This window comes from Oncorhynchus nerka, linkage group LG8 (assembly GCF_034236695.1).
Source record: "Oncorhynchus nerka isolate Pitt River linkage group LG8, Oner_Uvic_2.0, whole genome shotgun sequence".
NCBI classification, from domain to species: domain Eukaryota; kingdom Metazoa; phylum Chordata; class Actinopteri; order Salmoniformes; family Salmonidae; genus Oncorhynchus; species Oncorhynchus nerka.
Window position 1 is genome coordinate 38,321,777 of NC_088403.1, and position 67,985 is coordinate 38,389,761.

Consider the following 67,985-nt stretch of genomic DNA (forward strand, 5'->3'; position numbering starts at 1 on the left):
GTTTTAGTATGTAGTACGCTAGTATGGGTATTCGGACACAGGCACTGTCTCTGTGTAATAAGTTGAAACTGAAAAATTATGCAGAAAATGCGGGTGCACTCAAGCCTGTTAAGACTTGGATCAGATGTGTATGTCTCTGTAGAGTGGTGATGCTAAACAGCCCAATCCTTCATTTTGGAGGGTGTTCTTGTCAACGTTTGGACTTCCGCAGGTAGTCCAATCGGACCAAGGTTCTATTTTGTCCGATTGAGCTACTTCCAGCGCCGACAGAGATGGCCGCCTCGCTTCGCGTTCCTAGGAAACTGTGCAGTATTTTTTTTTTTACGTGTGATATCTTACATTGGTACCCCAGGTAATCTTAGGTTTCATTACATACAGTCGGGAGGAACTACTGAATATAAGAGCAACGTCAACCCACCATCATTATGACGAGGAATATAACTTTCCCGAAGCGGATCCTGTGTTTTGCCTTCCACCCAGGACAATGGATTGGATCCCAGCCGGCGACCCAAAACAACGATGCCGTAAAAGGGGCAAACGAAGCGGTCTTCTGGTCAGGCTCCAGAGACAGGCACATCGCTCACCACTCCCTAGCATACTACTCGCCAATGTCCAGTCTCTTGACAACAAGGTAGATGAAATCCGAGCAAGGGTAGCATTCCAGAGAGACATCAGAGACTGTAATGTTCTTTGCTTCACGGAAACATGGCTCACTCGAGAGACGCTATCGGAGTCGGTGCAGCCAGCTGGTTTCTTCACGCATCGCGCCTACAGAAACAAGCCTCTTTCTGGTAAGAAGAGGGGCGGGAGGTATGCCTTATGATTAACTTCTTCGAGAAACGTTCCCGTTTTAAACAAGATATTTTGTCACGAAAAGATACTCGACTATGCATGTAATTGACAGCTTTGGAAAGAAAAAACTCTGACGTTTCCAAAACTGCAAAGATATGATCTGTGAGTGCCCCAGAACTAATGCTACAGGCGAAACCAAGATGAAATTTCATACAGGAAATGGTCCAGATTTTGAATGCCCTGTGTTCCAATGTCTGCTTATATGGCTGTGAATGCGCCAGGAATGAGCCTGCACTTTCTTTCGTTTCCCCAATGTGTCTGCAGCATTGTGACGTATTTGTAGGCATATCATTGGAAGATTGACCATAAGAGACTACATTTACCAGGTGTCCGCCCGGTGTCCTCCGTCAAAATTATTGCGTAATCTCCAGGCGCGTGCATGTTTCCATTTTGAAGAGAGGAGAAACTAAACTGCCAGGAGTGACTTATCATCGAATAGATAAGTGAAAAACACCTTGAGGATTGATTCTAAACAACGTTTGCCATGTTTCTGTCGATATTATATGGAGTTAATTTGGAAAAGAGTTCGCGTTTTAATGACTGAATTTTCGGGGGGTTTTCTCAGCCAAACGTGATGAACAAAACGGAGCGATTTCTCCTACACAAATAATATTTTTGGAAAAACTGAACATTTGCTATCTAACTGAGAGTCTCCTCATTGAAAACATCTGAAGTTCTTCAAAGGTAAATTATTTTATTTGAATGCTTTTCTTGTTTTTGTGAAAATGTTGCATGCTGAATGCTAGGCTTAATGCTATGCTAGGCTATCAATACTCTTACACAAATGCTTGTTTAGCTATGGTTCAAAAGCATATTTTGAAAATCTGAGATGACAATGTTGTTAGCAAAAGGCTAAGCTTGAGAGCTAATATATTTATTTTATTTCATTTGCGATTTTCATGAATAGTTAACGTTGCGTTATGCTAATGAGCTTGCGGCGATAATTACACTCCTGGATACAGGTTTTTTTCGTAGTCAAACGTGATGAACAAAACGGAGCGATTTGTCCTACACAAATAATATTTGGGGAAAAACTGAACATTTGCTATCTAACTGAGAGTCTCTTCATTGAAAACATCTGAAGTTCTTCAAAGGTAAATGATTTTATTTGAATGCTTTTCTTGTTTTTGTGAAAATGTTGCATGTTGAATGCTAGGCTTAATGCTATGCTAGGCTATCAATACTCTTACACAAATGCTTGTTTAGCTATGGTTCAAAAGCATATTTTGAAAATCTGAGATGACAAAAGGCTAAGCTTGAGAGCAAATATATTTATTTCATTTAATTTGCGATTTTCATGAATAGTTAACGTTGCATTATGGTAATGAGCTTGAGGCTATAAATAGGATCCCGGATACGGGATTGCTCGTCGCAACAGGTTAACGAGACGTGGTGTGATCATAACAACATACAGGAACTCAAGTCCTTCTGTTCACCTGACTTAGAATTCCTCACAATCAAATGTCGACCGCATTATCTACCAAGGGCATTCTCTTCGATTGTAATTCCCCCCCAAGCAGACACATCGATGGCCCTGAACAAACTTTATTTGACTCTAGGTAAACTGGAAACCACATATCCTGAGGCTACATTCAATGTAACTGGGGATTTTAACAACGCTAATCTGAAAACAAGACTCCCTAAATTCTATCAGCATATTGATTGCGCAACCAGGGCTGGTAAAACCCTGGATCATTGTTATTCTAACTTCAATGACGCATATAAGGCCCTTCCTCCCCCTTCTTTCGGAAAAGATGACCAGGACTCCATTTTGTTGCATCCAGCCTACAGACAGAGACTAAAACAAGAAGCTCCCGCGCTCAGGCCTGTTCAACGCTGGTCCGACCAATCTGATTCCACGCTTCGAGACTGCTTCGATCACGTGGATTGGGATATGTTCCACATTGCGTCCAACCACAACATTGACGAATACGCTGATTCGGTGAGCGAGTTCATTAGAAAGTGCATCAGCGATGTTATACTCACAGTAACGATTAAAACATTCTTAAACCAGAAACCGTGGATTGATGGCAGCATTCGCACGAACCACTGCTTTTAATCAGGGCAAGGTGACCGGAAACATGACCGAATACAAACAGTGTAGCTATTCCCTCCGCAAGGCAATCAAACAAGCTAAGCGTCAGTATAGAGACAAAGAGTCCCAATTCAACGGCTCAGACACAAGAGGTATGTGGCAGGGTCTACAGTCAATCAAGGATTACAAAAGGAAAACTGGCCCCGTCACGGACCAGGATGTCTTGCTCCCAGACAGACTAAATAACTTTTTTGCTCGCTTTGAGGACAATAGAGTGCCACTGACACGGCCCGCTAACAAAACCTGCAGACTCTCCTTCACTGCAGCCAACGTGAGTAAAACATTTAAACGTGTTAACCCTCGCAGGGCTGCAGGCCCAGGCGGCATCCCCAGACGCGTCCTCAGAGCATGCGCAGACCAGCTGGCTGGTGTGTTTACGGACATATTCAATCAATCCTTATCCCACATGCTTCAAGAGGGCCACCATTCTGTTTCCAAGAAAGCTAAGGTAACTGAGCTAAACGACTACTGCCCTGTAGCACTCACTTCCGTCATCATGAAGTGCTTTGAGAGACTAGTCAAGGACCATATGACCTCCACCCTACCTGACACCCTAGATCCACTCCAATTTGCTTACCGCCCCAATAGGTCCACAGACGACACAATCGCAACCACACTGCACACTGCCCTAACCCATCTGGAATACCTATGTGAGAATGCTGTTCATCGACTACAGCTCAGCATTTAACACCATAGTGCCCTCCAAACTCGTCATCAAGCTCGGGACCCTGGGTCTCGACCCCGCCCTGTGCAACTGGGTCCTAGAATTCCTGGCGGGCCGCCCCCAGGTGGTGAGAGTAGGTAACAACATCTCCACCCCGCTGATCCTCAACACTGGGGCCCCACAAGTGTGCGTTCTGAGCCCTCTCCTGTACTCCCTGTTCACCTACGACTGCGTGGCCATGCACGCCTCCAACTCAATCATCAAGTTTGCGGACGACACTACAGTGGTAGGCTTGATTACCAACAACGACGGCCTATAGGGAGGAGGTGAGGGCCCTCGGAGTGTGGTGTCAGGAAAATAACCTCACACTCAACGTCAACAAAACTAAGGAGATGATTGTGGACTTCAGGAAACAGCAGAGGGAACACCCCCCTATCCACATCGATGGAACAGTAGTGGAGAGGGTAGTAAGTTTTAAGTTCCTCGGCGTACACATCACAGACTAACTGAATTGGTCCACCCACACAGACAGCATCGTGAAGAAGGCGGAGCAGCGCCTCTTCAACCTCAGGAGGCTGAAGAAATTCGGCTTGTCACCAAAAGCACTCACAAACTTCTACAGATGCACAATTGAGAGCATCCTGTCGGGCTGTATCACCGCCTGGTACGGCAACTTTTCACCCACAACCGTAAGGCTCTCCAGAGGGTTGTGAGGTCTGCACAACGCATCACCCGGGGCAAACTACCTGCCCTCCAGGACACCTACACCACCCGATGTCACAGGAAGGGCATAAAGATCATCAAGGACAACAACCACCCGAGCCACTGCCTGTTCACCCCGCTATCATCCAGAAGGCGAGGTCAGTACAGGTGCATCAAAGCTGGGACCGAGAGACTGAAAAACAGCTTCTCTCAAGGCCATCAGACTGTTAAACAGCCACCACTAACATTGAGTGGCTGCTGCCAACATACTGACTCAACTCCAGCCACTTTAATAATGGAAATTGATGTAAAAAATGTATCACTAGCCACTTTAAACAATGCTACTTAATATAATGTTTACATACCCTACATTACTCATCTCATATGCATATCTATATACTGTACTCTATATCATCTACTGCATCTTGCCATCTTTATGTAATACATGTATCACTAGCCACTTTAAACTATGCACTTTATGTTTACATACCCTACATTACTCATCTCATATGTTTATACTGTACTTGATAATATCTACTGCATCTTACCTATGCCTTTCTGTACCATCACTCATTCATATATCTTTATGTACATATTCTTTATCCCTTTACACTTGTGTGTATAAGGTAGTAGTTGTGGAATTGTTATGTTATATTACTCATTGGTTATTACTGCATTGTCAGAACTAGAAGCACAAGCATTTCGCTACACCTGCATTAACATCTGCTAACCATGTGTATGTGACAAATAAAATTTGATTTGATTCATGCCAAAGGTCTTCCAGCAAGTGCTACAGCAGTTGGGTGCTACCCATTGCCCCTCTAGTGCCTACCACCTAGAGTCTCAAGGTGCTCTTGAGAGACTTCATCAGACTTTGAAGTCTATGTTGAGAGTTTACGGCTTTGAGTTTGAGAAAGACTGGGATGAAAGGGTCCCTCTAGTGCTATTTGTAGCACGGGAGGCTGTTCAAGAATCTGGGGTCACCGTTGTAAGCTCTCTTTTCAGGCCCTTACCCCTATAAAGATAAATATATATCTGGATTACCTCATCGCCACACCGGAGCTCAGGGGGAAAAAACGACTGTGTTATGTCAACATTTTGAAACCATACTTCTCCCGCTGTGATTGGGTGGAGAAGTCGGTGTTGTCTATAGTCTTTCTCGAGAGTATGAGGAAAGCCCAATACTTCCTTGAGAGCACGAGGAAAGCCCAATACGTCATTGACAGCACGAGGAAAGCCCAATACAGCCTGTGCTTTTTGGGACGGTTGAGTAACGCAGAGATTCTGGAAAACCTTGAGGGCTTTTTGGCACAATTGTCTCCGGAGGAGAAAGGCAACATTGTGGTACTGCTTTTAGAATATTAGGGTTTATTTTCAGATGTGCCAACTTAATCAAATGTACTAGAGCATGACACGTTGGGGACTCGAGTGAATCCTGAAAAGAGAGAAACTGTAGTGAGGTAAAATGTATGCTTGAGCACTGCACAACTTGGCAACAGTCTGTGGAGTACACCCTGCATATTGGTATATAAGCCGGATGGGTCTCTGCACTTTTGTTTCCGATTTTCTCAAACTCATTGTCAGACTCATACCCTTCGCCCAGGGTTGAGGACTATGTGGACCATGTTGGCACTGCTAAGTAGGTTAACAGGGGCGGCAGGGTAGCCTTGTGGTTAGAGCATTGGACTAGTAACCGAAAGGTTGCAAGTTCAAATCCCCGAGCTGACAAGGTACAAAATCTGTCGTTCTGCCCCTGAACAGGCAGTTAACCCACTGTTCCTAGGCCGTCATTGAAAATAAGAATTTGTTCTTAACTGACTTGCCTAGTAAAATAAAGATAAAAAAACAAGTTCGATCTGCTGAAGGGATATTGGCAGGTCTGTCACATGGAATGACGCTGGAGAGACGAAGCAGGTACAGAGAGTAACATTTAATAAATGACGGACATATAACGAGACAGTTTCTGTTTGCTGATGCTGTGCCTAAGACAAAAGACAACCAATGCAGCAGCAGGGAACAGAGCTGGGGAACTGACAAATATAGGGGAGGAAATAACAAGTGATAAGTAAGACCAGGTGAGTCCAATAACGCTAATGCGAGTGACGAGGGAGGGCAGGTGTGAGTGATGGATGGCAGGAGGGTGTGATGCAGGGTAATCTGGTGCCCGGCGAACCGGCAGGAGCATGAGAGCCTGACGATCCGGCTGAGGCAAGACACCTGTCGATCCCGCAGCAGAAGGGGAAGCACGATGATCCAGTGAAGTGTGATGTGGGATGGGAAGCCGCCGAGCCAGGAAAACCTCTCGAGCCAGCCAGGGCATGGAAGCCCGACGGGCTGGCTTAGGCACCCCCGGAGCCATCGGTGACGGGATCCACCCCGACGTCACCAACAAAACGAAAACTCCTGGATCAGCGGGGCGAACAAGAACTGACGATCCGGCTGAGGCCCAAAGTGGGATGAGCGCCATCCGAGGCAAGGAAACTTCTTGAGCCAGCTAGGGCGTGAAAGCCCGACGAGCTGGCTAGGGCATCCCCGGTTCCATCAGTGACGACCCAGAGCCGCTGCCACCATTCCAACCGGAACGCCAGTACTCCCCAATGCTTCGTATGTATGGCTGCTGCATTCTGTCACACGGAATTATGCTGTAGAGACGAAGCAGGTACGGGGAGTAAAACATTTAATTATAACGGACAGAGACGAGACAGGAACAGCGGCAGAACAAATTCAAAAGACAAAAACAATACATTGCAGCAGCGGGGAACAGAGCAAGGAAACAGACAAATATAGGGGAGGAAAAGTACATGTGATAAGTGAGTCCAGGTGAGTCCAATAACGCTGATGCGAGTGACGAGGGAGGGCAGGTGTGAGTGATGGATGGCAGGAGGGTGTGATGCAGGGTAATCTGGCACCCTCAAGCGCCATGGGAAGGGAAGAGCGAGAGCAGACGTGACAAGGTCCCTCTAACTGAGCTAAATAAATAATAAAATTAAACAAAAAGATAAAAGGGGTGGCTGTTTTGTTCTGTACAAATAGACCACCAATAAACGCCATGTTTATATTAGGTAGGGATTCATTTATAGAGATACTGCCCCTAAAAAACAACTAATCCCTTTGAAAACGGATTATGTGGCATCAATGTGAGTCAGAAATATGTTTTCTAGTGTCAAAATTGATTACAAAGTGTAAATCCGATAATTTTGGTCATAAAGTCAGTTGCATCTAATATTTTGAAACCTTAGCGCGTCACGAGAAAATGAAGGTTGGGTTTGGATAACAAGTATGTCAACAAATCATACCCCCTTTTGCCAAGCTCCACATGCAAATCGCCCCTCCTCACACGTCGCTTGCCTTCATTGATTGGGCTCCATTGTTTCATCGCCCCCAACACGTTCAAAGGATCACGGCCGCTTGAGACTGAAAAGCCCTATACAGATTGACCATGCAATGCATGCTTCCAGCAGGATGCACAGCCAACAACCAGAGATTGCATGCCCTGCCAATGGACCCTATCATTAGGAATAGGTTGTTGGGCCACAGTGGCGGTGAGCATACCAGTAGCTAGACCATAGACTGCTGGTTACGTATCTGGTTAAGTCTATTTTTATAATAATTTATTATAATCACTAGCATAGCTGAAATGAGCTTTTTACCTAGCAAGCTAACGTTACCTGGCTGACATTAGCCTACCCCAGTACAACTCAGATTTGGATGGGAAACACGATAACTCTTCAAAGAAGGCAAATAATTGGAGGGAAAACCTTTTGTCATGATTGTGAAGTTGCCAGATTGACTTAAAATGCAGTAGAACTTCAGCCAGCTAACTAAGACTGAGGGGACCACTGTATTTTAGCTAGCACCAGCATTGCTAGATATTTTTTGCTAGAGCTTTGCTAGTAACAGTAATGGCTGCATCTCTCTAAAATACATTTGACAACATCCAAATATGGAAGTTGTTTCTTACTAATTATTTGACTAATTTAGCAATGTCATCGTATTTCCATGCAACTCTAAGTTAGTGTAACAGACACATTAGCCTTCAAAGTGAAAGCCATGTCTAGTGTCATGACGTTGGCCTCTTTGGGTATTATTTTTACACCTTTATTTAATCTCTATTTAACTAGGCAAGTCAGTTAAGAACACATTCTTATTTTCAATGACGGCCTAGGAAGGGTGGGTTAACTGCCTCGTTCAGGGGCAGAAAGACAGATTTTCACCTTGTCAGCTCGGGGGATTCAATCTTGTAACCTTACAGTTAACTAGTCCAACGCAATAACGACCTGCCTCTCTCTCGTTGAACTCCACAAGGAGATTGCCTGTTACGCAAATGCATTAAGCCAATGTAAGTTGCAAGCTAGCATTAAACTTATCTTATAAAAACAACCAATCATAATCACTAGTTAACTACACATGGTTGATGATATTACTAGATATTATCTAGCGTGTCCTGTGTTGCATATAATCTGACTGAGCATACAAGCATACAAGTATCTAAGTATCTGACTGAGCGGTGGTAGGCAGAAGCAGGCGCGTAAACATTCATTCAAACAGCACTTTCGTGCGTTTTGCCAGCAGCTCTTCTTGTGCGTCAAGCCTTGCGCTGTTTATGACTTCAAACCTATCAACTCCCGAGATGAGGCTGGTGTGACCGAAGTGAAATGGCTGGCTAGTTAGCGCTCGCTAATAGCGTTTCAAACTTCACTCACTCTGAGCCAAGGGGTGGTTGTTTCCCTTGCTCTGCATGGGTAACCCTGCTTCGATGTGGTGGCTGTTGTCATTGTGTTGCTGGTACAAGCCCAGGCAGGAGCGAGATGGAACCTATACTGTTACACTGGCAATACTAAAGTGCCTATAAGAACATCCAATAGTCAAAGGTTATTGAAATACAAATGGTATAGAGGGAAATAGTCCTATAATAAGTACAACCTAAAACTTCTTACCTGGGAATATTGAAGACTCATGTTAAAAGGAACCACCAGCTTTCATATGGTCTCATGTTCTGAGTAAGGAACTGAAACGTTAGCTTTCTTACATAGCACATATTGCACTTTTACGTTCTTCTCCAACACTTTGTTTTTGCATTATTTAAACCAAATTGAACATGTTTCATTATCTACTTGAGGCTAAATTGATTTTATTGATGTATTATATTAAGTTAAAATAAGTGTTAATTCAGTATTGTTGTAATTGTCATTATTACAAATACATTTTTGTTTTTTTTAATTGGCCGATTAATCGGTATCGGCTTTTTTGGTCCTCCAATAATCATTATCAGTATGGGCGTTCGGTCGACCTGTAATAGAGAGTTGATTTTCATGGAGCACAAAGGAATTTCTTCCACCTCACAGAACTTGAGGTACGAACAAATTTCATGTTCAGGAGAAAGTATAAAAGGTCGGTGAAGAATCCAGCTACGAACTGGTCCATTTGTCACAACTTGGGAAGCTCATGGGAGATGGTGTGGCCACATTACCATAACGCTGTTTATATAATAGCCTCAGATATGAGGTTTTACATCTAATTGTTGTATAAGATGAATGAGTGAGTATGATACTGTTTGTATAATTGTGTAATATGATTTTGGACTGTTTAATGAAGAAAAATACAATTCCTTTTTTATTTGAACTAAATCAGAGGACCGCCCCTGAGCCTAGTTTAGGGTCAGACATCCTGGGACAGCCCTCTTCGGCCCTTCCGAATAAAAACCCCACTCGGGTTTTCGATCAGCAGACCGAGTTTACCTCAATTACGAGATGGCTAAAGGTTGCAGACCATGTTGTTCTCCATTAGGATGAGACAAAGGTTGTAGACCATTGCTGAATCTTTTAACCATACCACGTGGTTAAACTCATAGACTATCGATACCGACAGAATAAGAACAAATCTTTGATATGAATTACTAGTCTGCAGCTAGGAATTCGGTATCATTGAACGCGAAGAACGACAACCGCCGAAACATCCATCTATAACGAAACTAATGAATGTCACTTTGAACAATCCACTCTAACCACAACCCACAACAAACTTTTCACCAGCGATCAAGACACACTGAGCGTAAATATATATATTGATTGCAATTGTTCCCGAATGAGTGAGCGTTCATGTGCAAAGGATTAGCATTTCAATTGTTATAATTATCACCCTGTAGTTACTTCTTAGTCGACCCCCACTTCCCTTTTGTCTAACAAGCCGCAATGCCGGTTTAGCCCACTAGGGCACATTCGCCTATCATTTCATGTAACCACATTTACATAGTTTGTTTATGCATTTCTGTGAATTACTTAGTAATAAATAAATAATTTAGACAATTGATGTATGGATGACTCATAGTGAAGACTGGGTTCGTGCAGATAACCAACAATTTACGAGGTTTGGAATGAGACTAACGTGAGGTAAAGTAAATAATGAATTAATTCGAAGACTAATTGATCAGATAAAATATCTGAAAATATATTTTAGGAAATGATAACTTTGTAATCTGAAAATATTTCCTTGGTGCCCCGACTTCCTAGTAATTACGGTTACATGATTAATCAGTCTAATCGCATAATAACTAATTACAGAGAAACTTTGATAAAAACTATCAGTCGTCAGTTAATGATAGTAAAGACACGACACTAGGGTCGGCTGCTTAGGGTCGGCTTCTTTTGCCCATTGTGCTGTTGTCTGTTCCCAATAATGTTTTAACATGTTTTGTGCTGCTAATGTTGTGCTGTTGCCATGTGTTGCTAGCATGCTGTATTGTCATGTGTTGCTGCCATGCTATGTTATAGTTCTTCGATGAGGTTTACCGGCGGTTGGTATCCAATATGCTACATTACCAACACCTACTAGACTGGAGTACAACTCCCTTATACTTTGCCTGAAAAAATTATAATAGTAAATTAACAAATACCATAACACAACACTCATAAATTGTTTTTTAAATAAAATAACACCACCCTTCTCCATTATTTAAATAGATTTAATGCCAACAGCGTGAAAGGATGGGACATCACCACTTAACACACCCTGTAACTCTTCTGATGTCAAATACTTATTTGCAGCTGCCACCACAACCTACATTTTCTGCGGCTTTACGTTCCATCCCTGCAGTACAGTTGATAACCATTGCTATAAATCCAATCTTACTGAAACATATATCACTTGTTGGCCTTATCCCTCTGTTCTGGTGATGCACCGATATGACATTTTGGCTGATACCGATATCCAATATTTTCCTTGCCCAAAGAAAATCGATATCGATAACGATATAAAAAAAATTGCTACCTTAAGCATTCTAGTACAGTTAAATAGTTAACACACACACATGGACGCAGCGGTCTAAGGCACTGCATCTCAGTGCAAGAGGCTTCACTACAGTCCCTGGTTCGAATCCAGGCTGTATCACATCCAGCCATGATTGGGAGTCTCATAGGGCGGCGCACAACTGGCCCAGTGTCATCCGGGTGTGGCCGGGGTAGGCTGTCATTGTAAATAAGAATTTGTTCTTAACTGACTTGCCTAGTTAGATTAAGGTTAAATAAAAAAAATAAGGCACAGATAAATATTGGATGCAGCTATGGGGGTACTAGCTAACTCATGTCTGACTGCAACAGTGTATTTACTACCAGCACCAAACTTAAACCAAACATGTCACAGTTGGTTGGGTTGCATAGTGTAACGGGTCTAATCCAATCTTGAGCCAATCCGTCTACACCTGTAAAACATGATACAGCTTTTCTGTGGAGCGCCGTTTGGGTCTTTGCATGTCAAAAACGATACATGTCAAACAACACTATTTGACACGTCAAATAAGCTTTTAATTTGAGATGTCAAATAACACAATTGTATTATAGAATGTTGTGTGTGCTGAATTTGCACTTGCAAGCCATGCTCTACCACTACGATCAGTAACACTGTCAAAGCTGTACGAAATATAAGTCTGCACACAAGCACACACTGGCCGCAAACGATGTGTTTACAATACCGCGTTGGTAATAAGGCATTATTTGTTAGACCGAATGGGAAAACGTCTGTGTGAGCATTTGAAATAAGATCAGGATAAAAAATGTTAACAAATATTTTTGGTACAGATGTTATTAGCAACTTCTGCGGTAGCTAGCAAGCTTTGCCTTTAGCTTGGTACCTAGCTAGCACCAATGCAACCAGCCTGAAAACAATGACCAGTAGAAACTGCAGTCATTTTCAATATTCTTAACAATGATTTAGGAATCCATGTGAGCAAGTATTAGCTAAGTAGCCACGTGTTGTTGACTTCAGTTCATGAAAATAAATAGCTAGCTAGCTACTTAACCCTGTTGCCCAAAGCTAACATTATGAGCAGCTAGCTAGCCTCCTCCTACTAGTGAGGCTTGACGTTGTGTTGTGAAGCCAGCCACAATAGTAGAATTTGCGGTTGGCCTTCAAAATAAAATACCCTTTTTGAAAGTGACGAAGGTTACTTTTGGTGCAATCATGCCATATTTAGACCAGATGTTATTAAACAAGGTTGGAGTGTTGTAATGTGGGGCAATGAAATGGGCTATCAGTCTACTCGGGGCCACCCACAGACCACAACTGTGAAGAGCTTACGCAAATATTAGCCGTCATAGCTCTTATAAGAGACTGACTGTGGGAAATCACCTCCCCAGTCAGCCTATTGTGCGTACTGACAATCATATTGCACTGTACAGCCTTACCCCATTTCATTGATCCCCAATCCTTGGGTATCAGTCAATTCAATACCCAAGTGTTTTTTTCCCCAATGTCCTCCTCAGAGTTATCAGACTCTATAACATCCACGTTGTATTGTTTTTCCTCTGGAATAGTGTTCAAAACACAGTAGTTTGACTGGTACAATAAATGTGGCTCAATTCAGTGGTGTCAGAGTCCCGCAATAAGAGCTACGACGCTAATGTTCTCTGTGTGTCACTGAGTAGACTGATACCCCATGTCATTGATCCACAATCCATAGGTAAAGCCGTACAGTGAAATAAGTATTCCCCCAATGCAATTCTAAAGTCTTAATACATCCAGTGTGATTTCAACAGATTTTATCAAATGAGCAAATTGTCTTTTGTTGAATTTATATAACATTCCAAACTCGTTTAGCATGATCTATTGAATTATGGCATAAATCCGCTATTTGTATTAATTTTCATCACTGGCAATGTCAGACTTTTATTGTGGCTAATCCTTATTGTGGCTAGCTTCACATAGGTAGGTCCGACCACCATTAATCAAATAAGAACGGTCTTATAAATTAGGGGTATTTGAGATGACACCTAGATATATAAAGTCAGAAATAAATGTCCCTTTTTTAGGACCCTATCGTTCAAAGATAATTCGTAAAAATCCAAATAACTTCACAGATCTTCATTGTAACGGGTTTAAACACTGTTTCCCTTTACAGGGACAGGATGGCAACAACAACTGCCCGAGTTACACCAGGAACGCCGTACTGTGAGACGCCTAAGACAGCACTACAGGGAGACAGGACGGACAGCTGATCGTCCTCGCAGTGGCAGACCACATGTAACAACCCCTGCACAGGATCAGTACATCCGAACATCACACCTGTGGGACAGGTACAGGATGGCAACAACAACTGCCCGAGTTACATCAGGAACACACCAGGAGCGCACAATCCCTCCATCAATGCTCAGACTGTCTGCAATAGGCTGAGAGAGGCTGGACTGAGGGCTTGTAGGCCTGTTGTAAGGCAGGTCCACACCAGACATCACCAGCAATAATGTCGCCTATGGGCATAAACCCACCGTCTCTGGACTAGACAGGACTGGCAAAAAGTGCTTTTCACTGACGAGTCGCGGTTTTGTCTCACCAGGGGTGTTGGTCGGATTCACGTTTATTGTCGAAGGAATAAGCATTACACCGAGGCCTGTACTCTGGATCGGGATCGATTTGGAGGTGGAGGGTCCGTCATGGTCTGGGGCGGTGTGTCACAGCATCATCGGACTGAGCTTGTGGTCATTGCAGGCAATCTAAACACTGTACGTTACAGGGAAAACATCCTCCTCCCTCATGTGGTACCGTTCCTGCAGGCTCATCCTGACATGACCCTCCAGCATGACAATGCCACCAGCCATACTGCTCGTTCTGTGCGTGATTTCCTGCAAGACAGGAATGTCAGTGTTCTGCCATTGCCAGCGAAGAGCCCGGATCTCAATCCCATTGAGCACATCTGGGACCTGTGGAATCGGAGGGTGAGGGCTAGGGCCATTTCCCCACAAATGTTCAGGAACTTGCAGGTGCCTTGGTGAAAGAGTGGGGTAACATCTCATAGCAATAACTGGCAAATCTGGTGCTGTCCATGAGGAGGAGATGCACTGCAGTACTTAATGCAGCTGATGGCCACACCAGATACTGACTGTTACTTTTGATTTTGACCCCCCTTTGTTCAGGGACACATTATTCCATTTCTGTCACGTCTGTGGAACTCGTTCAGTTATGTCTCATTTGTTGAATCTTGTTATGTTCATACAAATATTTACATATGTTAAGTTTGCTGAAAATAAAACGCAGTTGACAGTGAGAGAACTTTTTTTTTGCTGAGTTAAGTTAGCTTGCTAACTATAGCTACTGAAACAGTCGTTTTGGGGGAAGAACATTGTTTGCATCCATCAGCTAGCTAGCTTTTTGATGACCAGCACTGTCCAGAGCTTGGGGAAGTGTGTCTGTGCTGGTGCGGAAGGTGACAAAACTTTACCAGCCTCATAGCATACGTATCGGTGAATCGTAGTGACATATGAAAGATGAGTGATAGTGTAATCAATGTGTAATAACTAGGCAAAACGCGTTAAATTATTATGTGACGTGCAGTCATATTCAGGTCCTGATTTGTCAACAAGCTTATTTGACGTAACTTTTTTTTGACACACAAAGATCCAAACGGCGTTCAAGACCACAGAATAAAATTAATTTTGATTGTCAAGTGCATTAGCAAAAAGCTTAGTCCTTTCTTTTGAACAAATTCAATTGACCACATGGCAGTCCATTATATCATCCGGTCACAGGCCCTCCTAGTCAACATCACCTCATAAGATTGCCAGTCGCAATTATTTGAAAGACGTCCAGTTTGCAGCCGAACATGCAGCATAGACAAGACCAGCAAGGGAGCCCCCTCATCAGCATCATGCAGACATGCCCTCACTGTGAGCATTCATACGAATGGAACAGTAAGCCACATGTTGGCAAGTATACGGCCAGCAACTTTCACCTGTCAGCAGCAACCGCTTTCAATTGATAACCCAATTGTGAAACATAATGTATGTAAACTGACATTATTTGTTGCTTATTTTCTACTTCTTAGATGTATGTTACGTTCCCCAGTTTCTGTGTTGTGGTTTTGTTTGATTGTTTCAGGATGGCTTCCTGAAATTCCCCCAAGCAGCTGATTGGTCGGCCCCATTGATGATTGGAGCTGACCTCGCCCTCTCGTCAGAAACAGCTGTCTTCAATTACCGACTCCTTCTGAAGCTCGAAAAGGCAGTGTTTGTTGCTCAGACAGGAAGCAGATTTGGTATGTCCTATGTTGGTTGTTGCTGAGTGAGTCTAATGTCCTGAGTTAGTTTCTCAGACTTTTTTTGGTGAAGTATTTTGTGGAGGTATCTTTGTCCAAAGGTCTGTTTTGATTCTTGAAATGTTTGTATTATTCTGTTTCATTTGTTCCCAGGGGGAAGGCACCTAGGGAGCGCTTAGGCAAGAGGCCTGCGGGCATACATAACCCGTAGTATTTACTGTCTAAGCACACTAGGTAAGACCTGGGCTGACCACCCCCTGTATTTTGGTTAGCGCACCAGGTGGTGCTAAGTTACGTAAGTAGTGAGTAGGCAGGTAGGGTTGGAGAGGGGGCTTTCTTTGCTTTGGTTCCGTCCAGCCCCTTTTCCCCAAATTACCATGTGGAGGAATAAATTCCCTATAAATGGTACCAATCTCTGCCTCGGTCATCCTTACCCGCACCTACGATCCCCTACCTCTTTCACTCCACAGGGAGTTGAGTTGTGTTCCTCTTCCTAGAGGTGTATGTAACAATGTACACTGCTCAAAGAAATAAAGGGAACACTAAAATAACACATCCTAGATCTGAATGAATGAAATATTCTTATTAAATACTTTTTTCTTCACATAGTTGAATGTGCTGACAACAAAATCACAAAAATTATCAATGGAAATCAAATTTATCAACCCATGGAGGTCTGGATTTGGAGTCACACTCAAAATTAAAGTGGAAAACTACACTACAGGCTGATCCAACTTTGATGTAATGTCCTTAAAACAAGTCAAAATGAGGCTCAGTAGTGTGTGTGGCCTCCACGTGCCTGTATGACCTCCCTACAACGCCTGGGAATGCTCCTGATGAGGTGGCGGATGGTCTCCTGAGGGATCTCCTCCCAGACCTGGACTAAAGCATCCGCCAACTCCTAGACAGTCTGTGGTGCAACCCATCCACCGCGTTGGTGGATGGAGCGAGACATGATGTCCCAGATGTGCTCAATTGGATTCAGGTCTGGGGAACGGGCGGGCCAGTCCATAGCATCAATGCCTTCCTCTTGCAGGAACTGCTGACACACTCCAGCCACATGAGGTCTAGCATTGTCTTGCGTTAGGAGGAACCCAGGGCCAACCACACCAGCATATGGTCTCACAAGGGGTCTGAGGATCTCATCTCGGTACGTAATGGCAGTCAGGCTACCTCTGTTTTCGGTGACAAGCTATTGCGCCTTTTTCACCACGCTGTCTGTGTGGGTGAACCATTTCAGTTTGTCCGTGATGTGTACACCGAGAAACTTAAAACTTTCCACCTTCTCCACTACTGTTCCATCGATGTGTATAGGGGAGTGCTCCCTCTGCTGTTTCCTGAAGTCCACGATCATCTCCTCTGTTTTGTTGAGTGTGAGGTTATTTTCCTGACACCATATTCCGAGGGCCCTCACCTCCTCCCTGTAGAATGTCTTGTCATTGTTGCTAATCAAGCCTACCACTGTTTTGTTGTCTGCAAATTTGATAATTGGCCATGCACTCATGGGTGAACAGGCAGTACAGGAGAGGGCTGAGAACGCATCCATGTGGGGTCCCATTGTTGAGGATCAGCGTGGTGGAGATTTTTACTACCTTCACCATCTGGGGACGGCCCGTCAGAAAGTCCAGGTCCCAGTTGCACAGGGCTGGGTCGAGACCCAGGGTCTCAAGTTTAATGATGAGTTTGGAGGGTACTATGGTGTTGAATGCTGAGCTGTAGTCAATGAACAGCATTCTTACATAGGTATTCCTCTTGTCCAGATGGGATAGTGCAGTGTGATGGCGATTGCATCATCTGTGGACCTATTGAGGCGGTAAGCAAATTGGAGTGGGTCTAGGGTGACATGATCCTTGACTAGTCTCTCAAAGCACTTCATGGTGACAGAAGTGAGTGCTACGGGCGATAGTCATTTAGTTCAGTTACCTTAGCTTTCTTGGGAACAGAAACAATGGTGGCCCTCTTGAAGCATGTGGGGACAGCGATTGATTGAATATGTCCCTAAACACACCAGCCAGCTGGTCTGCGCATGCTCTGAGGACGCGGCTAGGGATGCTGTTTGGGCAGGCAGCCTTGCGAGGGTTAAAACGTTTAAATATTTTACTCATGTTGGCCACGGAGAAGGAGAGCCCAGTCATTGATAGCAGGCCATGTCGGTGGTGCTGTATTGTCCTCATAGCGAGCAAAGAAGTTGTTTAATTTGTCTGGGAGCAAGACGTCGATGTTTGAAGGGTCTGGTTTTCTTTTTGTCTTCCGTGATTGTCTGTAGACCCTGCCACATACGTCTTGTGTTTGAGCCGTTGAATTGCAACTGTGTCTCTATACTGACGCTTCGGTTGTTGGATTGCCTTGGAGGGAAAAACTACACTGTTTGTATTCGGTCATGTTTCCAGTCGCCTAGCCATGATTAAATGTGGTGGTTAGCGTTTTCAGTTTTGCGTGAATGCTGCCACTGTTTCTGGCTAGGGAAGATTTTAATAGTCACAGTGGGTACAACATCTCCAATGCACTTCCTAATAAAAACTCTCTCCGAGTCAGCGTATACATCAATGTTATTGTCGGAGGCTCCCCGGAACATATCCCAGTCCACATGATCAAATTAATCTTGAAGTGTGGAATCCGATAGGTCTATCCAACGCCGGTCTGACCAAAGCACAGGTGCTTCCTGTTTTAGTTTCTTCCTATAGTAGGGGAGCAACAAGATGGAGTCTTGGTCAGATTTGCCGAAGGGAGGGCGGGGGAGGACCTTGTATGCATCGCAGAAGATAGAGTAGCAGTGGTTGTGTTTTGCTCGAGTGGGTACAGCAATCAATGTGCTGGTTGAATTTAGGTAGCCTTGTTCTCAAATTAGCTTGTTAAAATCCCCAGCTACAATAAATGCAGCCTCGGGATATATGGTTTCAAGGTTACATATCCAATGAAGTTCTTTCAGGGCCGTAGAGGTATTCGTGCAATATGTTACGAACACTGTTAGCAGGGAGAATAACGTTAGCTAGGCTAGGGGTTAAGAGTTAGGTAAGGGGATGGGTAGTAGTTGTAAAGTAGCCCAAAGTAGTGAGTAGTTAGCTCAAATGCTAACGTTGTCCATGATGATGAGATTCGAACGCACAACCTTTGGATTGCTAGATGTTCATGTTTTACACCCATCCATCCACCCCGACCAACCACCCTACTTCAGTTTTGGCATGGTTACAAATCATACTATTTCGAGTGTCCCACATTTGCTATGTCTATTCTATGAGAACAGGCAATGCACTGGCAGGATTGACTCTCTGTAATCTGTAAAATAAAGTGATTTGATGTGTAGTAGGCTTAGTAGTAGTATTGCTATTTCATTAAATCTCACTCTCCGTGAATAATTAGAGCACCTGGGTGAATGAGAAATACTACACAGGCTGCCTAAATGGAGGGTAACACCATCTCCTCTCTAATGGCATTTCCTGACGGCACACAGCGTGACTCCCCTCCACATCTGTGATGTGATTATTCCCCTACTATTGGCGTGACAAAGACCTGAAGAGACACTGCATGAGAGAATCATGACTAACATGAAGAACTTGTATTATTAAAACAACTCTGGCAGTCAGATCAAATGGGTGCTTATAGGTCTAGGCTACAACTCCAGTAGGCTTAGATAAAAATGGCTCTTTTAGTCTTTATACATGATGCAATAGAGTACTATAAATGTTAAATTAACGGCAAGTTTGAATATTTTTTACTTTATTTAGAATGGAACAAAAAAAAACAAGTGCTCAAGTTGCTGATGATGACAACCACCTACACTACATGACCAAATGTATGTAGATACCTGCTCGTCAAACATCTCATTCCAAAATCATGGGCATTAATATGGAGTTGGTCCCCCCTTAGCTGCTATAACAGCCCTCCACTCTTCTGTGAAGGCTTTCCACTAGATGTTGGAACCACTGCTGCAGGGACTTGCTTCCATTTAGCCACAAGAGCATTAGTGAGGCACTGAATTTGGTGCGATTAGGCCTGGCTCGCAGTCGGCGTTCCAATTTATCCCAAAGGTATTCGATGGGGTTCTTCCACACCGATCTTGACAAACCATCTCCTTACAGAAACATCTAGAATATCATTGTATGCTGAAGCGTTAAGATCTTCCTTCACTGGAATTAAGGGGGCTAGCCTGAACCATGAAAAACAGCCACAAACCATTATTCCTCCTCCCCCAAACTTGAAAGTTGGCACTATGCATTGGGGCAGGTAGTATTCTCCAGGAATCGCCCAAACTCAGATGTCTGTTGGACTGCCAGATGGTCCAGAGTCGAATGTCGGTGAGCTTTACACCACTCCATCCGACGCTTGGCATGGCGCTTGGTGATCTTAGGTTTTTGTGTGGCTGCTCGGCCATGGAAACTCATTTCATGAAGCTCCCGACGAAGAGTTCTTGTGCTGACATGGCTTCCAGAGGCAGTTTGGAACTCGGTAGTAAGTGTTGCAAACGAGGACATAATTTTTACGAGCTTCAGCACTTTGCTGTCCCGTTCTATGAGCTTGTGAACTATCACTATAGGGCTGAGCCGCTTTTGCTCCTTGACATCTCCATTTAACAATATCGGCAATTACAGTTGACCGGGGAAGCTCTAGCATGGCAGAAAGTTGACGAACTGACTTGTTGGAAAGGTGGCATCCTTTGACGGTGCCACAATGAAGGTCACTGAGCTCTTCAGTAAGGCCATTCTACTGTCAAGGTTTGTCTATGGAGATTGCATGGCTGTGTGCTACATTTTATACACCAGTCAGCTACAGGGGTGTATATACTTTTGTATATATAGTGTACCTATCTATAGGCTAACACTTCTGTCATGAAAATGCCTACAAATTACACACATAGGCCTAATTGAATGGTAATTAAGTTACAACGGCACAAGTCCAGTTACTCAGAATGCCAAAAAGTAACTTGGATTGGTTTAATCCAAACATGTTTTTGCTCCAGAAAAATAATAATCCAGGTTTCTTGATGTGCATATCACCCGCGCCAGCAAGGCAGTAGTTTGCGCAGTTATCTCCACAGCGGGCCATGTCGCAACCCGACCAACAGCACAAACTACTACCTCAGCTGGAGCACAGTGGAAAGGAACAAACCAGCTGTGTCATCCGTGTGTCTGCCTCCTGTCCAAATGGTTCAGCATGCAGAATGACCATGAGAATGAACTGTTCCATATACAGTACCTGTGCCGTTCAACACGTCCCATGCGTAAAACGCAATTGAAACCCCACCCAAGTCCCCGACCAACTCAGTCTCCTGACTTCACTGCCCTTCCCCTAAAATGACCTGGCTGTACTTTGCATCATGTCTTGGCCAAGTTCTCATTTTAGACCTAGACTACACAGCGTTTGACTGTGTATTAACAGCAGTAGTTCTTTTTTTTTATCCAAAGAGGTATATTTCATTATCAACGATTGATTTGATAGGCTACTGAACATCCCCGTACCGTTTTCAACCGCGTCAACCTACCTGGGTTCCCGAATGAAAGATACGTCAAATCACAGATCGTAGGAATTAATACAGGGAGAATAATGAATACCGTTATAGCTTATTAATATTTTACAACAAAGCTATATCACAATCCGATAATTAATTACAGTTAAATGGCATACACACAAAACAACCTTATAATTGTGATTGGTTGATCCAGCCCAGCAATGCAATATTCTCTCGTGCGTATAGTCGGTGCAAGAAGCAGCCAACCATCTCCGCTGTAAAGAAAACATAAAGGCAGAACAATTATCTGTGCGGTTGAGTTAAGAAAAATACACGCGCAATTCAGTCTGGCACAGCCACGCGCACCCGCATAGTCTATCAGTATGTTCCAGCTCCTTCCCGCGATCCGTGTGGAAAATTAAGGAGTATGCGATCAACTGGGGATTAAATTCCCGGTTAACGTCAAACTGGGCGTAAAGAACCGCACACCAGCTCCATTCGTATTGGGTTGTGGGAAAGGAGGTATTTCAATTCATGCGCAAAATGCGGGCCATTGCGATTTTGGGTGAAATTCTAAAATGAGCCAGACGCATTCTGAAGTCTCTAAAAATAATCAAGTTAGACAAATGGTCATCCATGTTTGCGCTGAACTTCAACATTTAAGAATATCCGACAAAATGTTTTAGTATAGTATGAATAGACCATAATATCCAGTCATGGTCCAGCTTCAACCACAAGAGGGCCTCCATTTCCAAATTCTCTGTTGAGCCAGGAATGCTCCTGTTATACGTTAACCTCCTTAGGGCACGAATACCCAATCAGAGTCATTATCAATCAAGTTACATCTATATCTACATCTATACACAACCTTAAGGTTGGCAATTCTGAATAGTTTACAGAATAAAATGAGTACTAGGCTTTACACAACTTTATTGAAGTGTGTGTATAAATACACATGCACCTTTCAAATGTAAACCCAAGTGAACTCAAACGCAGCCAAATCTGGAAACCCTGTCATATGCAAGGATGACTGAATGTATTCACCTTTACAAAAAAAGTCAGAACAATAGCTCTTTAAAAAAGATTCAATCCCCCAGAAGAGAAGAGCACAGTCAAGAATTCTGGGTGTGTGTTCAAAATATAGAGCATGATGTATAGGGCGCCATTTCGGACACAACCCTGAACTTGTGGACTATAAAGCCAAATCCCTATTAAATTCGTCAGTCTTGCCAATGTCTTTAAATATATATATTTGTTTTATCAATGCTTACATATAAATAAATAAATATTATCAAATGTGCACTCACAGAGTGAACTCTTATGTACAGTATTATATATCCTATATGTAATCACCATATCTCACCCACTCAGGCTGATCAGTAATACTACCCTTCACCCACCCATCCCTCCCGCCCTCTACAGCGAAAGACCCTACTCCATGCTCAAACCACAATGAAGAATTATTTTCCCTTGGAAGAGTGGACACATACAGCAGTACCCAGGTATTTCTATCAAAGGTAATAAACCCTCTACTATTTCCCCCTCACATTTAACCAAAGCAAGAAAAGATGAGGCAAAAAAACAATCTGGCCTTACAAGTGGATCAGTTCAAGTCAGTCATTCAGCATACATTCGGGCTCTCGCATTTGACAAAAAAAAAAAGAAGTTTGAATTCCGGTAGCAGCGGTTGCTATTCATGTATGTTTCTGTTGGGAACAGCAAAGGTAGGGTTGAGGGTGTGAACGTAAGTGTTCCTGTGAGTGTATGAATGAGTTTCAGCTCGTATCTGTGTCCTGTTTAAGTGTGTGTGTGTGTGTGTGTGTGTGTGTTTTCGGGGCCATGCACAAACAGCGTGACGTAATAATGTGCTAAAGACTACAATCTGAGATTAAGAGTGAAGGCTGAGGTGATCCAACCAAGAAACAGAAATCTAATGTATCACCAATATTCATAATCTCAAAAAGCCTCTAGAGGGAGCAGGTAGCGGAGGAGACGCCATGTAAAGCTAGTAATGCCACATACAGCCTAAAAGTGGTGGGTCCGTCCCAGAAAAGCCCCTACCTAATATGCAAACACGTCTCCTAATCACTTATGCAGATCTGAAAGAATTGGGTGTGAGCAATATGGTAGTAGCTCCACCTTGTCATGTGATAGGTGAATTTTTCGCCCCATTTCGCATACCTATCTGATCATTTCAGATCTACAAAACTGTCTAGGGGTTGTTTCTGGAACTTGACTTCATGCTGCTAGGAGGATACTTACTGTAAGGACCAGCAGAATGAAACACTTAAATCATAAGGCTCATATTGTGTACATTAGTTGTGTCTAAAATGCAAGTTCACCACATGACTGGTTTGGCTGTTTTACATTATGAAATGTATTTTGCTCTTCCTCCTCACATACACAAAGCAGAGTAGGAGGACTGATCTAGGATCAGGTCCCTCCCTGTCCATATAACCGTATTCAGTATGATCCTAAAGGCAAAAATGATCATAGATCAGCACTCCTACTCTACACAGAGCAGTCACTATGTGTGGATGTGTGTTCTGTTGACCAGTGTTTAAAAAGGCATTCAAAGCATTTTAACTGAGAAGACCCTGGCTCAGAGTAATTTGTAAAGCAATTGCAGTACGTGACACTAATATAAGACTCTTTTTTTTTTAAATGAGGGTAGAGGTGATTGTGCAACAAAATAAAAGTATTAGGACATATTCCCAAAAAGGCTTCAGCGCATCATTAAAACTTAATAAAAATAATAATTCAGTGTTCATTAAAAAATATATATTTACAAGGCCTAGCTTAAAAAGAATGGTATGGTAATGCATTGCGCTCTCAAAAATATAAAAACGTAACAAAATTAAAGCAGGTGGGTGGGAGTATCGGTTCGAAGTGCCAAAGCAGCGACACCACTGCACTGTGACATTCTGTGCTTGATTCTATGACGAACTGAACTTCGTAATGCAGGCCTTCCTAACACTTCTAATGGATCCATTAGATTTCAGGATTATGTCATTGTTCAGAATCAGAACAGAGCTTGATTTATTTTTCCTCCAGAGTGGATGATTCATGTAGAATGGACATGGAGAAGACTCACTGCGACACGAATAAGACCGGTCAGTCAGGCCACAGACATCTATAGGCCCTGATTTCTTTAGTAATGTTGCTTGGGTGTTCCAGCACTGACAAACGTCTCAGTTTTTATTTTCCCCTGTAGCCTACTCTTTATAGGGCTGGATGGGGTCAGAGGTCAGTGCACAGCCTCAGGCCTGGCCCACTGCTCTTGTGTCTGTCGATATGGCTTAGGATGGATATTGTTGTCTCTCGCTCTGTCTCTGTTTCTCCAGCTCAGTTGGTTTTCATGGTGACATTGTCGTTTACATCTTCGTTGCTCTGGACTGAAGCAGAGGCCCCCTGGGATGAAGCGACGCTCTTCCTCTCCTCCTCCCCTTCTCTGTTCTCCTCCTCTCGGTCCAGATCGAAGTAGCCTGTTCCATTCACTGTGTCCTGGCGTTGGTAGAACAGCACGTACGCTGCTTTGGACTGAACAGACACACACATGAAGTGCACATTCAATTCACACTGGGCAGTGCTGTGTATCTGACAAGATGTTAGAGGACCATGGAACTCACCACTATCTGATCTTTGTTGGCTGGAGAGACACTGCTGTTGTCAAAGTTGTCATCATCCTTGTTCTTCGCATAAGCAGTATCTAAGGTGTCCCAAAGACAAGATGAGAAGATGAGCATTTGTCTGCTAAAAGCAAGCATGGAATTAAGACTATTGGTTCAACTTCATTGTTTGAATCAACTCGGATAAGACTGTTACATTCAAATAAAGTTGTCTGCACTTCTAGTGTTGATGACTAAATTGTCAAATAAAAATACTTCAAATCAGACTTAGTGTCCTCGTCCCATGCCTCCATAGTGGTTGGAGACCGCAATGAGATCGTAGCGACAGGGACCAGCATTAGGGTCGATCAGGAACTCTGACATTTCCATGTCACTGGAGAAAGAATCACACAAATAACCATTCATGGGGGGGGGAGCATTCCTTGTTTTCTCTTCAAGAGATATATAACATTTGTATAAGTGATTTACAACTTAAAGGGATACTTCTGGATTTTGGCAATGAGGCCCTTTAACTACTTCCCAAGAGTTAGATGAACTTGTGGATAAAAATATTATGTCTGTGTCCTGTATGAAGGATGTTAGAGGTAGTTTCGCAAGCCAATGCTAACTTGTGTCAGCACAATGACAAAGTGTATGGGCATGCATGCAACTTCCTTCAAATTGCTCGCAGAGATGTTCGATCAGGTTCAAGTCCGGGCTCTGGCTGGGCCAATCTTGGCCACCAATCAGGCCTTTATGGTAGAGTGGCCAGACGGAAGCCACTCCTCAGTAAAAGGCACATGACTGACGATTGGAGTTTGCCAAAAGGCATCTAAAGGACTCTCAGACCATGAGAAGCAAGATTCTTTGATTTAAGTCTGATTTAACCAAGATTGAACTCTTTGGCTGGAATGCCAAGCATCACGTCTGGAGGAAACCTGGCACCATCCCTACGGTGAAGCATGGTGGTAGCAGCATCATGGTGATGGGATGTTTTTCAGCAGCAGGGACTGGGAGACGAATAGGGATTGAGGGAAAGATGAACGGAGCAAAGTACAGAGAGATCCAAGATGAAAACATTCTCCAGAATGCTCAGGACCTCAGACTGGGACGAAGGTTCACCTTCCAACAGGACAATGACCCTAAGCACACAGCCAAGACAACACAGGGGTGGCTTCGGGACAAGTCTCTGAATGTCCTTGAGCAGCCCAGCCAGAGCCCGGACTTGAACCCGATCAAACATCTCTGGAGACCTGAAAAAATCTGTGCCAGCAACTCTCACCATCCAAACTGGCAGCGCTTGAGAGGATCTGCAAAGAAGAATGGGAGAAACGCCCCAAATACAGGTGTGCCAAGCTTGTAACGTCATACCCAAGAAGACTTATAAGCCTGGAATCGCTGCCAAAGGTGCTTCAACAAAGTACTGAGTAAACTGTGTGAATGTGATCGTTTTTTGTTGCAAAAAAAAAATCTAAAAACCTGTGTTTGCTTTGTCATTATGGGGTATTGTGTGTAGATTGATGAGAAAAAAATACAACTTAATAAATTTCAGAATAAGGCTGTAACGTGACAAAATTTGGAAAACGTCAAGGGGTCGGAATACTTTCCGAATGCCCTTTATGCATGTAAGAGTGTGTGTGTGACTCACCAGAGATGTACCAGCAACATGTTGTAGAGCTTGTCCTCGCTGAGTGTTCTGGGAACGGTGATGAGGAAGGGCTGGCCAAACAGAGGAGTGGAGGTGTGGTTGTACCCTGACTGCTTGTACTTTTCTCTAAGGTGGACTGGGATCACCACATGGTCTGTGTCCTCTAGCCGGTTCACTGCCACTTCAAAGCTGTACAACAAGGAGAGAATTATTTTTCCCCCCATTAATTTAACCTTTATTTACCATGGCAAGTCAGTTAATAAGAACAACCCTCTGCGGGCTCGGGAAACAACAATTGTGCATCCGGTTTTCATGGGACATGGAAAGAGCCTGTGACGCGACTACCACTTTTGGACGTTAACAAGGCGACACTCCATCTTAATTCCTCCTCCACATTTACTGGATTGGTTCAACAGTGCAGTTTTTTCCCTTTCTCGTCAGGACCAGAAAGAAAGAAACCCTGCTGACGTCTGCTACATTATGTTAGTTATTAAGAACAAATGCACTGCCACCTCAAAGCTACAGAACTATAGGGTAGGGTGAATGTGTTGCAGATGTCTGCATCTTTGGTAAATTAAGGGTTGTATTCATTCGGGCATACTGCAGCAAAACGTTTTGCAAGGGAAAACCGAGTGTTTCAAATTGGACATGTTCAGGTAGTCCCTCCGTATTCATTCCATGCCCTTATGTTTGGTTCCTAATGAATACAACCCAGGTTTCATAGATCTACCACTGGAGGGGGAGTAGATAGCGCTCACCCAACTGCCTTCATCAGAATAGTCTGACACTCACACATAGATGTCGTCCCTCTCCATGATGCTGCTGAGGTTCTCATTGGTGGCAAATATCCGATGGAACCGATGGTTGTAGATATCTATTACAATCATCTGAATTTGGAAAGAACCCCCCCCCCCATCTTAAGTACACATACAGTGCATTCAGAAATTATTCAGACCCCTTCACTTTTTCCACATTGTTACATTACAACCTTATTCTAAAACTGATCAAATTGCTTTCCCCCCCAATCTACACACAAAACCCCATAACGACAAAGCAAAAACAGAAATATTACATTCACATAAGTATTCAGATCCTTTATTCAGTACTTTGTTGAAGCACCTTTGGCAGCGATTACAGCCTTGAGTGTTATTGGGTATGATGCTACTAGCTTGGCACACCTGTATTTGTGGAGTTTCTCAAATTCTTCTCTGCAGATCCTCTAAAGCTCTGTCAGATTGGATGGGGAGCGTCACTGCACATCTATTCTCAGGTCTCCCCAGAGATGTTCGATCAAGTTAAAGTCCGGGCTCTGGCTGGGCCATTCAAGGACATTCAGAGACTTGTCCCGAAGCCACTCCTGCATTGTCTTGGCTGTGTGCTAAGGGTCATTGTCCTGTTGGAAGGTGAACCTTCACCTCAGTCTGAGGTCCTGAGCAGGTTTTCGTCAAAGATCTCTGTACTTTGCTCCGTTCATCTTTCCCTCTATCCTGACTAGTTTTCCAGTCCACTCCTTGTATCTGAAAAACATCCCCACAGCACGATTCTGCCACCACCATGCTTCACCGTAGGGATGGTGCCAGGTTTCCTCCAGACGTAACCCTTGGCATTCAGGCCAAAGTTGTTCAATCTTTGTTTCATTAGACCATGCTTCTCATGGTCTGAGAGTCCTTTAGGTGCCTTTTTGCAAACTCCATGCGGCTGTCATGTACCTTTTACTGAAGATTGGCTTCCGTCTGGCCACTCGACCATAAAGGCATGATTAGTGGAGTGCTGCAGAGATGGTTGTCCTTCTGGAAGGTTCTCCCATCTCCACAGAGAAACTCTGGAGCTCTGTCAGAGTGACCATCGGGTTCTTGGTCACCTCAACTGACCAACGCCCTTCTCTCCTGATTACTTAGTTTGGCCGGGCGGCAAGCTCTAGGTAGAGTCTTAGTGGTTCCAAACTTCTTCCATTTAAGAATGATGGAGGACACTGTGTTATTGGGTACCTTCAATGCTGCAGAAATGTTTTGGTACCCTTCCCCAGATCGGTGCCCCACAATCCTGTCTCGGAGCTCTACGGACAATTCCTTCGCCCTCATGCCTTGGTTTTTGCTCTGACATGCACTGTCAACTGTGAGACCTTACATAGACAGGTGTGTTCCTTTCCAGATCATGTCCATTCAATTTAATTTACCACATTTGGACTCCAAGTTGTAGAAACATCAAGGAAGATCAATGGAATCAGGATGCAGCAGAGTTCAATTTCGAGTCTCATAGCAAAGGGTCTGTCTGAATACTTATGTACATAAGGTATGTTTTTTATTTGTAATACATTTTCAGAAATTTCCCAAAAACGTTTCACCTTGTCATTATGGGGTATTGTGTGTAGATTGATTAGGAAAACATATTTTTATCCATTTTAGAACAAGGCTGTAACGTAACAAAATCTGGAAAAGGGGAAGGGGTCTGAATACTTTCCAAATGCACTGTACACCAATTCCAGAGCATACATTTTCATTTAGCCTCTATTTAACCATGTATAAAATCCCTTGGGAGATTAAAAACCTATTTTATGAGGGAGAACTGATTTAGTTAAGAGCAGGACAGGTGTGTGTGTGTATATATCTTACTTTCTCAGCAGGAACACCAGATGGAGTAGAGAGCGAGGTACAGAGGTCTGATATGTAGCCCACCTTGGGCACAGTCAGTTTATACTGAAACACAAACACCCATTAAGCCGGGTCCTAAGATTAACTCATCACTTAGTCCACAGGAGAACAATTTCCCCAAGCCCCATGAAGAATGAATAGCTGCAGATTCATTAAATATACACAAAGCCTTCAAAAGGTATTAATAAAAAGGACCTCCCTGCAGATTCAATCTGGCCCTATTCAGAGCATAAACTGATTACAAACACTAATATCCACTTCAGAGGACATCCATTCAAAAGCAGAGAATATTGTGGGTGACCACAATATGTGAAGGATGACTCATTTCTAGGTAGGCGGTAACAGCTCAGTTACCTGTGTGGGTTTGGCCAGGGGGTCCAGACTGACTTTGGTCATATTCACGAGGTACAAATCAGAAGCAAACAGGCCAAAACAGGGAGGTGCTATCCAATAAGACACACACGTTTTCAGTGGCAAAAGCTTTTGATTACAACCCAAATACTGTAGTTACCTGTGTGGGTTTGGCCAGGGGGTCCAGCCTGACCAGGTAGACTTCCAGTGTGCGCTCCTTTTTCATGGGCAGGGTCAGGTAGCAGAAGGGATCAAAGGTGACGGAGACCTTGGCGCAGACGGGGCACACCAGAGTGGACTTGAAGAGGCCGTGGAAGATGTCCACGATGATGGAGTCGTTCCTCTTAATGTGGTTCTCCCATGCCTCCTCGGCCACACCGAGGGAGAGGGGGGGGTTAGTGAGACACAGGGTGAGATAGTACTGTACCTCCTTCAGACACTCCAGTGTTGCTATGACACCGTTTATTCCCACTACTGTTTTTTCTCTTCTACTACCTAAAGTTACACAGAAGGGAAGGGAAAGACAAACTATTTAGATACAGGGTGAAGGGAAACACCTACAGTGGTCACACAGAGGGGAGGGATATGGCTGAAAAACCATTTTGACATAAACCTAGGGAACACTATGGAGTGGTACACTGTTTCTATTTATTGTTAATACTCTAGAAACATGCCTACAGTCTTACGGAAGGGAAGCAAAGCAATGAAATCAGAAACATAGCCGAGACAGACTTTATAGGATGTAGTGATGACAATATAATAGCCATATCTAGGAAAACCAAAGTTCCATATTTGTAAACAACAGCTGGTGCACGAAATCTAAGGAAGTCTCTAGATTTTGCTCGCCTGAAGTAGAGTATATTGTGATAAACTTCAGGCTACTTGCCTAGAGAGTTCTCAGCTATACTTTTCGTGGCTGTTTATTAACCACCACAGACAGATGCTGGCACTAAGACCGCACTCAGTCAGCTGAAGAAGGAAATAAGCAAACAGGAAACCACTCACCTAGAGGCGGCACTCCTAGTGGCCGGAGATTTTAATGCAGGGAAACTTCAATCAGTTCTACCAAATATCTATCAATATGTTAAATGTGCAACTAGAGGGAAAAACATTCTAGATCACCTGTACTCCACACACAGAGACATGTACAAAGCTCTCCCTCGCCCTCCATTTGGTAAATCCGACCACAACTCTATCCTCCTGATTCCTGCTTACAAGCTAAAGTTAAAGCAGGAAGCACCAGTGACTCGCTCTATAAAAAAAATGGTTATATGAAGCAGATGCTAAACTACAGGACCGCTTTGCTATCACAGACTTGAACATGTTTCAAGATTCTTCCGATGACATTGAGGTATACACCATATCAGTCACTGGCTTTATCAATAAGTGCATTGAGGACGTCGTCCCCACAGTGACTGTACGTACACACCCCAACCAGAAGCCATGGATTACAGTCAACATTCGCACTGAGCTAAAGGGTAGAACTGCGGCTTTCAAGGTGCGGGACTCTAACCCGGAAGCTTACAAGAAATCCCGCTATGCCCTGCGATGAACCATCAAACAGGCAAAGTGTCAATACGCTCGTCGGATGTGGCAGGGCTTGCAAACTATTACAGACTACAAAGGGAGCAGAGCCGCAAGCTGCCCAGTGACACGAGCCTACCAGATGTGCTCGCTTAGAGGCAAGCAACACTGAGGCATGCATGAGAGCATCAGCTGTTCCGGACGACTGTGTGATCACGCTCTCCGTAGCCGACGTGAGTAAGACCTTTAAACAGTCAACATACACAAGGCTGCAGGGCCAGACGGATTACCAGGACGCGTGCTCCGGGCATGTGCTGACCAACTGGCAGGTGTCTTCACTGACATTTTCATCATGTCCCTGATTGAGTCTGTAATACCAACATGCATCAAGCAGACCCCCATAGTCCCTGTAGCCAAGAACACGAAGGAAACCTGCCTAAATGACTACAGACCCGTAGCACGCACGTCCGTAGCCATGAAGTGCTTTGAAACGCTGGTAATGGCTCACATCAACACCATTATCCCAGAAACCCTAGACCCACTCCAATTTGCATACCGCCCAAAAAGATCCACAGATGATGCAATCTATTGCACTCCACACTAACCTTTCCCACCTGGACAAAAGGAACACCTATGTAAGAATGCTGTTCATTGACTACAGCTCAGCGTTCAACCATAGTACCCTCAAAGCTCATCACCAAGCTAAGGATCCTGGGACTAAACACCTCCCTCTGCAACTGGATCCTGGACTTCCTGAAGGGCCGTGCCCAGGTGGTGAGGGTAGGTAGCAACACATCTGCCACGCTGATCCGCATTACTGGAGCCCCTCAGAGGTGCGTGCTCAGTCCCCTCCTGTACACCCTGTTCACCCAAGACTGCATGGCCAGGCACGACTCCAACACCATCATTAAGTTTGCTGACGACAACAGTGGTAGGCCTGATCACCGACGAGACAGCCTATAGGGAGTTCAGAGACCTGGCCGTGTGGTGCAAGGATAACAACCTCTCCCTCAACGTGATCAAGACAAAGGAGATGATTGTGGACTACAGGAAATAGAGGACCGAGCATGCCCCCATTCTCATCGACGGGGCTGTAGCGGAGCAAGTTGAGAGCTTCAAGTTCCTTTGCGTCCACATCACCAACAAACTAACATGGTCCAAGCACACCATGACAGTCGTAGACACTTTAATAAGCCTACCTACATGTACATATTACCTCAAAACCGGTGCCCCCGCACATTGACACATTGACTCCGAACCACAATTGTTATTTACTGCTGCTCCTTAATTATTGGTTTCGCTTATCTCTTGCTATTTTTTTTTACTTAAAAAAAATATGCATTGTCAGTTAAGGGCTTGTAAGTAAGCATTTCACTATAAGGTCAACACCTGTTGTATTCGGCGCATGTGACAAATAACATTTAAATGGATTTGATTTGAAAGAAATCAACGCACAACATTAACCGAATGAGTGTTGAGTGCCAGAAAGAGCGCAAAGACTACCTGCGACTACAGAGACAAATTGCTGTGTACTGTACTGTAGCTATGTAGTATTTGTTATGCATGGTCCCTGACAAATAGTAAAACGAATTAAACTAATGAAATAAAGAGTGACAGTAAGTTAGCAGTAACAGACCTTGTCAGGCCTGCCCTCAGCATCTTTAAGCAGGATGTAGGGTTTCTTCCTGATACGGTTCAGGTCCTTGTGTAGATCGTCCAACAGGAAGGCCAGCAGCTCGTGAGAGTCCTGCTGCTGGTAGCCTGAGAACTGGGGAGCAAAACAACCCACCTGGGTCTGCACGGAGGGGAGAACAGAGTCACACACACACACAACAGGTATATAGGATATTCCAAATTGACACTTCACCCCTAGGGAACTTGTGGAGATTGAATGAGTGGAAGCAAAATAGCAGATTCTACCAACCTGTAGCCTGTCAGTTAACTAAGTAGTACTATTGCCATATTTCTTATATCTGTGATACTTTCTGATCTACTCAAGAGCACTGGTGTAATCGAAGGTGAACTCACGTAAACACTGTTCACGCACCTTTTCTATTTTGCATGAACGTTGACCCACCTATTGCGGAAAACCACATTGAAAGTATAGGGAGCATTACTTTATTCACCACAAACGGAAATCAGTGTTTACCCACCCATTCTTTCTACCACATCATCACTGCTCAAGAGACTCAGTTGTTGTGGCTAGTGGATCTAAGGGTCAATTTGGGATTGGGCACATTGGTGCAGAATCAAAGCAGAAGTGAGGAAACAACTTTCAGACCATGTGAATTTCAGAAGTTAGTATGGGCACAGTACAGGGTTGGGGTCAATTCCATTTAAATTCAGAATGTAAACCAAATTCCAAATAAACATTTTCCCAATTGAAAAGCATTGAAGATAATTGGAATTTCAGTGTACCTTTGGAATTGACTGGAATGGAAATGGACTTGACCCCAACCCTGGTACAGTAAATGACCACCACGGTGTGACGTAGCTGTACTTCCCAGACCACGACTGCTTGGTGATCTCAGCGTAGGCCTTGGCGATCTCCCCTTTCATTCCCAGAGGGTTGTCCTCGTTCAACTCTTCGTTGTACTTGTCTTTCAGGAAATACTCGGTGAGAGGAGGAACATTTAAACACTGAAGAAAAACAACGAGAGAAACACATAAAATATATAAAAACGATTAAAAGTTGGGGTTCATGAGTTCATGAAGCAGGTGTTTCCCAGGTTGGAGAGACCACACAGGCAAGCCCGCTCACTCTGCCTGCCTTCGGAGCACTCATAGCTGTTATACGGGTGGTAAGGGCAGAAGGCTGTAGCTAGAGTTTTTCACACTGAAGAGGATCCATAACATCAGTCAGGAATAAATAAATAACATGGACTTAGCCTATTGCATACAGCTGGATAAGATTACTGGATGTTACCAAACTAATGCAGGAATAAATACTTAGAGTAGAGGCATAATAATGTGTACTGCTTATTTTTAAGTAATTGCCTTAATCTTGTTTGGACCCCATGAAGAGTAATGGGGATCCTTAATAAATACAAAGGCTAGTGCCCACACACAAACCTTAAACATTTTTAGGTCTTTATTACAAAAATAAATACACCCACGTAACCCCCACCCCCCCTCAGACAATCCTGCAGGTGAAGAAGGTGGAGGTCCTGGGCTGGCGTGGTTACACGTCTGCTGTTGTAATGTCAAATTCTCTAAAAGGACATTGAAGGTGGCTTATGGTACAGAAATGAACATTAAATTATCCGGCAACAGCTCTGGTGGACATTCCTGCAGTCAGCATGCCAAACGTACACTCCCTCAAAACTGCACATTTTAAAGTGGCCTTTTATTGTCCCCAGTACAAGGTGCACCTGTGTAATGAAAATGTTGTTTAATCAGCTTCTTAATATGCCATACCTGTTAGGTGGATGGATTATCTTGGCAAAGGAGAACTGATCAACAGGGATGTAAACAATTTGTGCACAAAATTTAAAGAGAAATACAATTTGTGTGTGTATGGAAGATATCTGGGGCATATTTTTTCAGCTCATGAAACATGGGACAAACACTTTACATGTTGCATTTATATTTTTGTTCAGTGAGTGAGACACACTGTCTTGTAGTGTGTGTGTACACACACACACACCCCTGCTCGTCAAACATCTCATTCCAAAATCATGTGCATTAATACAGTGTTGGTCCCCCTTTGCTGCTATAACAGCCTCCACTCTTCTGGGAAGGCTTGCCACGACATGTTGGAAAATTGCTGCGGGGACTTGCTTCCATTCAGCCACAACAGGCATTAATGAGGTTGGGGCGATTAGGCCTGGCTTCCCGTCAGCGCTCCAATTCATTCTGAAGGTGTCCAATGGGGTTGAGGTCAGGGATGTGTACAGGCCAGTCAAGTTACTCCACAGCAATCTCGACAAACCATTTTTTGATGTACCTCGCTTTGTGCACAGGGGCATTGTCATGCTGAAACAGGAAAGGGCCTTCCCCAAACTGTTGCTACAAAGTTGGAAGCACAATCGTCTAGTTTGTCATTGTATGCTGTAGCATTAAAATATCCCATACCTGGAAATAAGGGCCCTACCACGAACCGGCAAACAGCAGTCTCAACGTCAACAGTGAAGAGGCGACTCCAGGATGCTGGCCTTCTAGGCAGAGTGGCAAAGAAAAATCCATACCTCAAACTAGCCAATAAAAAGATTAAGATGGGCAAAAGACAGAGGAACTCCGCCTCGAAGGCCAGCATCCCGGAGTCGCTTCCTCACTGTTGACTTTGAGACTGGTGTTTTGCGGGTACTATTTAATGACTTGTGAGGCATCTGTTTCTCAGACTAGACACTAATCTACTTGTCCTCTTGCTCAGTTGTGCACCAGGGCCTCGCACTCCTCTTTCTATTCTGGTTAGAGACTGTTTATGCTGTTCTGTGAAGGGAGAAGTACACACCGTGGCACAAAATCTTCAGTTTCATGGCAATTTCTCACATGGAATAGCGTTCCTTTCTCAGAACAAGAATAGACTGACGAGTTTCAAAAGAAAGGTCTTTGTTTCTGGCCATTTTGAGCCTGTAATCAAACCCACAAATGCTGATGCTCCAGATACTCAACTAGTCTAAAAAGAACAGTTTTATTGCTTCTTTAATCAGACAACACTTTTCAGCTATGCTAACAAAAAGGTTTTCAAATGATCAATTAGCTAAGTTTATCATTTTAAAAGGCTAACAACGTGTCACGAATACAGGCGTGATGGTTGCTGATAATGGGTCTCTGTACACCAATTAGAATCATAAAACACGGGACGAGATGTTAAAAACTGTCCATTGTGCCAATAGATGGAATCCACTCACATGAGATTTGCCGTGATGTTGACAGAGTGTCATAGGAGGTTTATTTCTTAGACTGGGTTAAGATGTCAATTTTGGGACACATCCTCAGTAGTGTGCCTTCGAATCAATGGGTGTTTCGGCCTTTAATCACTAAACACCCTCATCAAAGGTGGCCAGCTAAAGGGTGATCAAGCCTTAGCTTGTGTCCCATGCCCAATTAAGATGTCCCACAGGACTATGCAAGGCAGGGGCGTCCTCTTCCCTGAGCCAGCCCTACAGCTGACCGCATACCTCATATGCCCTCCTCAAGTTGAAGGTATCTGAATTGGGTTCTCAGGTGGGGGTGGGGGGTCATGAAGTTATAGCCCAGCAAGGGTCCTTCCGTTTGATCCAGATCAACTGGCTGCCTCTTTCAGCTGCTTGAGAAACTGGTCTGACGGTCTGCCGCAGAGCCTGTCCATGGATTCCAAGTTCTTTCAGCAACCTGATGGTGGAAGAAGCCACAAATCCTCTGCATCCCACTTCAACTGGCCAGACTTTTGCATTCCAGCCACGCTGAGTTGCGTCTGCTGCCAACTCTGTGTAACGCAGTTTCTTACGCTCGTAGGCCTCTTCAACAGAGTTTTCCCACGGGACTGTGAGCTCTATGATGTACACAGCCTTTCGTGAAGGGGACCAGAGTACCATGTCTGGCCTAAGGTTGGTAGAAGCAATCTCAGGTGGAAAAATTAGTTGCTGGCCAATATCGACAAGCATCTTCCAGTCCCGGGCCATGGCTAGGTGTCCAGTTTCTGGCTTCGTAGGAGGATGCTTGGGACTTTTCTGTCCCTCCCGGATGAATGTTGTTGTTTTGACGGGATTGCTTGTTTTTGGAGGTAATGTATTGGTTGCACTCCTCTTGGTCTCAAGTGCTGCAGCCAGGCTCTTGAGGACCTGATTGTGCCTGCAAGTGTAACGGCCTTGTGAGAGGCTGGTCTTGCAACCTGTCATTATATGACTGAGAGTCGCTGGAGCTGGGCAGAGGGGGCAGGTTGAGTCCTCGCCATACCATTGATGTAGATTTTTTGGTGATGGAAACACATCATAAACAGATCTTATGATGAAGCTGATGTTGCTTGCCTCCATTTGCCAAAGCTCACTCCAGTTGATCTTTCTCCTCTCCAGGCCTTCCCACCGCGTCCATTGCCCTTGTTTAGCAAGAGACAGCCTTTGCACTTCTTGCAGTCTCCTCCTGTCTGCGCACCTCCTCGACCACCAGCTTCCTGCGTTCAGATGTTGTTGCCTTATGGAACGTTGGTTTGCTTGCTGCCAGGCCAAAGCCTCCTCTTCCATGCTGGATATTCCCCACAATGTCTTGGTGTCTCAGGGCTGATGTTGCTTGCTGCACAGCCTTGGATGATGTCCATTTCCGTCCAGTTTGTAGGGGAGGTGCAGCCTTGCTAATGGTCTGGTCTTTGGAGTCCTTCAATGTCATCTGAAGTCTTACTTTAGAGCACTTGTACTCCTCCGTTAGACTTGTAAGAGGTAGTTCAAGGACCCCTTTGCCATAGAGGCCGATGTTACTCAGGCATCGTGGGACACCCAGCCATTTCTTCACGTATGAGGTAATGGTTCGCTCCATCTTCTCCACTGTTGTTATTGGGACCTCATAGATGGTGAGTGGCCACATTACCCGGGGGAGAAGTCCAAACTGTAGGCACCAAAGCTTGAGCTTCCCAGGCAGTAGGGTCTTGTTGATATTCTCAAGACCGTTGGCGATGTCCTGCCTTACTTGCTGCACTTGATCTTTATCCTGGAGGCTTTCGTTGTACCATCTACCCAGGCTCTTGATGGGTTGCTCAGACACCATTGGTATCGGGTCATCTCCAATGCAGAACCTCACATCTTTAAGCTGTCCCTTGACTATGGAGATGCTTCGAGATTTGCTTGGCTTGATTTTCATCCGGGCCCACTTGATGTTATCCTGCAGCTTTGCAAGTAGCCGCCTGGTGCATGCTGCAGTGGTGGTCAGTGTAGTCATGTCATCCATGTATGCTCGGATAGGTGGGAGACGGAGCCCTTCCTTAGTTCTCTCACTGCTGACCACCCATCTCGATGCCCTGATGATGACTAGTGAAGGCCTACTTCCAAGCGCTGCCATGTTGTTGTGAAGTCAGGTGTTGTGAAACACAATTGCAGGTCTTGGAAATAGGCCTTTACCAGTGTAGTGATGGGTTCTGGTACGTGGAAAATGTTGAAGGATTCCCAGAGGAGTTCATGGGGAACTGAGCCAAAGGCATTGGCCAGGTCGAGGAAGATGACATAGAGGTCTCTCTTGTCCTTCTTAGCTGTTTGGATCTGGTGCCAAATCATACTAGTATGTTCCAGGCAACCAGAGAAACCAGGAATGCCTGCTTTCTGTACAGATGTATCAATGTACTTGTTCCTTTCCAGATAAGTGGACAGCCTCTGTGCTATTATACTGAAAAAGATCTTCCCTTCGACGTTGAGAAGGGAGATTGGTCGGAATTGACTACATCCTTCTCTTTCGGGATTAGCATACCACCAGCCCTTCGCCATGCCTTTGGTATTATTTCCTTCTGCCACACTATCCTTATGAGCCTCCAAAGAAAGTGTAGAACATCCGGGGCGTTCTTGTAGAGCTTGTATGGTACTCCATTAGGCCCAGGAGCCGAGGCCGCTCTTGCTCTTCGGACAACGTTCTCTACTTCCCTCCATTTTGGAGGGTCAGTGTCCAGATTGAATTCTGGTGGTTGAATAGGTGGGATGTCATGTGGGGTGATTATCTGCTCATGCCTTTTCATGTCCTGGTGGACCTTTTCCAGATGTTCTTCCAGTTCTGGCTTTGGAATTTTTAGGATTCTGCACTTTTCCTTTGCGAAGAGGTCTTTGACAAACTTAAAGTTTTTTTATAGAACCGTGTTCTTGAGTGTTCCTGATTCCTACAAAGTTTCCTTAAGTTTTCCGCTCTTCGCAAGGTTGCCAGCCGACATTTAATGTCTGCTTGGAGTAGCATTAGACCTTCTCTCTCTGCATCAGAGGCCTTCTTCCACTGCTTCCTCAGCTGCCTTCTCTCTCTGACAAGAATCTCGATCTCCTGCTGCCTCCTAGATTTGGCTGGCGCGGGTGGTGTCTTGCCACTTCTCCTTTCGTTTACTCCAAAGCGCTCTTCTCTGTAGTGGTAGATAATATCTCCCATCCTTTCAAGTTTTTTCTCTGCTGTTCCTACCTGTTGTTCCAAGATTTTTGTCAGGTCGTTGTTGATTGTTTCCCACTCTCTCTTTTCAACAGCTTTGGGCCACTTCACACTCGGTCTGTGCCCTTTGATCTTTTCCTCTTTTAGAGGTCTCTGTGGTTGGGTGAGTTCATCCACCGGCATTTCTGTGCTTGTGTTATCCTCCTCTGTTACAGGGGTGCTGATGCTCTGCGAACTTTGGTTTGCGTCCCGTCGCTGTGCTTCATTCGACTGATTTGACTGGCTGCTTCGTAAGAAGTACTGGTCAATGCGAGATCCCTGTCTCTGCTCTCCCAAGCACCTTTTCCTCCCTTGATGGACGTTTATAACCCCTTTGCCGATGTTACTCTCTCCCAAGCACAGCTGCACACCTGAAGTGTGTGTCCTGCTGCTGTTATGGTTGTCTCATGTGCTGTGTTCCTTATCGTAGTCGTTTCCGTTCCTGGGTCCGTAACCGTGTGATCAGTCATTGAGCCATCTTGCGCCCCAGCTCTCACAGGCTCTAGGGTATGTTCCTTTGTTGACTTTCAGTAGCACTTGGCGGGGGTTCCATTCAAATAAATTCTGCTGTTTCCAGCTACAATAGTCATTTACAACGTCTACACTTTTTCTGATCAATTTGATGTCATTTTAAAAATGAACAAAAAATACAGATTTTCCTTCAAAAACAGACATTAAGTGACCCCAAACATTTGAAAGGTAGTGTACACATACTATTTAATTTTCTTTCAAAACAAGAGAACACACATGGTTGTAGTTTCGACCCAATGATTCTTCTGACAAATAACTTTGCGTGCTGCAGGCCCAGGAATGGATCAAAGCTGGCGAGACATTCAATGACGTGATCTTCACAGACAAATCAACCGTGGCCCTTGAGCAATCTGCTCAAAATTACTACAGAAAGGTCAAGCAAGCCTAGTCCCAAACATTCCCTCAAACGCCATGTGTAGGAGGGCAATTTCTCACCAGGGACCAGGCCCATTTTTGCATTTTGATGTCAAGTTTGGCCATTTACAAAGCAAAGGGTATCTCAAATATTTTAGCCTACACCTCACGGACTGCTATGTTTTCCACAATAATTCACAGTTGGCTCCTTTTTCAGGTATCATGGCTTGAGATTGGAGGGGAAAAAATCATCAAGAGATTTGCTGGACCCTATGTCAGAGAGGTGTTTCAGGGACCACATCGTTTCTTTCAAGGTAATATTTTGTTATGTTTAGGCATATTTACATGTACATTTCTAGAATTGTACCTAATGTTGGCTGTTAGGCTAAATGTCTTTTTTTCTCCTCCAAATGCAGACAATGACCCAAAACACACTTCCGCCTGGGTTTGCATTGCAAATGAGGGCATAAACTGGGTCAAGATGCCAGCAGAGTAAGTAGACTTATGTAGTAAAATAAAGGTTAAATAAAATAACATACACCTACAGTATATCAACAAATATTTTTTGCATCTCCACATGTAGATCTCCTGATTTAGACCCGATCGAACTTGTTTGGCATCAACTGAAAACATTCATCCGTAACTCTGCCAAGCCTACAAGCTAAGTTGAACTGGTGCAACAATGCAACGATAATCTCAGCAAAGTTTACCCGTGGTCGTGGAGCTGGGTGGTAAGTGCAACTGAAATGTATGTAAATGTATGAAATAAACATCTGCATTTTTGAAAGTATTTTTTTTCCTCGTTATTTTATTAACGACAGCATAAGATGAAGATGTTGAACAGATACTGTACACTATACTTTAACCATCATTTCGCAGTTGCATGAGGTTTTGAGTTAGAAAAAACAACAACTTGAGTGCTCAAGCATCGAATACATTGCAAGTTCGGGGGGTTCACACATACAGTCGCCGGGCTATGAAGAGTGTATCGTCCTGCTTATATTGTTTGCATGATGGACTACACCTGCTACAGATAAATCGCCTGTCTTGGATCTACCCATCCCAGATCCGGGAGAATTGTCATCAACTGACACTAGTAGCATAACTCAACGGACAAAAAATCTTACTAGAAAATATTCATATTCATGAAATCAGAAGTGAAATATATTCAAACACAGCTTAGCCTTTTGTTAATCACCCTGTCATCTCAGATTTTGAAAATATCCTTTACAGCCAAAGCAAGACAAGCATTTGTGTAAGTTTATCGATAGCCTAACATAGCATTACGCCTAGCTAGCAGCAGGCAGCTCGGTCACGAAAATCAGAAAAGCAATCAAATTCAATTGTTTACCTTTGATGAGCTTCGGATGTTTTCACTCACGAGACTCCCAGGTAGATAGCAAATGTTCCTTTTTTCCAGAAAAATGATTTTTGTAGCAAAAAATAGCTCCGTTAGTTCTTCACGTTTGGCTGAGAAAATGACCAGAAATTGCAGCCACGACAACGCCGAATCCAAATTTAGCTCCATAATATCGACAGAAACATGGCAAAAGTTGTTTATAATCAATCCTCAAGGTGTTTTTCAAATATCTATTCATAATATATCAACCGGGACAGAGCATTTTTTCAGTAAGACTGGGTGGAAAAATGGCTACCTCTGTCTTTTGCGCGAGAAATACAAAGAGTCATCAGGTGGACACTGACGCAATGTTGTTGTACACGCTCATTTTTCAAAATAAAAGCCCGAAACTATGTCTTGTGATACTACACACATTAAGGAAGCCATATAAAAAGGAATCTCGTTGATACCCCATTCACTGCTCAATAGGAAAGCATAGGAAGGGACTCTTATTTAGAAACCGCTGCGTTCCTGATTGGATTTTTCTCATTCTTTTGCCTGCAATATCAGTTCTGTTATACTCACAGACAATATCTTTACAGTTTTGGAAAGTTGAGTGTTTTCTATCCTAAGCTGTCAATTTTTGCATATTCTATTTTCTGGTCCTAAAAAATTGCCCGTTTACTTTGGGAACGTTATTTAAAAAAAAATTTTTTTTTTTTTTAAATGACCCCTAGATTCAACAAGTTAAGGGGAAGTGCATCTAAAGTTCCATGCATAACACTTGAATTTTCATCAACATTTATAATGAGTATTTCTGTGAATTCACGTGGCTCTCTGCAATATCACTGCATGTTTTGGAACTACTGAACATAACATGGCAATGTAAAATAAGATTTTGGGATATAAATATTAACTTTACCGAACAAAACATACATGTATTGTGTAACATGAATTCCTATGAGTGTCATCTGATTAAGATCAATTTTATCTCTATTTGTGCTTTTTGTGACTCCTCTTTTTGGCTGGAAAAATGGCTGGGTTTTTCTGTGAGTTGGTGGTGACCTAACAATATTTTGTGGAGCTTTCGCTGTAAAGAATTATTATTATTAATAATTTTATTAAATCAGGCACTGTGGCTGGATTAACGAGAATTTTATCTTTGAAATGGTGCCTAATACTTGTATGTTTGAGAAATTTGATTAATGAGATTTCTGTTGATTTGTATTTGGCGCCCTGCAGTTTCATTGGCTGTTGGCGAGAGTCCTAGACAGGTTAACATTAGAAGCCTCATCAGTAAGTTTGTTTTATTCACTGCTTTAGCGCACTCCGCTAACCTGGATGTTCTAGCCGTGTTTGAATCCTGGCTTTAATCCTGAAATTTCCATCACTAACTATAACATTTTCCAACAAGATAAAACTGCCAAAGTGGGCGGAGTTGCAATCCAATGCAGAGACTGCCTGCAGAGTTCTGTCATACTATCCAGGTCTGTGCCCAAACAATTCGGGCTTCTACTTCTAAAAATCCACCTTTCCAGAAACAAGTTTCTCACCGTAGACCCCCCTCAGCCCACAGCTGTGCCCTGGATACCATATGTGAATGGATCGCCCCCCATCCATCTTCAGAGTTCGTACTGTTAGGTGACTTAAACTGGGACATGCTTTACACCCCGGTCATCCTACAATCTAAGCTAGATGCCCTCAATCTCACACAAATTATCAAGGAACAACAATTATCAGGCACAACCCTAAATCCGTAACCATAGGCACCATCATAGATATCATCCTGACCAACTTGACTTCTAAATACACCTCTGCTGTCTTCAACCAGGATCAACGATCACTGCCTCATTCCCTGCGTGGGCAATGGGCGAAACGACCACCCCTCATCATTGTCAAACGCTCCCTAAAACACTTCAGCGAGCAGGCCTTTCTAAATCGACCTGGTCCGGGGATCCTGACCTCATTCCATCAGTAGAGGAAGCCTGGTTGCTCATTAAAAGGGCGTTCCTCGCCATCTTAAATAAACATTCCCCATTCAAAAAATTGTAGAACTAAGAACATATAGCCCTTGGTTCACCCCAGACTTGACTGCCCTTGACCAGCACAAAAACATCCTGTGGCGTTCTGCATTAGCATCGAATAGCCACCGCGATATGCAATTATTCAGGGAAGTCAGGAACCAATATAGTCAGTTAGGAAAGCTAAGGCTAGCTTTTTCAAACAGAAATTTACTTCCTGTAGCACTAATTCCAAAACGTTTTGGGACACTGTAAAGCCCATGGAGAATAGGAGCACCTCCTCCCAGCTGCCCACTACACTGAGGACAGGAAACATTGCCAACCCGATAAATCTACAATAATTTCAATAAGTATTTTTCCATGGCTGGCCATGCTTTCCACCTGGCTACCCCAGCCAACATCTCAGCACCACCCTGCAGCCACCTGTCCAAACCCCCCCACCCGCTTCTCCTTCGCCCAAATCTAGACAGCTGATGTTCTGAAAGAACTGCAAAATCTGGACCCCTACAAATCAGCTGGGCTAGACAATATGGAAATGATCTGCCGAAATTGTTGCAACCCCTATCACTAGCATATTCATCTACTCTTTTCTATCGTCTGAGATCCCCAAATATTGGAAAGCTGCCGCGGTCATCACCCTCTTCAAAGGGGGAGACACTTTAGACCCAAACTGTTATAGACTTCTATACTTCTCAGATAGAGTTCAGTGTGTCAAATTGGAGGGCCTGTTGTCCGGACCTCTGGAAGTCCAAGGGTTCAATTCCCAGGCCGACTAATTTCTCTGTATACATCAATGATGTCGCTCTTGCTGCTGGTGATTCTCTGATCCACCTCTACCAAGACAACACCATTCTGTATACTTCTGGCCCTTATTTGGACACTGTGTTAACTAACCTCCAATAGAGCTTCATCGCCATACAACTCTCCTTCCGTGGCCTCCAACTCTTTTCAAATACTAGTAAAACTAAGTACATGCTCTTCAACCGATTGCTGCCCGCACCCTCCCGCCTGACTAGCATCACTACTCTGGACGGTTCTGACCTAGAATATGTGAACAACTACCTAGGTGTCTGGTTAGACTGTAAACTCTCCTTCCAGACTCACATTAAGCATCTCCAATCCAAAGTATAATCTAGAATCGGCTTCCTATTTCGCAACGAAGCCTCCTTCACTCATGCTGCCAAACATACCCTCGTAAAACAGACTATCCCAACGATCCTCGACTTCGGCGGTGTAATTTACAAAATAGCCCCCAACACTCTACTCAGCAAACTGGACGTAGTCTATCACAGCGTCATCCTTTTGATCACCAAAGCCCCATATACTACCCACCACTGCGACCTGTATCCTCTCGTTGGCTGGCCCTCACAACATATCCTTAGCCAAACCCACTAGCTCCAGGTCATCTATAAATCTTTGCTAGGTAAAGCCACGTCTTATCTCAGCTCACTGGTCACCATAGCACCAGCAAGTATATTGCACTGGTCATCCCCAAAGCCAACACGTGCTTTGGCCGCCTTTCCTTCCATTTCTCTGCTGCCAATGACTGGAAACGAATTGCAAAAATCTGAAGCCTTATCTCCCGCTCTAACTTTAAGCATCAGCTGTCAGAGCAGCTTACCGATCACTGTACACAGCCTATATGTAAATAACACACCCCACTACCTCATCCCCATATTACTTACCCTCTTGCACCCCAGTATCTCTACTTGCACATCACTCCAGTATTAACACTAAATTGTAATTATTTTCACCTCTATGGCCTATTTATTGGCTACCTCCCTACATTTGCACACGCTGTACATATATTTTTCTATTTTTCTTTTGTGTCATTGGCTGTACGTTTGTTCATGTGCAACTGTTCTTTTTGTTGCACTGCTTTGCTTTATCTTGGCCAGGTCGCAGTTGTAAATGAGAACTTGTTCTCAACTGGCCTACTTGGTTAAATAAAGGTGAAATATGAATGTATTACTTGCAACTTTCTCAAGACATAACTGCATGGGAATGCCTGGGCCTACCACTGTGCCAGTTAGCCTTTATAATTGAATGTTTCGGGCATCGCTCTCTCATTAAACTTTCCAAATGAAATATTAACAGCAAAGTGGGTGGTATTTTGTTTCAAACTCTACTATTGCCATGCAGAAACACCACCAGTCTCTTGACATTGAAATTAAAAGGCCAACTACACACAAAAATATGTTTTACTGTCTTTCCCAGATCGCAAAATGATGTGATTTGAGCATTGTTGTGGGAAAAACAACAAAATTGGATGTTCTATTAAGTGTGATTGAGAATGAAAACCTGAAGAAAAAGAGATTTACAAAAAGTAAAATAAAAAAAATAGGGGAAATCCAAAACCTGGATAAACAAAGCCGATAATTGTTTTTGGTGTTATGCCAAATAAATGTATTGGCTGGTAGATTTTTTCTTCTTCATCAAGTTAGTTTATGAACTATGTTGTGGTGGTTCCAAAACCACTCACATTATTTGCTAACACCTTGTTCAGTCACGGGACAACCTGGTTACTTTACCACTACATATTAAACATTTGGGGGCACAGAAAAAAGGAAAAGGGATAGCGTATATTGAAGATAAATGATCATAGCAATTAATGAAGGACTGATTAGGACTGACTTTGATTTGATGTTTTGCTCTGAACTTTAAGTAAGGAGCTACCAGTAAGTACTACCAATGACATTCATTTTTAGACTGTGTGCACAATGTAGGGAATAGGGTGCCATTTGGGACACATCCCTGTTAATCTTCTAGAACAGCTGTTGCCATTGAGCGGAATGCCCACTACAGTGACCCATTGTCTAGATTAATCCCTGCTTGTAAATGTATGTTTAGGCCCAGGCTACTTCTGGTAAACTCCCCCAGGTGGGGGGGCAGGACACCTGCGGATGCCATTGTTCTTTGGATCCAGACACTTAAGATGTGTAGGCTATATTTAGGTACTTTATTAGAATTACAGTGGGTACTAAACTGAACAAAAACATCATGTAAAGTTGGTCCAATGTTTCATGAGCTGAAATAAAAGTAGCAAAAATTCACAAGATACAAATCAAATTTTGTGCACAAAATTGTTTACATCCCTGTCAGTGAGCATTTCTCCTTTGCCAAGATAATCCATCCATCTGACAGGTGTGGCATATCAAGAAGCTGATTTAACAGTATGATCATTACACAGGTGCACCTTGTGCTGGGGACCATAAACAACAAGTTTTTTTTTTTTTTTAAGTGTAGTTTTGCCATGCTTACTGCTGGAATGTCCACCAGAGAATTTAAGGTTAATTTCTCTACCATAAACTGCCTCCAATGTTGTTTTAGAGAATTTGGCCATACGTCCAACCAGCATCACAACCGCAGACCAGGTGTACGGGGACGTGTGGGCGAGCAGTTTGCTGATGTCAACATTGTAAACAGAGCGCCCCATGGTGGCAGAAATACATTATGGACAATGAACAACTGCATTTCAATGATGGCAATTTGAATGCACAGAAATACCATGATGAGATCCTGAGACCCATTTCTTTGAAGGTATCTGTGACCAAAAGATGCATAGCTGTTTTCCCAGTCATGTGAAATCCATAGATTAGGCCCAAATGAATTTTTCAAAATTACGGATTTCCTCATACGAACAGTAACTCAGTAAAATAATTTAAATTGTTGTATTTATATTTTTGTTCAGTATGTACAAAACCATGAAGCTGAAATTTGAGCTTGTTAAATGGACAAACAAATGACAATTAATACTAGGCTTCACACCTGAAGACTGACTTACACTATTATTACGGTCCTTGAATTTTCACCAAGCATGTGAACTCACCTGACCAGGAAAAACTCCAGAACCTACTTATAGACTATAATGAAATCTAATTTTGTCACATACGCCGAATACAACAGGTGTTGACCTTAGCGTGAAATGCTTACTTACAAGCCCTTAAAGCAATTAAGAAAATAGAATTAAGAAATACACTAAAGTAAAAAATACGGCCTTACAGACAGATGCCAAGCAGTTGCCATACCAGGCAGTGATGCAACCGGTCAGGATGTTCTCGAGGGTGCAGCTGTAGAACTTTGAGGATGTATGTCTGCGTGGAGTAAAGGTGGTCTAGAGTTTTTTCCCCCCTCTGGTATAAATTAAGTCAAACGGATTTAAGTTTGCATGCATTAAAGTCCCCAACCACTAGGAGCAGCTTTGTTTGTGTCGGTAAATAGACGGCTCCGAAAAATATTGATAAACTCTTGGTAGATAGTGTGGTCTATAGCTCGAGCAATACCTCGAGACTAACTTTATATCAGACATCGCGAACCAGCGTTTATTGACAAATACACCCACCCCTTACTGGACGTAGCTGTTTTGACTTGCCGATGCACGGAAAACCCTGCCAACTGTATATTATCCGTGTTGTTCAACCACGACTTGGTGAAACATAAAATATTACAGTTAATGTCCGTTGGTAGGATCGTCTCAAACAGAGCTCATCCAGTGATGGCACATTGGCTCATAAAACGGATGGGAGAGGCAGGTTCTCCACTCGCCAATGAATTCTCCCTTATCTCCTCTCCCTGGATTTGCTTTAAGCATTTGGGCCTCGTCTGAGAGCAACATTATATCCTTCAGGTGCGACTCATTAAACAAAAAAATCTACATCCAGTACGAGGTGATTATTTGCTGTTCTGATATCCAGAAGCTCTTTTCGGTCATAAGACTTATGATTATGTACAAAATAAGTTAGAATCAAAGTGAAAAAAATTAAATAAACTAGCACAATTGGTTAGCAGCCAGTAAAACAGCAGCTATTCCCTCCGGCACCATTCCTCGTAAACAAGAGCATAGAAAATGTCCTTGTCAGTTTGCATGGTCTGGAATAATCTAGACCCTATATAACTGCTGCGATGACAGGACAGGAAATAGAGACATTAAGGTATAAATAGCCTGGTATCCAAGAGTTATTTCATACCTGTCCTTGGTAGAGTCCTGCGTCCTGTATAGTGCTGTCCGGTTTGTTCAGAGGCTGGAACGTGTTGCTCATGTATTTGTTCCACAACCTGGTCTCTTTCTCGTCTGGGATACTGAACAGTTTTCGCATCTCCTTCTCAATGGTGTCTGCATCACAGGAGGTTATAGGACAAAGGTAACAAATAAGCAACATGCCACATACATTGATTATTTAAAAAATTATGAACACCATACTATTGAGTTGCACCCCCTTTTTGCCCTCAGAACTGCCTCAATTCGTCAGGGTATGGAATCTACATGGTGTCGAAAGCGTTTTACATGCTGGCCCATGTTGACACCAATACCTCCCACAGTTGTGTCAAGTTGGCTGGGTGTCCTTTGGGTAGTTGACCATTCTTGATACATGTAGGAAACTTGTGTGAAAAATTCAGCAGCGTTGCAGTTCCTGACACGAACCGGTGCACCTGGCACCTACTACCATATCCCGTTCAAAGGCACTTGAATCTTTTGTCTTGCGCATTCACCCTGTGAATGGCATACATACACAATCAATGTCTCAATTGTCTCGAGGTTTAAAACTGTAACCGGTATCCTCCCCTTCATCTACTCTGATTGAAGTGGATTTCACAGTTGACATCAATAAGGGATCATAGCTTTAATTTGGATTCACCTGGTCAGTCCGTCATGGAAAGAGCAGGTATTCTTAATGTTTGTATGCTCAGTGTAGATGACAAACTGACAAAACTACACTCATGCACCTGCATACTTAAGGCAGAGAATAATTGAGTGTATAAATCTCATGCTCTGATAAATAGGCAGCAGATGAATGAATTACTTTATAGTAAAACTCCCTGCTCATGTAATTGTTGATTACTTGTGTGTGTGCGTGCTTTAGAGAATAGAGTTTTGGCAGTTCTTGTGGGAGCGCATAATTTTGCAGTAGCCAAAAGCATAGTTATTTTACATAAGAAGTTGACAAACACAGAACAGAGTTATCAGTGACCTTCCCCTGTGATTTCACTGTTTAAATTGACCATTAAAAGGCATGGCAATGCATCCGATTTGCTTAAATTGAACAAAATATGTTAGTCAAATAAGTAAGAGCAATGGGGCACAGTGAACCAGAGTATACAATCAACAAGTCAAAATAAGAAATACAGAACACATCAGGTGATAAATATACAATCCTAATGTCAGGTTAAACATTTGTGGAATTGATCCAAAGAGGAACAAAGGAGAGCTTCTGTGCATTTCAAAACAAATATATTACTCATTAATTCTCTGTCATGTAGAGGTGAAGTGCTCCTGTACAATCACTATGACTGGTGGCTAATGGACGGGAATTATTTATTAATTCATTCTCTGGCTGGGAGAAGTAGCCAGTTGCTACTTTTGTCAGGTTGACTGTACAATTAATATAATGGTACTCTATAGGTCAGTTGGTAAAGCATGGGTTCTATTCCCAGGACTGGCATACCAATACGTGCACGCATGACTATAAGTCGCTATAGATAAACACGTAGGCTAAATGGCATACTGTTACATTATAATGGCAGGCAGAAATCGGGTGGAAATTGTACATGAGGAAGAGAGACCAGAGTTTCTTCAAAATAAAGATAAACTGCTCCATTCATTCTGTCAGGGAGAACATTTACATTTAAGTCATTTAGCAGACGCTCTTATCCAGAGCGACTTACAAATTGGTGCGTTCACCTTAAGACATCCAGTGGAACAGCCACTTTACAATAGTGCATCTAAATCTTTTAAGGGGGGTGAGAAGGATTACTTTATCCTATCCTAGGTATTCCTGAAAGAGGTGGGGTTTCAGGTGTCTCCGGAAGGTGGTGATTGACTCCGCTGTCCTGGCGTCGTGAGGGAGTTTGTTCCACCATTGGGGGGCCAGAGCAGCGAACAGTTTTGACTGGGCTGAGCGGGAACTGTACTTCCTCAGTGGTAGGGAGGCGAGCAGGCCAGAGGTGGATGAACGCAGTGCCCTTGTTTGGGTGTAGGGCCTGATCAGAGCCTGGAGGTACTGAGGTGCCGTTCCCCTCACAGCTCCGTAGGCAAGCACCATGGTCTTGTAGCGGATGCGAGCTTCAACTGGAAGCCAGTGGAGAGAGCGGAGGAGCGGGGTGACATGAGAGAACTTGGGAAGGTTGAACACCAGACGGGCTGCGGCGTTCTGGATGAGTTGTAGGGGTTTAATGGCACAGGCAGGGAGCCCAGCCAACAGCGAGTTGCAGTAATCCAGACGGGAGATGACAAGTGCCTGGATTAGGACCTGCGCTGCTTCCTGTGTGAGGCAGGGTTGTACTCTGCGGATGTTGTAGAGCATGAACCTACAAGAACGGGCCACCGCCTTGATGTTAGTTGAGAACGACAGGGTGTTGTCCAGGATCACGCCAAGGTTCTTAGCGCTCTGGGAGGAGAAGAAAAGTGTCTTCCTACCTATCGTGTCTGCTTTTCTGAAGCGTCTGGTGACCACGTTGTCTATGTTGCCGTCTTCACACAGCTTCAGTTCTGTGAGGTACACCTCCACCTTGCAGTGCTTCACAAACATACCCTGTTCTACCACCTGTCGAAATATGTTGATAGAGTGTCTTACATCATGGCAGATGGCACAAAAAAACAACTCAAATATTAACTAAATGTTTGTTTCGCAAATTAAACACTTGACAATGTTAAAGTTGTCTTACATGACAGATGACATTTTGTTCAAAGCATTTGCTGTACATGGCATATGAATGATTCATTAAACTCATGACATTGTTCCAATACGGGCAAGATATGCATTGCTGATTGATTAAAACGTGCTAAAACTCTTCAACATTGAACAGAGAAGCATTCACCAACATCACCAAGGAAAGAAGAAATAAAGAACAGCATTTTGCATTAGATTAGTCAAGCTCATTATTTGAGACAAATCAACAACAAAACATAAACAAACTAAGAATTTGGCTACCCAGTTAATAGGCCTATCTATACACCGAAAGCATTGTAAGTGTATAAACTAAAAGCTACACTTTCTAACTCCCTTAATAGGAGCGAGTCACAGAGACTCTTAATATAGCCCCAGAGCGTAGAGACAGCTGAAGGGTCCATTCCTATTCATTTCACACAGCAACTCCGCTGGTGGCTGGCCCTACACCACACCGTAGGGTACAGACCTGCCCTTGCCCCAGGAAATGGCATGGGTCAGCTATAGGCATGGGTCAGATTCACCCACTACCAGACACGACCCACTGCCCTCCTTATAAAATGAATGCCCAGCCATGTGTTCCACATCACACAGAGATAAAAGGCAAGTTGAAAGTCTCACAGGAAACAAACTGACAGAACAGAACTGTTACAAAGTTCTAAAACAGCTAGGCTAAGAACCAACGAGACCAGATATACCCCGCCCACTCCTTTCTTCTTAGGCTAGGACATCTCTCTCCTCACTCTTAAAAAGACTGATGCTCTCTGTTTGACCTCAGTCAGCATTCCTCCATTTCAAAAAACAAGGACACTAGAATCACTCCCCAGGTGATAGCCTCAACACAGAGAACCTGAGTGGAACAGCAAGAGAACCCAGAAAATCAATTCCAACCGCCTGGCAACACGGTAAAAGAACCCCCAAAAGTAAGAAAGAAAGGAAAACCTGCATATTTTATCTAGTAGTTCGCTCCATGTAGCGGTGTTTAAGTCATCCAGAGCGCTCTCTGAAAATAGAAATGGACAGGGCCACTCGATACCCCCAGCAACATACATGGCAAAAAGGGGAGGATCAATGGGGGGATAAAGAGAAAGCACTGCAGCAGTCATGATGCCATGACTGGCTAGATTTGAAGATGCAGAAAGCCATGTCTGGGCTCACGGATGTACAGTAGGCCCAGCTGGCAGTTAGAAATGGCCGAACATATGTTAGCAGAACAAATCTTTACGTGAGCTACTGGCTTAACTTGTAGTCAGTTGTCAAGAGTTAAACCCAAAGCACACTGAATAAAAAAGCAACCAAATAATATTAATGTAGCCTACTTCCACTTTATAAAAACAGATCTTCTGAGGACAACATTCCATCAGTAAGCATCTGTGCTCGGGTCCACTTTACGTTTAAAAACCAATTAAGTCCTTATACAGCATGTATTACAAATAATAGCTAGCATATTTGGAATACCGGTATCTAAATTGTATCAAAATCGCATGACCAGTCCAGCTGTGTTTCTCTTGAAGAAGACCGTGAGAGAGTCAGCCTAAACATTGACATATCTTACACTTGAGATTCAGTTACTAGCTGGGTAGGCTTTAATATCGATCTAGAAATCAAAGTTTTCCTTTTTCACAATCGTCCCAATCTGACCTGTGTTGAAGTGTATTGATCAATCCAACCCTATAGAACACATCCAAGATTTTGACACAGTGAAACTTCTCAATTACTCCTCTCACACCACAATAAGCTCTTCGGCTACAAGTAGCTTATCAACAAACAGGCCTAACAGCAACCATAGAAATGTAAGTGTGTACTGACCATTATATTTTATCTCATACTATTCACCACTTCACATAAAGTACCTGAGCCGTGATCTTACGGAGCTTCTCTTTCATCTGATTACCGCTGAGGCACTGGCGCTACGTGCACTGTTCCCAATCAGCTCTTTCACCCATACAGTTGCTAAACATTATTTTACTTATTTGACCATTTAAAACAAGATATTAGACCACACCAGCCATAATTAGCCACTAATGTCACCCATCCTTACCTTGCGTGAGATGGCCTCATGTCCCTCCATCAGTGCATACCAGCTCACTAGCTTATTCCAGCCTTCTGGTGGGATCAGGATGTAGTCCAGCTCATCAATGAGGTGCTCCTTGATGGCCAGAACATCCCCAACTACTCACGATAGAAAGAACAGGGTCATGTTCGTTAGGCAACCAACAGAGGAAAATGGACTGACATGGAAGGACTACCCAAACCTGGCAGACATTAATTTTTGTTTGTTTGCCATAATGAATATGACCCAGGTTTAGTGGTGAAAAAAGGTTTACTAAAAGGGGGTTATAATGGGGTCATTCAATTGGGACAGCTTCAATGGTGTTAGCCTACTCAGTTACTACTACAGTTTCTCATACAATAAAACAAAGCAACCGACAGCTTTCTATAGACCAGAGGCAGGCTACCCTTGTCCATTTTCATTGATGTTTACAGAGTCAATTATAGACCTACTTTTTCTGTCATACTTAGCCTATAGACATTGCATGTATAACAGCCTTTAGTTTGATATCTTGCGGCGAGCCATCCCGGATCTGGGATCGTGAATACAGCCTCAAGCTCATTACCATAACGCACCGTTAACTATTCATGAAAATCGCAAATGAAATGAAATCAATATGCTAGCTCTCAAGCTTAGCCTTTTGTTAACAACACTGTCATCTCAGATTTTCAAAAATATGCTTCTCAACCATAGCAAAAGTAGCATTTAGCATTTAGCGTTAGCATTTAGCAGGCAACATTTTCACAAAAAAACACTCAAATAAATAATTTACCTTTGAAGAACTTCGGATGTTTTCAATGAGGAGACTCAGTTAGATAGCAAATGTTCAGTTTTTCCTGAAAGATTATTTGTGCAGGAGAAATCGGTCCGTTTTCTGCGTCATGTATGGCTACCAAAAAAAAACGAAAATTCAGTTATAAAAACGCCGAACTTTTTCCAAAATAACTCAATCCTCAAGGTGTTTTTCTACATATCTCTTCAAAGATATATTGTTCGTGGAAGTGTGCTTTCACCTCTGTATCCCATGTGAAAATGCATGCAGCTGAGAATTACGCACCAATTTAGACAAAGGACACCGGGCGGACACCTGGCAAATGTAGTCTCTTATGGCCAATCTTCCAATGATATGCCTACAAATACGTCACAATGCTGCAGACATCTTGGACGAACGGCAGAGAGCATAAGCTCGTTCATGGCACATTCACAGCCATATAAGGAGACGATAGAAAAACAGAGCCTCAAATTCTGCTCATTTCCTGTTTGAGGTTTCATCTTGGTTTCGCCTGTAGCATGAGTTCTGTGGCACTCACAGATAATATCTTTGCAGTTTTGAAAACATCAGAGTGTTTTCTTTCCAAAGCTGCCAATTATATGCATAGTCGAGCATCTTTTCGTGACAAAATATTGCGCTTAAAACGGGAACGTTTTTTTATCCAATAATGAAATAGCACCCCCATGGTACATCTTGTTCACTCTAAACATCCTGTACTGTACAAAACAGTGGTGGGTTCATCCAGATACACTGGGGATGAGTAAAAGAGCATGTTATGAAGCCTTCATTTCCCATAATCACACCAGAGATTGACAAATATTGCTTCCAAGAGGTCTGAGTGTGGTGCATCTTACCACTTGTAAGGAGCCCCGAGTTTTCCACTGGTCCAGGGTAGACATTCTGGTCTCCCATCTGATATTTGTCCCAGCTGTCAAAGCCCACATATTTCTTCCACTGTTTGAACCAGTGGCTGTCCACTAGGTACCTATGTATAAAGAGTGAGAGCACTGATTATTTAGATCTGAGATGACGCTAGATTAGATCTAATACGTTTGGGGTGAGAGATTGTATCTGATAAGTACTTTATTATTATTTTTTTTTAAATAAGTGTGAAGCTCCAAAGTACAGGCCTCAGGTTACAAAAGTATATTTGTTAGAGGGGAGCAGAAGTGGAGAGAGGTTATCAGCAGCTTATTTGTTTTGATTAGTTAAATAACATTCACTGACATTCATTTGGAGTAACGTTAAACAATAGGGATGCACGATATATCAGTAAGCATATCGGGCGATATTAGCTAAAAATGCCAACAACGCCCCGATGTCTAGTTTAACACCATTGTGCAAAACTGATGTCAAAGCTGACGTTGCATACCTATATAACGTAGGTAGATTAAGTAATGACGCCACAAAAAAAATACAGCTCTACATAAAACAAAAGCAGAAGAATACTAAGCGCACAGTTCCAACAACTAAACAAGTTCAAGTCGAGCAATCATTTGAAAGAGTAAGAAAATTTGAGCGAGATAACTCAAAAGGCGAAATCCATTAACGCCAAGACAATGGAATTCATTGCCCTTGACAATCAACCATTCTCTGTAGTCAATGATGTTGACTTTCGCCGACTGGTCGAACACCTCAAGCCCTGGTACACACTACCAAGTAGGTGCTATTTTTCAGATGTTGCCCTACCGGAGTTACACAGTATTGTTGAAACGCACATCCCTGAGCTACTTGCTATGGGCGTCACTGCTATTAGCTTCACGACTGACATTTGGACCAGCAATGTCAGCCCCATGAGCATGCTGAGTCTGACAGCACAGTGGGTGGACGAGGATTTCGTCCTGAGGAAAGACATATTGCATTCTCAAGAATGTGTTGGTTCTCATAAGGCTACTGACATTTCAATGGCATTTGAGAACATATTTGAAACTTGAACACACGAACAAGCTCCATTCGAACTGACTGAGAAATAAACTAATCAACTGCGTCTGCAGCAGACGCGATACCCTTTGTCGTGGCATTGAAACACCTGCTCAACTGCTGACACAGAACGTGGGGTTAAAACTTGTAAAAGTACTCTACAAGGGGCTGTGAATAAGCGATTCGGTGGCATTCTCTCAGCCTGTTTACGGTGTAGCATGCTCGAAGCTAGGTACAAGGACCACTACTTCGATGCAGAAAATAAACAAGGTTTAAGTGAAATGTTAAATACAGCTGGACAAGATGGAAACAGACAGTGACAACCAGGGAAGAGGCCACAGACAGACAGAGCAGCAACTTCACTGCTTGACATGTATCATGAAATCCTGGTTGAGACTAAACAACAAAACAGCACAGCAAGTAAGTGTAATAAATAAGTTTTGATTATGTTTTACTGGTAATTGGGACACATTAATGCCAACAAAATAACTTTTTGGTCAGTTTGTGTCAACTATTTAACTGTACTAGAATGCTTAATTAGGGCCGATAATTTTAAATATCCGTTGACGTTTTTTTTGGGCAAGGATCATATTTGGATATCGGTTTAGCCAAAAACGCCATTGGTGCATCCCTATTAAATAATATAAGGAATGTTACAATTATCATAAAACAGATGCTTGCTAACAGTGGGAGCTAGCCAAAAGTGAGTTAGTTGGGACACTTGATTGTCACGAAACATCAATTGTCAGCAGTTAACTGTTTGATACTGGCACGTTTGAGAGTGTTAGCTCATTGGCAAGCTAGGTCATTTAGACAGGTGCTTTTCATGACTCCTCCCTGATTAGCCAGATGAGCGCACGTCACGGGCAAATCACTTGAACTCAAGCTAGCCAGACTGTAATCGCAAAATCATAAAACCATTGGGGAAATAAATGTATTTTACTAGCTACGTTGGTAACATACTGTAATGACCTGACTAGATCATAAATGAACAATTGTCCAGACAGAGGCTTGAGTTTGCGAATTGACGGTTTATTAAACCAACTTTACACAGGCTACTGTTTAGGCCGTAGCACACGCCAAAAAGATGACAGATAACCCACAAGCCAATCGTGACCTTCTCTTGTGAAGCCCAGACGTAAGAGAGAGAACAAAAGCTGAACCTGGTCTTAACTTCCAATGCTCCACCCCCCTGCCCAACCCCCCTCCACGCCACTCCGCCAACCACCAGGATGCCCGGCATCAGAACATTCCAGGCATTCCCGTGATTGGCAGATAGCAGGTTGATTGACATGTCGGACCCCGCGAACACCGGGTACTGGTCAGTACAACACAACCACCTCCTAGCCTAACACATAACACACAGCTGTCTGTGCGGGTCGCTACAATACCTATGTATCAAAATAAAAAAAATACATACCTATGTATCTAGACAATACCATGTTGGCAAATAACTCGGTCACTAGAAACTGTGGAATGTAGCGAATCCCACTGGCTGGCTTTAGCTGGCAGACTTGATAGCCAATGGTCTGACTGACTTGCTAACGGTAACTGTCACACCGCTCTCCGCTGGTTTAGCACTTTGACAGCCCAGACAGAGTCAACCTGCACCCCCTAAGACCTTTAAAAAGTTTTCGGAAAACTCTTACCAAGTATGTCCCTTTCATAGCTGTGTTTTCAGCAGTGCTGCGACTTCTCCTCTCTGGGTATCCATATCAGCCACTCCTCCTTCCGCCATCTTTCCTTAGACATCACCCGCTGCATGGTGGGACAGAGAAACGTCATTCACGCACATAAAACAGCCATTTTCAGCCAATCATCAACCCGGACAGTGCCAAGTAGATAGCGGGGACAGCCGACTTCTAGTGGTTCACAGCATGTCCCTGAATATTGCTAGATCATTCTTGCTCTGATTTATAATATCCATAGAATAGTACTTGGTCCAAGAAGAATTAACAGGAAAATACTTGAATAGACTGGAACAATACTGTGAAGTGATTGTAAAGCTTTCCCTAGTGAAGATGGATCTCATAAAGATCATAATAGCATACAATGCACTGATATGTTAGGGTTGCGTAAATTCGAATCTGGTATCAGAACACGTTATAACACTGAGTCACTCTATGTACTTTTATTAGCTAAGTAATAAATGGCAAATGCAACTTTCGTATATACGGGCTCACTGTAATACCACGCAGGGCAGAACAGGGAACTGACAGGATGTATGTAAACAGTTGTTCTTATACTGTGATAGACATAGTTCCAACCCGTCTGTTGGCCTATCACAGTAGAGGCTGAGCGTGGTTTAGACTTGCTCAGCCTATCGCAGGCGCTCAAGCTGGTCCCCGCCTCTTGGCGCTTCTTGGAGTCCACCCTCTGTTGATGTATAGATGCTCACTGTTCTGGTATCACCCCCTAGTTATAACAGTTGCTCAGTTCCTGCTATTGTGTTGTTCAGTATTTTTCAATCTCAGTTAAACCTCGTGATGACCACCCCTCCCTATACCTGATTAACCACAACTTTGTAAGATACAGCAAGTCACACCATGTGCTCAATATTGTCACATACAAACACAAGGACAAAGCATCTGCTGGGCTGTTATCTACAGTTTTGCAACATGCAGGTCACACCATGTTACTCAGTTCTTGTCACACACACAAATAGGCAAGTAGATGTAGCAAGCAGTTGTTTGATGATGATGATCAAGTGCAGAAATGCAGATACTTCACACAGCCAACATCAGATAATATTTAATCATATATATTGTCGCGATACGAAACCTTCAGCCCCGCCCCTTGGCCGGCAGCGGGGTGCTAGAGGTGGTTAGCGTCCCATTCCCTGGATTGGACAGGGCATAATAGATACTTCAGGCTATCTCGGTATAACCAGGCCCGCTCGCGTAGCCCTGCCTCTCTTTCTTTATCGACACGTTGTCCGCGTAAAGAGGTCTTTTGCCTTGTCCTTCTCAACGGTCTAGCTCTAGCTGGGATGTGTGAACCCCACGTTTATCCTCTAGACTCCTTTTACACCACTAATGGATCCTTGGGTTGTTATTAAGCCTTCTTCCTACCAGTCTCTATATGATTTCCCTCAGGTTGAGTATTTCCCTTCTGTGATGTATCTAGTTTAAAGTGTGTAGACCTTTAGTCAACTTAGTCTCACTACTCTGCCCGTCAGCTATGTATCGCTTGGATAATAAAACTTAGATAGATCGATAAGACAATTAATGAATCACTACTAGACACACCTTCCTCTTTGTCTTTTAATGGTAACTCAATTTGTCATGGAGTATTAGTCTCCGTTTCCAGTGTCCCGGTAGAGGGGAGTGTCAGAGTTGTTATCTCCCGTGCCGTTAACTGTCTTGGGAGGGCGTTTTACTCGAGACAAAATAAGGCTACCGTTTATTTTTGGAAACACTTTTTGTCTTTTACAATCAAACACACTTCAAAATACACAATTTGTTACTTGGTCACACACAGCGTTAATCAAAAACATGCAAATGCCTGAATGCTCTATAAAGCCTGGTACAATGATAACACTTATCTCTATATTAATGCTTATAATAGCTCTTTAATTACCTTTGAGAGATGACGGGAGACCCACGGTATCAGGAGCAGAGTTTCAGTCGGTCAGAGTTCTTTAGGTAGGTAGCGACTCCCCTCTACTGGTAGGTAGCGACTACCCTCTACTGGCTGAGAGGTTGAATTGGAGTCGGTGCTTTACTAAATTTAGAGATTCAAGTTTGGACTGGATGAGAGAACCCGCTGGTGATTCCCTGCCCCACTGGAATATAGAATATTTTTTGCCACGCAAATAGGGCGAGGTACTGAGCTCAATCGAGAGGATAAGTTTCTGAGACTTTCTCTGGATGTAATTTGCATCAGTATACAAGCACCAAGGCCGCAGGCGACAGAGTCAATTCGGATAACCATAGGTATAGACAGGGGATCAACTTAAGGACTAGAGTGACTCTCAGTCCCGTTGAACTACCACAGCGTCCGTGCCATGCAACGAGGGCGAGGTACTGAGCTCAATCGAGAGGATAAATTACTGAGACTTTCTCTGGATGTAATTTGCATCAGTATACAAGCACCAAGGCCGCAGGCGACAGAACAGCTGTTCAATAGTTAAACGGTATATCGGAGAGATACTTCTCAGATCCAACAAGTTAGAATCTTTAAGTAATTTGAGTCAGGTGCCAATTACCCTAAGTCAAATGGTTGTCTAAATGAATTCAGAATTCAAGAAGGCAGCGCCGAAGTATCGGCAGTTTCTCTATATATACCTTTTTATCTCTCACTCACGTGAGTGTCCTTCCCTCTACAAACTTGGAGGACACACAGCTGCATTACCACACATTAACAACAGTTCATATATGGGCATCCGTTTATGATAGCGCCCTTGCTCTATCAGCAATGAGTCTAACAGTGGGTCCCATTCAGAGGTGTCACTTGAGGCAGAGGGTGGTTCTTCCTGACACCAGTCTTGTTCAGTAGTGGGTTGGCTTGAGTCATCTTCTGGTGACGCTGTCCAATCCGGCATTCCAGTAGGCGTGGTCATCTCTGTCTCTAACATTGGTGGCCAAGGCAGGGGAAGAGGACCAGGAGGTAGATCCATTTGGCGTTTTACTACAATATGGTAATGGCTATAATGTAAAGCACAGAATCCCACAGATATTACACATTTAATGTATTTCAAAACATTGTACAAAATAAATATGAATCTGTCTTTTGAATTCATGTTAAACAGAGAATTCAATCATTAAAATAATGTACACGTTTTCTATCAGTCCAACAGTTGATAGATCTTGTTAAATTGGCAAAGGTGATACAATACATCATCGTTTAACAATGATCCATATTCTAACAAACGGTTATTCATCTCATTTGTAAGTTACAGCTTCATTTTCTTTACCATACCACTGGGCACACACTGGTTGAATCAAATGTTTCCACATCTTTTTCGTTTAAGGTTACATCGCCGAGCACAGGGTTATCAGCTCGCGTCTTTTGTGTTGGGTAAGAATTTGCTTTACTGATTTTCTTCCTTCATCTCCAGTTGTAGCTAGTGTCACACGGCTAGCTGCGGAGACTTAGCTAGCTTAGTTGCAAGGCTTCGCTAACCTGGCTAGCTCACCGCAAGGCTTTTCTACTTGGAAGGGCAGAATAACTAGTTTTATCTCTCACCGGCGTTGACTAGACATTGCTTATTGGCCGAGAGCCATACTTTTGGTCGTCGCTAGACCAACATAGCGCTAGCTTCCTTTGGCTAACTTTGTCCTAACTAACTAGCCAACTAGCCCACATAGCGAATGCTAGCTATGTTAACATTGCTTCTCTGCGTCTATGTACCAAAAGGTCTATGTGTCTTAAACACTTTCTGTACTGGCATTGAATGTTACGTTTCTACTACTGGTTTACCAGGCCAATTTGATGTTGTTGGAGATGCACAATCTCAAATCGATTTGCAAGCCTGACCCAGACCTTTGGGATGAGATCTGTGTTGTCACAGGCCCCAACCTCCGAGCCTTCAGGAGTGCCGTTCAAGGATGCAGCCGTGCCATGAGCTTTGTGACTCAACCTGTCCGACAGGGAGAAAGCAGATTTCCTTTACGCTTCTCTTGAGCCGAAGGAACTGTTTGTGCTGGCTGTCACCTCCATGTGGCAGAAGTACGAAGGAGGGTAAAGCCTTCAACTTCTCTCTACCCTGGAATTGTGGCTACTGGCCACACCCTTGGCCAAGGGCGTTGCTTTATGCTTTTCCTCCCCTCAGCCTCATCTTGGTAGTCTCGCGATGGCAAGGCAATACAACGAGCTTTGTCAACTCCCGTTATGCAGGGATCTGCTGACCTAAGAATTTTTTAATTTTACACCCTCACCCGGAAACAATGGCCCTCTGGGCCTGGTCCATGAGAAGATACATTTGGATGCGACAGGCTTCCCTCTTGTCATTGAGATGCTCCAGAGTGCTAGGTCCCCTTCTACATACTGTATGGAAATAAGTGGTGGGTTTTTGAGAAGTGGTGTGACCAAAAACAGATACTTTACCAATGCTCTGTATCCAAGGTGTTATGCTTCTACGTGGACAGGAGGAAGGCTTTCTCAACTGTTTAGGTCTAACTAGGCGCTATCTCGGTCTGTCATATAGGCTTCCACAAAAACATGGTGGGAAAACATCCTCTGTCATGTTGTTTCATGAAGGGTGCCTATCCCTTACGTACAGAAATGGCTACCTCCCAGTGGGGGTGAAGGACTCAAACTGTTAATAAGAAGACCCCAGTGACAGCGTTGAAGTGACTCAGTCAATTTAGTAATTTGGGAAATGTACTTAAATTCCAATTCTATAATTCAAGAGAAAGTGCATCAGGCAGCCAGATAAGCAATGAGAGAGGAACAATCATGCTCTTTTACACAACAAATGTTCTTTCAGGTATAAAACAAGACAAGTTTCAATTACAAAAGCTTTCTTGTTTTTCAATGGACACTGATCTACATGTGTATAATCTTGTCTGTATATTGCCAAGTGGTAGATTGTTGTTAGGCCTAATGTAATATTGTATTCAAGGAATCATCTCACAGGGCACAGACATCAATTCAATGTCTTACACGTTGGTTAATTCTAAAGGCTAGGGGGCACTATTTTCATGTCCGGATGAAAAGTGTGCCCAAAGTAAACTACCTGCTACTCAGGCCCAGAAGCTAGGATAGGCATATAATTGGTAGATTTGGATAGAAAACTCTAAAGTGTCTAAAACTGTTAAAATGATGTCTGAGTATAACAAACAACAAACAAACCCAGAGGACAAACCAACCAGGAAAGTATTTTTTTTAGGTCGGGTTTTCAATGCGTTTTCTAAGGCACTTGCTTGCAGTTCCTATCGCTTCCACTAGATGTCAAGTCTTTAGAAATTGGTTGATGTTTTTCCTTGAGAAATGAAGAAGGGCTGTTCAGAACGAGGGTCAAGTCTAGTGTACTGTTGTGGTTGGGGCGCATGACCTGAAAGCTCGCTCCACTTTTTTTGGGGCCGGTATTGAACACAGTTTATCCCGTCTTAAATTTGATCGATTATATACATTTAGAAATACCTAAAGTTGGATGAGGAAAGTTGTTTTAAATGTTTGGATCAAGTTTACAGGTAACTATATAAGATACTTTGTAGTCATGTTGCGTGAGTTGGAACCGGTGTTTTTCTGGATCAAACGTGCATAATTTATTGAACAAATGGACCATTTGTGATGTTTAATGGACATGCCAACAGAAGAAGCTCTTCAAAGGAAAGGCATACATTATATCGTTATTTCTGACTTTTGTGTCACGCCTGGCGGGTTGAAATGTGTCTATATGTCTATATATATGTAGACATACAGTGCCTTGCGAAAGTATTCGGCCCCCTTGAACTTTGCGACCTTTTGCCACATTTCAGGCTTCAAACATAAAGATATAAAACTGTATTTCTTTGTGAACAATCAACAACAAGTGGGACACAATCATGAAGTGGAACAACATTTATTGGATATTTCAAACTTATTTAACAAATCAAAAACTGAAAAATTGGGCGTGCAAAATTATTCAGCCCCTTTACTTTCAGTGCTGCAAACACTCTCCAGAAGTTCAGTGAGGATCTCTGAATGATCCAATGTTGACCTAAATGACTAATGATGATAAATACAATCCACCTGTGTGTAATCAAGTCTCCGTATAAATGCACCTGCACTGTGATAGTCTCAGAGGTCCGTTAAAAGCGCAGAGAGCATCATGAAGAACAAGGAACACACCAGGCAGGTCTGAGATACTGTTGTGAAGAAGTTTAAAGCCGGATTTGGATACAAAAATATTTCCCAAGCTTTAAACATCCCAAGGAGCACTGTGCAAGCGATAATATTGAAATGGAAGGCGTTTCAGACCACTGCAAATCTACCAAGACCTGGCCGTCCCTCTAAACTTTCAGCTCATACAAGGAGAAGACTGATCAGAGATGCAGCCAAGAGGCCCATGATCACTCTGGATGAACTGCAGAGATCTACAGCTGAGGTGGGAGACTCTGTCCATAGGACAACAATCAGTCGTATATTGCACAAATCTGGCCTTTATGGAAGAGTGGCAAGAAGAAAGCCATTTCTTAAAGATATCCATAAAAAGTGTTGTTTAAAGTTTGCCACAAGCCACCTGGGAGACACACCAAACATGTGGAAGAAGGTGCTCTGGTCAGATGAAACCAAAATTGAACTTGTTGGCAACAATGCAAAACGTTATGTTTGGCGTAAAAGCAACACAGCTCATCACCCTGAACACACCATCCCCACTGTCAAACATGGTGGTGGCAGCATCATGGTTTGGGCCTGCTTTTCTTCAGCAGGGACAGGGAAGATGGTTCAAATTGATGGGAAGATGGATGGAGCCAAATACAGGACCATTCTGGAAGAAAACCTGATGGAGTCTGCAAAAGACCTGAGACTGGGACGGAGATTTGTCTTCCAACAAGACAATGATCCAAAACATAAAGCAAAATCTACAATGGAATGGATCAAAAATAAACATATCCAGGTGTTAGAATGGCCAAGTCAGAGTCCAGACCTGAATCCAATTGAGAATCTGTGGAAAGAACTGAAAACTGCTGTTCACAAATGCTCTCCATCCAACCTCACTGAGCTCGAGCTGTTTTGCAAGGAGGAATGGGAAAAAATGTCAGTCTCTCGATGTGCAAAACTGATAGACATACCCCAAGCGACTTACAGCTGTAATCGCAGCAAAAGGTGGCGCTACAAAGTATTAACTTAAGGGGGCTGACAGAGATGGCCGCCTCGCTTCGCGTTCCTAGGAAACTATGCAGTTTTTTGTTTTTTTACGTGTTATTTCTTACATTAGTACCCCAGGTCATCTTAGGTTTCATTACATACAGTCGAGAAGAACTACTGAATATAAGATCAGCGTCAACTCACCATCAGTACGACCAAGAATATGTTTTTCGCGACGCGGATCCTGTGTTCTGCCTTACAAACAGGACAACGGAATGGATCGCATGCAGCGACCCAAAAAACGACTCAGAAAAAGAGGGAAACGAGGCAGTCTTCTGGTCAGACTCCGGAGACGGGCACACAGTGCACCACTCCCTAGCATTCTTCTTGCCAATGTCCAGTCTCTTGACAACAAGGTTGATGAAATCCGAGCAAGGGTAGCATTCCAGAGAGACATCAGAGACTGTAACGTTCTTTGCTTCACGGAAACATGGCTCACTGGAGAGACGCTATCCGAGGCGGTGCAGCCAACGGGTTTCTCCACGCATCGCGCCGACAGAAACAAACACCTTTCTGGTAAGAAGAGGGGCGGGGGCGTATGCCTTATGGCTAACGAGACATGGTGTGATGAAAGAAACATACAGGAACTCAAATCCTTCTGTTCACCTGATTTAGAATTCCTCACAATCAAATGTAGACCGCATTATCTACCAAGAGAATTCTCTTCGATTATAATCACAGCCATATATATATCCCCCCCCAAGCAGACACATCGAGGGCTCTGAACTAACTTTATTTAACTCTTTGCAAACTGGAAACCATTTATCCGGAGGCTGCATTCATTGTAGCTGGGGATTTTAACAAGGCTAATCTGAAAACAAGACTCCCTAAATTTTATCAGCATATCGATTGCGCAACCAGGGGTGGAAAAACCTTGGATCATTGTTACTCTAACTTCCGCGACGCATATAAGGCCCTGCCCCGCCCCCTTTCGGAAAAGCTGACCACGACTCCATTTTGTTGATCCCTGCCTACAGACAGAAACTAAAACAAGAGGCTCCCACGCTGAGGTCTGTCCAACGCTGGTCCGACCAAGCTGACTCTACACTCCAAGACTGCTTCCATCACGTGGACTGGGATATGTTTCGCATTGCGTCAGATAACAACATTGATGAATACGCTGATTCGGTGTGCGAGTTCATTAGAACGTGCGTTGAAGATGTCGTTCCCATAGCAACGATTAAAACATTCCCTAACAAGAAACAGTGGATTGATGGCAGCATTCGCGTGAAACTGAAAGCGCGAACCACTGCTTTTAATCAGGGCAAGGTGTCTGGTAACATGACCGAATACAAACAGTGCAGCTATTCCCTCCGCAAGGCTATCAAACAAGCTAAGCGTCAGTACAGAGACAAAGTAGAATCTCAATTGAACGGCTCAGACACAAGAGGCATGTGGCAGGGTCTACAGTCAATCACGGACTACAGGAAGAAATCCAGCCCAGTCACGGACCAGGATGTCTTGCTCCCAGGCAGACTAAATAACTTTTTTGCCCGCTTTGAGGACAATACAGTGCCACTGACACGGCCTGCAACGAAAACATGCGGTCTCTCCTTCACTGCAGCCGAGGTGAGTAAGACATTTAAACATGTTAACCCTCGCAAGGCTGCAGGCCCAGACGGCATCCCCAGCCGCACCCTCAGAGCATGCGCAGACCAGCTGGCAGGTGTGTTTACGGACATATTCAATCAATCCCTATACCAGTCTGCTGTTCCCACATGCTTCAAGAGGGCCACCATTGTTCCTGTTCCCAAGAAAGCTAAGAACTGAGCTAAATGACTCCCGCCCCGTAGCACTCCCGTCATCATGAAGTGCTTTGAGAGACTAGTCAAGGACCATATCACCTCCACCCTACCTGACACCCTAGACCCACTCCAATTTGCTTACCGCCCAAATAGGTCCACAGACGATGCAATCTCAACCACACTGCCCTAACCCATCTGGACAAGAGGAATACCTATGTGAGAATGCTGTTCATCGACTACAGCTCGGCATTCAACACCATAGTACCCTCCAAGCTCGTCATCAAGCTCGAGACCCTGGGTCTCGACCCCGCCCTGTGCAACTGGGTACTGGACTTCCTGACGGGCCGCCCCCAGGTGGTGAGGGTAGGCAACAACATCTCCTCCCCGCTGATCCTCAACACTGGGGCCCCACAAGGGTGCGTTCTGAGCCCTCTGTACTCCCTGTTCACCCACGACTGCGTGGCCACGCACGCGACCAACTCAATCATCAAGTTTGCTGACGACACAACAGTGGTAGGCTTGATTACCAACAACGACAAGACGGCCTACAGGGAGGAGGTGAGGGCCCTCGGAGTGTGGTGTCAGGAAAATAACCTCACACTCAACGTCAACAAAACTAAGGAGATGATTGTGGACTTCAGGAAACAGCAGAGGGAACACCCCCCTATCCACATCGATGGAACAGTAGCGGAGAGGGTAGCAAGTTTTAAGTTCCTCGGCATACACATCACAGACAAACTGAATTGGTCCACTCACACAGACAGCATCGTGAAGAAGGCGCAGCAGCGCCTCTTCAACCTCAGGAGGCTGAAGAAATTCGGCTTGTCACCAAAAGCACTCACAAACTTCTACAGATGCACAATCGAGAGCATCCAGGCGGGCTGTATCACCGCCTGGTACGGCAACTGCTCCGCCCTCAACCGTAAGGCTCTCCAGAGGGTAGTGAGGTCTGCACAACGCATCACCGGGGGCAAACTACCTGCCCTCCAGGACACCTACACCACCCGATGTTACAGGAAGGCCATAAAGATCATCAAGGACATCAACCACCCGAGCCACTGCCTGTTCACCCCGCTATCATCCAGAAGGCGAGGTCAGTACAGGTGCATCAAAGCTGGGACCGAGAGACTGAAAAACAGCTTCTATCTCAAGGCCATCAGACTGTTAAACAGCCACCACTAACATTGAGTGGCTGCTGCCAACACACTGACACTGACTCAACTCCAGCCACTTTAATAATGGGAATTGATGGGAAATGATGTAAATATATCACAAGCCACTTTAAACAATGCTACCTTATATAATGTTACTTACCCTACATTATTAATCTCATACCCGAACCCGTTACTTCCGGGTTGGAGCGAGCGGTCGCATCTGCACTCGGTCCGCAGGTAGTATTACATTTCATTATAGTACAACGGTTTGATTTGTCTAATCTTAGCAATTTCTTCTTAGCTAGCTACATAGCCGTCTTTGTATCATAGATAATTGCGTAATTATCGTATTTCGTCGTCCTAACGCAGTCTACACTGCCCCGCAGCTAGCCAGCTAGCTAACGTCCACCGTTAGCTAGTCCACCGTCTACCGATTAGCAGCACAACTATTACACTCAACTGAACGACTTGATTAGTGTAGTGTTAGCTAGCTACATAGTTGTCTTTGCT

General features: G+C 43.7%; 1 protein-coding gene across 4 annotated transcripts; it reads right to left on the reverse strand.

Moving 5' to 3' along the window:
* Nucleotides 1-22,190: 22,190 nt before the first annotated feature.
* LOC115133256 (ubiquitin carboxyl-terminal hydrolase 15-like) lies at nucleotides 22,191-59,680 on the reverse strand. Of its 4 annotated transcripts, XM_029666302.2 has the most exons (15): nucleotides 59,360-59,680; nucleotides 57,430-57,538; nucleotides 54,715-54,845; nucleotides 53,861-53,977; nucleotides 53,077-53,207; nucleotides 48,339-48,484; nucleotides 33,478-33,699; nucleotides 32,696-32,854; nucleotides 29,696-29,899; nucleotides 29,146-29,229; nucleotides 27,326-27,420; nucleotides 26,534-26,722; nucleotides 25,194-25,279; nucleotides 24,907-24,986; nucleotides 22,191-24,817 (listed from the first exon to the last, which is right to left on the reverse strand). In XM_029666302.2, exons 6-15 carry the CDS (start codon nucleotides 48,465-48,467, stop codon nucleotides 24,623-24,625), a joined length of 1,443 nt encoding a protein of 480 aa, XP_029522162.1. In that variant the 5' UTR covers nucleotides 48,468-48,484; nucleotides 53,077-53,207; nucleotides 53,861-53,977; nucleotides 54,715-54,845; nucleotides 57,430-57,538; nucleotides 59,360-59,680; the 3' UTR covers nucleotides 22,191-24,622. The 4 variants fall into 4 exon arrangements, 3 of the variants coding, with proteins under 3 accessions (XP_029522162.1, XP_029522163.1, XP_029522161.1); XM_029666303.2 differs by lacking the exons at nucleotides 53,077-53,207; nucleotides 53,861-53,977; nucleotides 54,715-54,845; nucleotides 57,430-57,538; nucleotides 59,360-59,680 and adding an exon at nucleotides 51,978-52,060; XM_029666301.2 differs by lacking the exons at nucleotides 53,077-53,207; nucleotides 53,861-53,977; nucleotides 54,715-54,845; nucleotides 57,430-57,538; nucleotides 59,360-59,680 and adding an exon at nucleotides 50,786-51,397.
* Nucleotides 59,681-67,985: the final 8,305 nt, after the last annotated feature.

What these genes read in the sequence shown, in the direction of transcription:
- LOC115133256 (XM_029666301.2), bottom strand. Translation starts at nt 50,897, where the DNA reads ATGTTTGTGAAGCACTGCAAGGTGGAGGTGTACCTCACAGAACTGAAG. An exon ending in CAGGACTCTACCAAGGACAG is followed by an intron (nt 33,700 to 48,338) that starts GTATGAAATAAC and finishes GTTTTTCTTCAG; the next exon opens with TGTTTAAATGTTCCTCCTCT. An exon ending in CTGGTGTTCCTGCTGAGAAA is followed by an intron (nt 27,421 to 29,145) that starts GTAAGATATATA and finishes TTCCAAATTCAG; the next exon opens with ATGATTGTAATAGATATCTA.